This window comes from Cibotium barometz, chromosome 32 (assembly GCF_041138505.1).
Source record: "Cibotium barometz isolate CiBa-2024 chromosome 32, ASM4113850v1, whole genome shotgun sequence".
Lineage (NCBI taxonomy): Eukaryota > Viridiplantae > Streptophyta > Polypodiopsida > Cyatheales > Cibotiaceae > Cibotium > Cibotium barometz.
The window spans coordinates 38,958,063-39,030,151 of NC_141077.1; the positions used below are offsets into that span (position 1 = coordinate 38,958,063).

General features: G+C 42.5%; 1 protein-coding gene across 2 annotated transcripts; it reads right to left on the minus strand.

The window, feature by feature from the left end:
- Positions 1 to 9,177: 9,177 nt before the first annotated feature.
- LOC147620180 (uncharacterized) lies at positions 9,178 to 50,942 on the minus strand. Of its 2 annotated transcripts, XM_086772376.1 has the most exons (7): positions 50,603 to 50,619; positions 35,090 to 35,209; positions 32,510 to 32,591; positions 11,136 to 11,270; positions 10,843 to 11,030; positions 10,545 to 10,696; positions 9,178 to 10,360 (listed from the first exon to the last, which is right to left on the minus strand). In XM_086772376.1, exons 4-7 carry the CDS (start codon positions 11,250 to 11,252, stop codon positions 9,408 to 9,410), a joined length of 1,410 nt encoding a protein of 469 aa, XP_086628502.1. In that variant the 5' UTR covers positions 11,253 to 11,270; positions 32,510 to 32,591; positions 35,090 to 35,209; positions 50,603 to 50,619; the 3' UTR covers positions 9,178 to 9,407. The 2 variants fall into 2 exon arrangements, with proteins under 2 accessions (XP_086628502.1, XP_086628501.1); XM_086772375.1 differs by lacking the exon at positions 35,090 to 35,209 and having other exon boundaries at positions 50,603 to 50,942.
- Positions 50,943 to 72,089: the final 21,147 nt, after the last annotated feature.

Below are 72,089 nucleotides of genomic sequence, written 5' to 3' on the forward strand. Positions count from 1 at the left end.
TGTGGCATTTACAATGTGTGCACCCTAAATCAAGTAAAACCATTATATTTGAAGATAGAATGCTGTTATCGGGGTAGCCGCCAAGCCGCCGCATCACCACACCGTTATTCCATTGTGGGCGCCGCAATCTTCTTGGACAAGCTTCCACCTTATTACCATTGAGAAACCATCAAAATATGCACAAAATTGACAATGAAAGATATTAATTTTTCACGTCACACTACCTCTGTAAAGGCCGAGTCCCATCATGTGATCTAATCACCTCTTTACCCATGAAGCATCGTAGCTCACCTAAATCCTTCGTTTCAAACTTCCTCTTAAGGAGCATCTTCCCTAAATGTCACCACACACTGTCTCTATCACAATCAAGTCATCAACATAGATGACAACTAGATGATTCTTATCCACATAAAGTGAAAAGTTTATTATAGATATATGAAATCATATAGTGATAAGATACTCTTCTATCTTGTCTAACCATGCTCTAGGTGCCTATTTCAAGCTATACAAGGCTTTACACAACAAGAAAAAAACTCTGGGTGTGCATGGTTCTCATATCCTGGTGGCTACTAGGCAACCTTATGCACATGCCTTTCTCTTTCTCAACCATTGTCTTGAAGTGGGGAAAGTACGCAAACACTTCACTTTTATCTTCATGAAGTTAAACCCACACCTTCCTAGTGTGGTCATCAATAAACGATACATAATAGTGCCATTTTTGTTGATCCTAAATGTTAAAATGCACCACATCCAAAGGTCTTTGACTCCTCACATTCCTATTGTATGGAAATGCATGCTTATAACATTGTTTTCCCAATTGATATGCTTCACATACCAGCACATACCTTGTGCATTCCATTCAATTTGAACTTCAATAAACATGTAATAATGCTTTGAGCCTATATATTTTTAGCCATGCTGAATATTGACATGACCCCGATAATATGCTTATGCCAAATGTCAATATCTTCAATCACACCTATACCATGTGCAAACATTGCATCTTTCACTTTGAGCATGTTTTACATCCAATATAAATATCCTTCTTGTAGACCTGACTTAGCCATTTCTCCTAGGTTCTTTGTAAACATCCTTCTTGCCTACTCAATAGACACCATGTTCTTTGTAATGTTTGAAATATGAAGTATATCAGACCACCCTACTCAACCATATGCCCAATGGACACCAGGTTCTTTGTAATGTTTGAAACATGAAGTACATTAGGCAAGTGCTTCATTTAGCCACCAATAGACACTAGGTTCTTTGTAATGTTTGAAACATGAAGTATATCATTTAGCCATCCTGCATAGACAATGTCACCTTACCAGCATGCACTAGGATGTGCTATCACATTTCATATACCCTAGTTTTCTCATTTTTTGTATTTCTTTAAACCACTCTCCATGACTAGTCATGTGGTTAGAAGCACCTGAATGAACATGTGGTTAGAAGCACCTGAATGAACCACTCTCCATGACTAGTCATGTGGTTAGAAGCACCTGAATGAACATGCAATATATCTTCAGGATTCCTTTGCTTGCAACAATCATAGAACTAAGCATATGTTGCATTACAAAAAGCTTCTCACTTTTCTTGCTTGAAGATGCAGAGTTTTCTTGCTATAGTTTCCCACTTTTAATGTCATTCCTTTGCTATATGACCTAGTTTGTGACAATAATAGCACTTCATGCTATTTTCACTTTGATTTCTTTGCCATCCATCTCAACCTCTCTGGCTCCCTCTACCTCTAGAGTGGCATGCTCTTCTTGTTTGTACATTAGATTGTTGTTATTGCTACCCATGATTTTTATTTCCAAAATGAAGTACACTTTAGCCTCTAGATGATGATCTTCCTTGACCTCTACATGTGTCTGTGTAGAAGGATTTCTCTTACACTTTCATATTTCTAAAAGATGATTTACTTTTTTGACTTTCATCTCCTTAGTGATAAGACGGGCTATACGATCCTCGAAGTTTGAGAAGTTTTCTCGAGTTCAATTAGATGTCCAAAATTGGTCATACTCTTTGCCAAGCCCATTCAATGTGGCCAACAGCAAGTCCTTGTCATCAAGCCAACAACATGTGCAAGCCCTTTAACTTTCAATGAGTAATCACTAATACTCATCTTATTCCTCTAAACATTATGCAGACATTTCATTAACTACATCTTCCTTGCCTTGGTACTTAAACTATATAGCTTAACCTATACATCCTTAGGTGTTGTTGCATCTTGTATATAACAAATCATAGCACCTGACACTTTTATAGACAACAAATACATCACTTTGTTGTCTCTCCCATGCCATGACTTAAAGGACTACACTTGTTGAGGAGTGAAATTTTCTTTCGAAAGCTCTGGCTCCTTCTTGTCACTTGAAATATACTCCCAATATTCTTTTCCCAATGAGGAAGTTTCTCATCCTAAACTTCCATGCTTGGAAGTTGTTCTTGTCTAGCTTCTCACTCACAATCTAGGATAGACTATCAGCCATTATTACCTATAGCAACTTACCAAATAATGCTTACACAAACTTCATCATTGATAACAAACCTACAATCTCTAACATAGTGATATTATAAACCTATTATACCACTGTATTACATACTACAACAGTACAGTAATATGGGAAATATTACCCTCTTAGCACACAACGTTAATAATAAAGATGAATTATAATGCTAAATGAATACAGAAACGAGTGTACACAGTGCGACATGATTAATGTTTCATAGACTACAGAATTATCACACGAAACACAGATTGATTGATTGTGAATACATAGGCATATAGCCTTTTAAAGAGATACATAGTCGCGGGGTTCAAACAGGTGCGACCTCCTGTTTACACCTCTTGAGATCCAATAAAGACTATTCACATAAGGTACACATTGCGGCTTTACACTTGCGGTCTTGCAGTGTGCGGCCCACATAACACTTGGCACGCATGGTGGACTGCACAAACCCACAAAAGAACTGTGTGGGTTTGAATCCCATCGTGGTCGCCAAGTGTATTATGTACTACAGCAGTACAGTAATACGGGAATGATTACCCTCGTGGCTTTACACTTGCGGTCCTGACTCCAGACTTGCGGTCTTGGAGTGTGCGGCCCACATAACCCACATAACAACCACAACAGTTATTTGTGAACTAGTCACATGAATATACATCCACAAACAATATGCAAATCTTAGATTGTCTACATATACTTTCCTAACAAAAAAAATAGGAAATATATAGTTAAAATTGACACTATCACATAGAACATGTTAAAAAACTTGTAGAGCCAAAAAATGGGACCTAAAATGGCCTTGAATCCAAAATAAGAAATTATCCCTCTACTTCACTATATGAAGGGCAGCTCAAGATGTGATAATGCACCTTACTATTAATATGCCTTTGCATGTTGCTCTTGCTAGCATATACTTATAGAGATTTGCTTCCAAATCAAAATGAAAGGGATGGAGTTACCCTTTCTTGTGTACCATTTCCTTTCCTTGCCTCTTACTTACCTCTTAAGCTCTTCACACACAAACTGACACTCTGATACCATTAGAAGAATAATGCAAGGGAGAAGGTGAGCTTGAGCTCCTTGAAAGCAAACACACACATATCACAAAAAGAGTAGAGAGCTACACAAGAGAGATGGATGGCTGAATTTTCTTCTATTCTCACCCTTCTCTACAACCATAACATAAAGATAAGAGCACATACTATAGGGTAAAGTACTCTCCTACTATAACATACAAAGGTCGGTCCATAGTGTGAACTTGACTATAGGAGGTGGCTCTATAACTATGCCATAACTCTAATGACCCAAAGTGTCACACAACTTGTAAACTCACACATAAGCTGACCAACCATGCCAGTGGCATAAGTGTGGAACTCTCATCCTATCGTGTCACCCCCCATATCCACACTAGTTGAGCTTGATACCTCAGTAGCACAACAAGCAGAAGAAAAGCCAAGAAAATTAGGCACAAGAATAAGGTTGGGCACTAGAAAAAGTAAAAGGGCCGAGAAAAAAGAGGAAGTAACCCACAAGCCATTGCAATTAGCCACCGTGCAAGCAAGTGGTAGGGAGCCACTTGTAACTTGGAAGGTAGAAGACTGGGGAGAAGAATCAACAAAGTAAACGAAGCTGAAAAAGAGGAGGTAACCCACAACAAGCCATTGCAACAATCAGCCCATGACAAGCCACCACGCAAGTAAGTAGTAGGGAATGGGAAGGTAGAAGACTGGGGAGAAGAATCGGCAATTTTTAATCTTCTCTTTTCTATTCAAAGCCAAACATAATCAACTTCTTAAAAAGTCACTACCTTACAATGCTTATTGGCTTGGGTCGCATATTGTGTTTGGGATTTAGTGATAATTTCATGTACCTGTTCAAGAATATGGGTATGGTCTCTAATAAAATCATCTCCTCTATGTGAGTACAGAACATGAAAGTCGAGAAGCAGGGATCGGTAATTTCTTACTATACACAACTTCAAAAGGAGCTTTGCTAGTTAGCAGAGTGTGGTGTATTATTGTAAGAAAAATGTAACAAAGTTGGCCTCAAGTGTCTACTGTAGAAATAGTGTAGCACTTTAACAAGTCTAGAATGGTGCTACTAGTAGCTTCAGTCTGGCCTTTACTCTCAGGATGAAAAGCATATGAGAAATCGATTTTAGATCCAAGATTAGAAAATAAAGTAATCTAAAAATGATTACAAATTTTGGAATCTCGATTGAATACAATAACTTTAGGCAAACCATGATGTGTAAAAACATGCTTAATAAAAAGATATCAATTTTAACAGTTATCTTATTCAATGCTCTATAGTCGATGCACATGCAATATGTTTTGTTCTTTTTTTGGGCTAGAAGTACTAGGGTTCCAAAAGGTGAACTACTAGGTCATATAAGGCCACGGTCTAAGAGTTCTTCAATTTATCATTGAGTTTATTTTTGTTAGATTTGATTTTATCTATAAGGGGCTCTATGAGAGGTGGTTGACTACTAAGGATAATCTCGATGGTATGATCTTCTGGGCAAGATGTAGGTAGTCCTAAAGGGTAGGTCATCTGCAAAAGAATATTTGAATTGATCTAGAAAAGTTTGCTGACTTTGAGATAATTTATGCTCAGTTGCTTCAATTTCGTTTGTAAGCTTTCTCATATCTCCTTAGTACACGTTTTGCTTGATTGTGTGATAACAATGGATAGAGTTCATGCATAACGTCACTGTGAAGAGTTAAAGTTGCATTATGTTATGTGATCCACGTTGTGTGTGATTATAGTCAATTTGAGGATTAAATTGGTGACAAAAAGACATGCCTAATATGATATCACTGGTGTGCAGAGGTGTGATTAACAAATTTCTTTTCTCTTTATAAGGCCAATGGAATTTTTTAATTGTCTAATTTCCTTAGTGCCATTATAATGTGTACCTTGAAATACAGATTAACCTTATAAAGTGATGGGTATGTCGCTCAAAAATAAAATCATGTGTACTACCATCATCGTGCAACATGACCCTTAATTTTACCCTTCATTTTAAGCATTGAATAAGCTGAAATAGGGTTACATGGCACATTGCTTTGTTCGAGATTACCATCATCGCGTAGCATATCTTCGGACCCATCTGGAGCATAGTTACCATCTTCATTTGTAGACACCTTCTTGATGTTATGAAGTTGAGCAACTAGTTATTTAGAGGTCTTCCAACATCGAGCAACAAAGTGACATGGTTGATTGCACTTGTAGCACACAGGGCAAGGATTTTTGGTAGTATTAGTGTTTTGATTAAAAGGCTTGGGTTGAATTACATTGCTTTGACCATTAATAAGCTTTACATTGACTATTAGTGTTGTAACTAATAGGCTTGGGTTGAATTATATTGCTTTTGAGAAGTATTGCATGCATTACTAGATGCTACCCAAAGCTTCCTATTTACATTTAAATGATTAAAAGAACATGATCCAATAAGAGCACCATAATGACAAGAAAAAGGTTTACCGGTTGTTATTGAAGCCCAAGGTTTGTCGATTATTTGAAAGAGAAGCATTGAATTGACTAGGAGACTTGTGCAAACCTCTTTTGCGTTCTACATCATGAGCTAAAGCAATAGCATCATGAACATATTTACCTCCATTTGAATAATTTCTTCAAGACCAGGTTCGTAATGATGCTAAATAGTATCTTTAAGTACTTCTTTGAGCATGCAGAGTGGAATTAGAGTTTGCCCAAAACTTCTCGGTGTATTGCGAAATTGTCTCATGGTCACAGAGACAGAGACAGAGACAAAGTATCTCATGCACGATGAACTATGAGGAAAAACTGTGGTGGTAGAAAGCTAGCCTTCACTTTACGTTGAAATTCCTCCTGGGTAGTAGGCTTGTCACACAACTATTAATGAAGTACATTACACTGTAATGATGCACGATCAACCATATGGTTAGTAGCATATTTAAGCTTTTTTCGTTTTGAAAAAGGCTCTTTAGAAAAGCAATCATCCAGTTGACTAATGATGCACGATCAACCATATGGTTAGTAGCATATTTAAGCCTTTTTCATTATACTGTACGTCCATGGTTAGGACGCTTGAGGCATGAGAGTGTGAGCACTGGGAGTAGTGCTGTTGATAAAAGAAAGAAGAAGGTTGAAGGAATTGGAATTACAGGTTATGAGTTATCAAGTTCAAAGAGTTTGGATGAGGAACTTGGTATACCCGTTTTACGCACACCTGGTGCAAGGCAGGATAGATATGTGCCACCACATGCTAGAGTGACAAGTGTTCAGAGTGATCCGCATGCATTGCGGAGATCCCAAAGAGTCAGATATCCAGTTGACTGGTTGACATACCGTGATTTTGCTATGCATTATGCATATATGACGTCTTTGGTGAAGCATGTGGAACCTACATGCTATACAGAAGCTATTGGAAAGCATGTATGGGAGAAAGCAATGAATGTTGAGATGGACGCATTGGTTCATAATGACACATGGGATTTGGTTGCATTACCACAGGACAAAAATGTCATTCGTTGTAAATGGGTTTACAAAGTGAAGTGCAAGTCAAATGGTTCCATTGAGCGACATAAAGCAAGATTGGTAGCTAAGGGTTATGCACAAACCCAAGGTTTGCTAAGGTTGAGAGACTACATGCTTTGATGGCGTCCTACATGTTGCATGTGTAAAAAAGGAGTGTGAGATAGCATGGAATCCCATCAATTGGAAAGAATGTTTTTACTTATGGAAAGAAAAAGAGCTAACATTAGTCTTGTACTTCTCTCCATCACAAGTACCACTAAAGATGCTACATTTTCTACAATGGGGGACCACCACAAAAGTGGCTAATGTATGAATTTTAAAGAAATGAAGAGACAAATCAACTCACTTTCATGAAACTACTTGTCCTTCATTCACACACACGCATGTGGTAAGAGTTTCAAAAACATCTACTAAATTTATGATTTTTTAATCACTAATAATAGCACATAAATTTTTAATTGACAAGAAGTACATGCCATTGGTCTACATACATATAGAAGGATTTTGGTAGTACACTTGTAGGGTATTTTTATAATTATTTAAGGCATTTTCAATTTGAATTTTATAAAAATAAACCTTTCTAACAAAAGTGCCTGAAGACTGTTTTTGAAACTTTTTCATCCCATAATGATTTATTTCGACTGATATCTTGCGTTGTTAGCATTTCCCTAGTAGGAATTCCTTTGAGAATAATCATTGAGTAACTTTGGAGATCCAATCAATGAGCATCATCAATTTCAATGGCAAACATCCTAGTAAAACTCAAGGTCCTAGTGGGGCTGAGAGAATCCACAAGGTATCCTAAATACCATGGTTATTCAAAATCCCAAACTATGTAAAAGAATAGGAATGTTCGTTAGCAACTCGGCTAACAGTGTTCATGATATGCATGCCTAGTTGAACAAGTCTAGCTCAATCCATCCACAGAAGCAAACATTTGATGAGAGCAATGCTACACAAGGAAACATGGTTACACATCAATGGTAGCTTTAACATTTTGGTTGCATACTTCTGCACTGACTTGATGCAAGGACAGGATCCTACAAACTGTTAGACTCCAGTGTGTTGCACCAGTTAACTTAGATCCCTCATCAAAACTTTTGATTTCAATGGGCCTGGCACTGGCACTGGCACTTTTTTCAACTGCATCTCCTAGACCATGAGTACCACACCATCACTTCTTAAAGCTTTGCTTATTCCCATGAAGTTGAGGCGACCAACAGGTTATCTTTGGCCAAGCTCTACAAGTCTCGTCTTCTTCTATGCACAGATACTCCAGTTCTTCCTATAAACTGAGCACCTGTATGAACACGTTGACGACTTTAGAGCTTTTCTCGACATTTCATCATTCTTTAAGCTGTAAGTTACGTTCACCAACACAACCAACATGTAGGATAAGACAAGTACATGCTCATTTGCCAAAATTCAAGTCAATCATCAAAAATTTAGTGTGTCCAACCATGGAGCATACAGTGAAAATTATTCCAAGCCCAGTATGGCGTGACTGTCTTTCCTGGCAGAAGCAACCACAGGATCACACATGAATATTACTTTGAAATAATATACTTGAAGTGATCTCTGGTGCTAATTTTTAAAGGGGCATCTGCACTCACATGAAATATGGCTTTAATACTCAACAAAATTATGGTCTCAAGTTTTCAAAAACATCCATTGTTGACTAGAAGGCCAAACCACACACCCCTCTTCTGATTTAAAGGCTGTCGACCCCCAAAACACAACCATGGAGCATACAGTGAATATTATTCCAAGCCCAGTATAGTGTGACAAAATTCTGTTGCCTTTCCTGCTAGAAGCAACCACAGGATCACACATGATGAATATTATTCCAAGCCCAGAGAAGTGAAATGATATGCTGTTGCCTCTCCTGTTCATAGATTTTAACAGTTCTGGAAATCAATCCTACAACTCTTGGACACTAAAACACTCAAGACATCTCATACACCACATCTCGAAATGTGAAAAAAGTTGTACAAGCACTGAACATAACTGGTATCATAAGTAGGGCAAGTATAATGATGTTTTATTTAGCAGCACATCGTCATGTCATAATTCCCATTGATTTACCAGGGGCACACATTACAAACAATGCACATTCGTGAGGATCTTGTTTTGCTACGTGACAAAGGGGAAGAAGTCAGTTTCAGCGTGCATAAATAATTGATAGACTGCATAACTGTAGCCTCCAATGTATAATTTTACAAGAGAGTATCTTCAAAAGTAAGCCTTTATAAAGATCCTTTAATCGCACCCCCAACCCTCCCTTTTTTTCCTACCTTAGCTCTTTACAATCTATCGTTCTACAGATGGCAAAACAAAATACTACAGCAATAACTGGAGAAACATTATGCCAATGCTTTAGCTTGCATACTCGTAACGTGGCCTTTTATTGCTTCTTTCTTTCCAGTCCCTGGATGTGCAACCATGATGATGATGACCCAACTCAGCTTTCCAACGTGGTTGATAACGAGAAAACTTATCCCTGATCTGCACACACCCCTTCTTAACTAAAGAAGACCTGATGATGCCTTTTCTTGCATCCCTTTCCCTGCCACTAAGCCACACCAAAGAATCGTGCCTGCTGACACCTTTTCTCATAACCCTTTCTCTGCCACTAGGCCCCACCAAAGAACTGCACCTGCTGACACCTGTTCTCATGTCTTTTTCCCTGTCACTAAGCCCCACCAAAGAACCGCGCCTGCTGACACCTGTTCTCATGTCCTTTTCCCTGTCACCTAGCCAAGCCAGAGGATCATGCCTGTTAACACCTTTTCTCATGTCACTTTCCCAGCCATTAGGCCCCACTGGAGAATCATGTCTGCTGGAACCTTCTCTCGTGTCCCCTTCCCAGCCACCAAGCCATGGCTTAGCTACAAATCTGGTGTCAGTATCTTCAGTGGAAGAAGAGAGATAATATCGACTCCTTTTAAGTCCACGCTGATTATCATTTTTGTATTGATACCTGGCCTTTTCTAGTTCTTCTTTCTCATCAGTTAGATCTGATTGAGCGGTGCGAGACCTTGTGTCGTCCATCTCCGCTCCAGAATTCTGCATTTTCTTCACCGAGTCTGCTTTCCACTCACCAAGACTTTCTTCCAAGTGTTTGTCTTGCTGTTGAGGCCATTGATTCTGTTCCTCATCTTTCACTGATAGTGTCTTTGCATCTGCAACCTGGGGTGTGGCAGGGAAAGCCTCATTTGCTGCTCCCTTGTTATGATTCACAGCCACACAACTCACCTTGTTGAGCCCTAAACTGTCAGTAGAACGTTTTACAAGGTGTCCATACGACTCAAGAATTTGATTACTTATGTCTGCAAAACATCTTTAATTTGTAAGTAAAACATTTGAAGAACTGAGAATACTTTAGACCTTTATGTCCACTACATGTCTACCAAAATCACAGAATCAATCATTCAAAACTTTTGCATGGCAATTGAATAGATCTTTAATGTGAACAAAACCATTCCAATAAGCAGAATCATCAATTACTGTCACCTTCCAACTGTTGAGAACTGATCTCAAACTCCTGCCACAACATCTTTTCCCAGTCAGAAGAAAGCTTGACCTTGAGGAACTTTGCAGCAAGGTGTATAGCCCCCGCAGCAACATGACAAGGCTTAAACTGCAAGCATACTGTAGTTTGCAGCCTGCACAGTCACCGTGTCCAATGCTCATCTTAAACCAGTTTTAACATATTGTTTTCTGAACTTGAGCCAAAGGGTTTAAAAGGCGCACACTGTTTGATTAGAAAAATTGACTTCAAGAAAAGCAGAGGGATTTTCAAACTTCATACCCATCATTTACAAAATTCCAGGCAACTTGAGCCAGTTGAGGAAGAGCATTTTTTTGTGGAAGCTTGAGCCTCTTGATGGCAGCAATTAGTGGCTTGTAAGGGTGGAGAACATTGAGATCAAAGCCTAGAGTTGCAAGAACTAGGCGCTCCCCAAGCAATAACAGCTCTTTTTGCTCATCATATACTTCCTGTATCATGAATGTGGATGCAGAGGGGCACTTAGCAGCACAAAAAAAATAGCTATACAATCGCTTATCCATCGTAGAACCTTTTGTATCTGGACACTTGCTCACCTTCTGCTTTAACTTTTGAGCAGCACCTGGGTCTTCAGCATTCCTCATCTCATATGAAAGAAAGATGACATTGTGGAGCTTTTCAGGAGTTTCCTCAACTTTTCCAGCAAGGAACATGCAGACAGTTGCAATGGTCTGCCACAAAAAAAAAACATTTGAGCTGACACTCGACTGTACTCAGCACACACTGCCTCTTGACTACTTCCAACTAGTGAAAAAACTTATATTGGAAGGCTGTTATGAAGTGTCAAAAGTAAGGCCGGCCACACACTTGAGAATTAGATGCCTGAACACAACACTTAAGATCCTTTACCTTGTATACTCAAGCAACACAGGACTTTAAAATGAGGCACTTTAATTTGAGTTGTATAGATTCACTCCATCCAAATTCACAAGAAGCAAACCCCAACTACAAGAGACTTCTGGCCTAGAGTACGACGCATAATATACTTAACATATCTTCAAGGACTTCAGAGTATGACACATATCATAATTAGCATATCTTCAAGGGCTTCAGAGTGTGTGTTCAGAAAATTAGCATAGGCTGCAATATAGGCTTACTAAGCAGCCCAAACAAGATGCCTGGTTGCTTGGAAGCTGGAAGACAGGTCACAAAGGTGCCGGCAGCCTGGCTAGCTAACTGATGGGCGACCCGCTTGCTATGCACGCCTCCTGTGTGCCTCACACCCACCACCCTGGACTTGCTCTGTTATTCCCAAAGAAAATGTGAGAAATTTAGAAAAACCGGGATTCCAAACCTTGAAGCTTGGAGAGAGGTAATGGAATTGATGACAAGGCAATAAACAGTCTTCAATGAATAGCAAAGTCTCAAAAAAAGAGGATCCTCTACTTCCTTAAATTCTTCTTTCTCGAAGCCAACCACCTTCTTGTATTTATGAACCAATAAAATTACTTCAAATTATATGATTAAGAAAATTAAAACAGCAGTGAGGATTTCCTCTCTCGGAATGACCTTATATGATTTGGCACAATAGCCCTTACAAACACTTGAATCTGGTCACGTACTCGACCTCTGAGGTGGCCAATGGTTAGAAGCATGTCCACATCACACTCGGGAGACCATGCACATGACATCCCCTCCTGCTTAACTTGGAGCACGGGTGCAAATGATGCTCCACCGCTGCAACCTGGTCCGGATCTTTTGGCGAACTTGCTTACTGTTCAACACACCGGTCCAAACTTCAATAGCATGGCTACTCGACCTACTGTCTCCAATGATGTCTCCGCGAGTGCCTCCTCGGGAACTGTGGGCACTAAAACTAACCCCTCTCCCTCTGGATGGTATGCTAGCATGGTAGACACCACTACCGAATTGCTCATCTCATCCTCCTCCTTGAGAGAAAAGTCTAAATCTCACTTGATGACTCCTCTTTGTCCTCAAAAACTGGAATGGCCTCTGGGATTGCCCTCCATCTCTCAAGATCAATTCCAAACCTAGTAGTGTTTGCTCCTTGGGCTCATCCTCCAAAATCTGCTCTTTACTTGGGGACTCTGTCACTGATACCACTTCCTCTCTTGAAGCTTTCCGGCATCCTCCGGCACTCCCAATTGTTGAGCTTCATCTATGGATGGACTTAGCACTGTATGTGCTGCCTTTCTTGCTTGGATCTCTTGTCGGCAAGTTGCCAACTTGTCCTCCAACTACTGGAAAATCTCCTCACTCCTCAATGTTCTTTGCTCCTCCAGAGGAAATAAGAAAAGCTTGGTAATGAATGAATTGGTTAGTTGTGTATTGGGAATTCCTAACGGGATGGAGGGTTTTTGCGAATGATTGCATTTTTATATTTGTGTGAGTCCTTTTTTTTCTTTTTTCTTTTTTTTGGGCTCAATTTGTTTTTGGCAATCATCGTCAAGGTTACATGTGATTTTTGTTAGTGGAGACACTAAGAAATGTTAATAATGGGAGAGAAGAGAGAGAAGGATCCGGAAGAACGTAGACTTAATCATCAGAACGAGATGGTGATTCTCAGTTCCTCATTTGATTCATTGAAGCGACATTCATCATTTGAAGTAATTGGCTTGTGATAATATCCCTTTGTGTGGCAGGATTCTTGTCAAATTTTGTTGAGTAGGACCTGATCCTGTCTTCTTCTGCCCATGTGCTTTTTATATTTTTATGCATATTTAAGTGCTCTTAATAACAGATTTTCATGAAGTACAAGAATTGAGTCATATAGACTCTTATTGAACTGCTCTGTGTTGAAGTAGCCACTTGTTGGTGAGGATTGAAAGAATTTACGTCGACTTGCGAGGCTAATATAGATATCTTCACTAAGGACTGAAGATCATTGATTTGTGAAGATGATGACATCATTTGGAGAGAGTTATAATTTGAAGGAAAATTCCAGGCGATGGGTTGTACCATTGACCAGGCTTCCGCCCACCATGGCCCCCCCATCCAGAGATGTACCTGGAAGAAGTTGATGGTGAGACTTTGGTGCAAATGTTCTCCAGTGCATGAGTATGGATATGTACTCTAAAGCAGCTGCTACATTAATTTAGCCAAAATAATAGTAAGCAATAAGCTTAACAAATATATAGTGGCTATTGTGTGATATGGCTTAATCCGTGGTGATGAGGCTTAAATCGTGGAAGTGCAAGTTCTTAAGCTGTGAGATGGAACTCCTTGAATTGTAATTACGTGAGATGGAATTCCGTGAATTTGTAGATTTTGACTCTCTAGGTCATGGTTTGCAAGCAACAGCTTCTTGTGCGCTCATTTCTCACTACCAAAGGGGTGACAAGAGCATTGTTATTTTGTTCTTGATGTGCTCCTATGTCTCCGTATTTGATCTTAAATTTGTTGTGAAAATGATGTCGAGGCAGCAAGAAAAACTGCTGATTGTTTGCTTGAACAGACGAGATGCTGAAAACACGAGAGTGGTTGAGTGATTTGCTTGCTGTAAGCTCTTGTGTTGGTGCTGAATGCACGAGAGTAGTTGAGTGATTTGCTTGCTGTTGCTTGGGCCTCCATTTTTATCGGACTTTAGGTAAAGTTGTTGGTGTTAAAGTCGGTGGTGAGGTTTTCTTCACATTGTTCGATTTTGGCAACCATGTGATGGAATTACCATCATAATATTTTTATTGTTGAAGCACATGCACAGGCACCCATCTTTGATGAACACTGTAATTTGGTGGCCGATGTGCTTGGTATTGAGGCTTCCTTCTTTGTGCAAGCTTAGGGGACTTTGTGATGCGCTTGGGGACCCAAGCTTTGATATTTCTTTGGTAGTATCCTTGTGCTTGCAGTAGTGTTTTTGGTACCCACACTTGTTGCATTGGTGGAGTTCTTTGAGTAACTCGCATAGGCTTTTGTGGACAATGTTGTGGAGTACTCTTCTTCTTCCTTGGCTTACGAGTGCTTCGTTGAGGAAGAATTTCTGACTGTCGAGACACCTAAATTTGATTGGCACCTTCATAGTAGCCTTGAGCTACAAGTAGCTGCTTCTCCATCCACATTTTGATACTATTAAGATACCTTGATTGTGGTTGTCGTGGTGGAGTATTCTTTTGGGGTGATGTGGAAGGTTTGGGACCCTCCTTGACTTTGGTTGGCGCTGAGGCTGCAGGTTTGAGACTCATGAGCATTGTTGATGATGATGAGGTTAGAGTCTCTTGTTGAGTGACTGTCGATGACGAGGCCTTTGAGCATGTGGTTGTCTCCTTTGGTGAGGTTTGTTAATGAAGATGCATAGGAGCCGGGGCCTTTCCTTTGAGTTCCCTGTTAGAGTTAGATGGTTGGGCTCTGGGAACTTCGTCAAGAATAGCTGCTGATTACGAGGTTTTGGCATCGAACTTCGTAGATGAGGATGGGGTCGAAGGAGTAGAGGCTTTATCGAAGTTGGTTGTTGACGCAGATGGTAGGTCATTGTGTAGAGGGACTTTTGTGAAAGAGGCTTGTATCCTTTTGCGTTTAGCATCATAGATATCCATTAAAGTTGGATCCTCTTCCTGGCAGTATGGTATTGTCAACTTTTTATCGTTGACCATCATGATGACTCTATCGCTAGCAAAGCACAGTGGTGCTTGGGCAACAACAGTCCATTTATGCCCCAAGATCAAATCTGCTTCCAATACATACTCAACCACAAAAAACTTGCAAGTGAGGGGTTAGTTTCAGTATACATTGTATATTCAAAATACCCCAAACATGACATGTTCAAGTCTTGTGTAAAGGTAATCCTTTCACGATGTGCCGTGAGTGTTGGTTGACCTAATAAACCCCATAGCTCGAGAGTCATGAGATAGTGTTCTGTGTTGGATAAAGTTGTGCTTGAGCTGTGGTGATTTTATTTGAAACTTCCAATCCAACCAAAATCCTAGGGATTTTTTCAGTAAGATATGTTGGAAGTTCCAGCTCCTGCAAGGTTTCTTCCTTCCATAATAGCAATTGTACATTGCATGCAGGAGTGTTTAAGGTGACTATTTGCATGGATTCATCTAGTGAATACAATGATTCACTTATCCAAGATCCGCCAATGATAACATCATACTCAAGGGAATCTAGGGTGACATGAAATGTAAATTCCATATCGCCATCGATTGTTCAAGTAGTGTATCTAAAGTAACCTGGAGCTTCAATGTTTTATTCATTGGTTCCTTTTGCAAGACTATTGCTTGTCGAGGTGAGTTTAGGTTATCCCAATGACACTTAAGTGTATATTGTCATGATGTTATGACTTGCTCGAGGACTAATCAATGCGCGTTTGCGTTGAACATCATTGCCTATAGGAAAATCCAATCATACCATGATAGAAGGGTACCGTGGACAATTGCCCGTTTTGTACACTTAAGATGTTAAGAGTCGTATTTTGTGAGACAAGTTGCATTGAAGCAACTCGTCTTAGGCAATCTTAGAACATGTGATCAATGCCACGTCATTCACACATTGATCGCAAGGTGTCAGTGACTATGGACATGAAAGTATTCCAAACTCTGCAGTCTGCCACCTTGTGAGGTCATGACAATAGAAACACTGAAGTGTCCGATTAACTGCTTCCTGCGCAGTTTCTATCCTTTGGAGTGTTTCTGTTTGGTGCACGGAAGATGAAGGTTTTGAGTCCATTGTGGATGAAGCGGAACACTTTTTAGTATCATGGTCAAAGGTTTTACAATAAATGCAATATAGAAGAACAGATACCTTGTATGCACAATGAGGATTGGGATGGTCGTATTGATTGCATTCAACACAAGGCATTTCGCTCCTCACTATTAGAGGCATTAAGGATGTCTGGTTTTGAAGGTTTTCATCCTGTCTTATAGATGTCTGCTGTAATGTTTGAAGCAAGGCTATATAAAATTCAAGAAATGTCAATTCCGAGATCGATCTTTCTTTTGCCATTGCTTCACTTGGTTTAGATGAGGACCTCGTAGCATGATCATCTTCTAGCATGTTGTCATCTAAACGTATTGCTTCTTTACAACATTGATCGAATGTTTCCGGATTGGATACAATGATCAAGTTGTGTAAGTTGTTATTATTCTGTAAGCCCATCATGAAACATCTCCTCAATTAAACATCGTTTAATTTTTCCTATGACTCACAACGTGAGTACAAGAGTTTTATCCGAAGGATAAAATCTCTAATGGATTCATTTGGTTGACGCTCGATTGAATAGAGTTCTGTTACTGCACTCCATCGATCACCTTGTCTAGAAAAGCCATGTATAAAGACTGATTTCAAGGTTTTGAAGTTGGTCTTGATCACCGACATCAATGCGATGAACCATCGACTAGCTTTTCCCTCTAAGCATAAGTTCAACGCACGTACCTTAGTGGGGCAGTTAGAATTTCCAAAGGCTTCACATCTCTGTTCAAACATTTGAATGAATTGAACACGGTCTGTTGTTCTATCATATTTGTCCATAATTTTGAAATTTTGAATGGTCGTATTTCTGTATGAGTCATTGAGGCCGTATGTAAGTGCTCTTGTTGGAAGAGACTCAGTGAGTCCTTGGGCCACCCCCTTCCTAGACTAGTCAATATGTCCAAGGTGTGGACATCTAGGAAAGGGTTGGTACTTATAGGATTTGCGAGAATGTTAGTAGGCAACGAGCCAAAGCCCGGTGGGATCGAAGTCACAAGGGATATAAAACCCGATGATACGCTTGTTATAGACATGGCCAATGACATTGGGAGGTGAATTTGTGACATAGATCTCAATGGCTCGAAGATGTCAGCCATTGGATTCAATCCTTGAGTAATCCCTGGCAATCCCTCTATTGTGACCATGTCAGAGTGCCTCAATGCTCCTTAATGAGCAATCACAATTTTTTTTTTTAACTTTCCCACAGCCCGTTTACAGCCTCAAGAGGCTTGGCGTACTCTTCGTTGGATCAAACGGGTGTCCATTTGCCTTAATTAGCTTAGGCGCTATACGCACGTGAACGACCTCTTTTCCGAAAAAAGCATATGCTAGGAACTTTCCAGATGGAATAGGACATCCTAAAACCTATTTTCCATCACTGTCTCGAGATGAAAAAAATTTCCGAGAATTTTTTACATGTTTCGCAGCACGTTTTTTAGGATGTTCCAAAAGAAATTTTGAAAAACTTTGTATGAGAGAGTTGTAGTATTTTTTGAGTACTACAATTTTGTTTCCCTGAGTTGTCCGTGATTTTGTCATTTAGACCCTCAAAAAGTAGCCCGAATTTGGCTCGTCACTGTTTTCGCGCTGTTTTTTGTGATTTTTTTGTGTTTTTGGGACTGTTTTTGCCTCGATTTCTAAATCGAATTTTGAGGTTGTTGATCGGAGGCTGAAATGATCGATTTTGACTCCGGACGACCATGTCTAAAGTCGAAGAGCTCGATGTCAGCTTTCTGATGAGCCCTAGAGCACTTTCATCGGATATACGGTTTAGAAGATACAGACCTCCAAACAAGGGTGTTTTCAGATTTTTATTATTATTATCTTTTTGAACGAAATATTAAATTCGTTTGTTTTTCGGACCTTTTCACGTTCCAAGCCGTTCACGTCCCCGCCGTTCACGTCCCAACCGTTCACGTCCTGCACTTTCACGTGCCAGCTGTTCACGTCTCAAGCTTTTCACGTCCCAAGCCGTTCACGTTTTTCACAGCCTGATCTTCATGTCCTTTTTTTTAGTCTAGTGAGAAATAAGAATTTTCCTTTTTGGGAGAAAATATTTTTAATTTAAAATAGAAAGAGTATGAGATTTTTCGAAAAAGGTAAGTAGGAATCAAAAAAGTCAACCTTTTAATAACACACCTTACACCCTTCATAAATGACTCTCAAAATAGACAAATTAACAACTCATGAGCATCTTCTCATTGAATACTCATTAACCTTAATGAGTTATGTAAAAAAGTAATTAAGAATTAATCCTTTCACTAATCTTTCTCTCTTTTATACTAATCAAAAACTCTAATTAACCACTAATTCTTAATTAATTCACACAATTAAGTACACCATTGGATAGAGCAAAGAAAAACTAATCTTTGTGCATCAACCATTGTGTAAATTAATCTAAATTAAGAGATTAATTAGACTCTTAATTATAGTCTCCTCTTTAAGACAAAATTAAGCAAAGAGAGTCAAATTTCTCCAATTGATCAAAAAATTGATGTGATTAGGTATTTTGATGCATCTAGATGCTCTCAAAATACTCAAAAATCTCAATTTTGACTACTCATATGATCAATTTAGACCCCAATTAACACTTTTTTTATTTTTTAGCCTCTTGAACAAGATTAATCACCCTTAATGACAAAAATCAGTCCATTAAGAGAAATTAATCAAATTCAAGGATTTTTTGATGATTTTAAGAAATTTTTTGAAAGATTAAGCTACTCCTAATACTTGCTAACACTCTAATCCAAACAATTTCAACAAAAAACACACAATTAAACTAGAATTAATGATCTTAGATCTATGTTTAAACTAAAGAGAGCTAACATTCACTAAAAATTGAATTTACAGCTTATATTTTATTATACTAAGGTTTGTGAGTGCAGGTGTTTATATACACTTAAATTTGGGCGGACAAATTATAAAGTGTTCACATACACTTAAGTTTGGGTGGACAATTTTTAAAGTGTTCACATCAAAAGGACCAGTTTTTAATAAAACTTGGTCATTACACAAAGTGGACAGCCCATCTAGCCAAAAAAGCTCCACAAGTTGCTATTCTAGGGGGAAGGGCCAAAATCAGCTAGGCGCCCCCCTTTTGAGCTATTTTTGGAGGTGGAGCACCCTCGGTTTGAGAGAGGTGTCAGTTTGGCATGCAAAAACAGCTCTTGAGGGCAGGTCGACTCCTAGCAAGGCTGCTATATAGCTGACTGCTTGCCTCCATATTTGCTCCAAACAAAAGCGATTCTTCTCTCTCACCCTGGAAGTAGGCGACCACTTCTGGCCTCTCTACAGGGCTGGTCGACTGCTGTACGTACAGCAGGTTCCTGGGCTGAGTTTTCATGCTCTGAAGGCTCTGGATTCAAGGCAAACAACAGGGCATCCATCTCATCTTTTGGGGTGACTTGTACAACATGTTTGTGGGCTGAAAACAGTGCTGTTCAATCCGATTCAGCAAGGTTCTTCGCGACATATTTGAAGGCAAACAGTCTCTAAACCTACGTGAAGCCTGTGGCTCTAAGGGTGGAACCTTCGGGTGGCCAGAGTCAAGGTTTTCATTGCTGGTTATTCAGGACAGCACCCTTGCTAGAGGGTGTGATCATGTACTAGAGTGTGGCTGTGCCGGAGGAACTCTTGGAAGCTTGAGTTTGAGGACTCGGGCAATTGTTTGATTTGTTTTCATCTTATTCTGGATGTATCTGGTGCCAGTTTGAAGAGTATTTACTCTCTGGCACCCGTTCTCTTGTACTGGAACACTCTGTTGGTAATAAAGATACCTCGGGGGGGCTGGCCCAACTTCAGCCCCAAGTGCTGTGTTTTTGTGCAAGTTTTCATATTGCTGTTTTCAGTGGTATCAAAGTATGATGATGATGTTGTCAAATGCTATGTATGATGCCATGATGTTATGTATGGGATAAGGTTTTTTGTGCACACGCTTCCGTATTTGTGACAGATTTACAGTGGTATCAAAGTATGATGATGATGTTGTCAGATGCTATGTATGATGCCATGATGTTATGTATGGGATAAGGTTTTCTGTGCACACGCTTCCATATTTGTGAAAGATTTACACGCTAGTAATGATGGGGAGAAACCTAAATTAGGGTTAGAGTTCATTCATGGGAGACATACACAGAGAAGCACGGGAGAGAGAGAGAGTGAGAGTTGTGGGGATAAGTCAACTCATGAAAAGCATGAGTGTGTGACTCCCCTATCACACATGTATATTGCACTAGTACACATAGTGCACTTAGTACATTAAAAGTACTAAGTGTACTATGTACTATAACTTATGGGCTTGTACACACTATAAGGGTGGGCATAACGCCTTTACCCCAACAACCTCCCACTTAAAGGCAAAGTGCCCTTAAGTAAAGGAAAAGAAAAAATCAGCATGTACATGATAATATACAAGGCCATATCAAGGCTGAAAATGGCCTCATCCAATGCCCATCAAGTGTCTGCAATGAGCAAACCGCTCCGAAGGCAAACTCTTCGTCAACAGATCAGCCGGGTTGTCATCCGTGTGAATCTTAACAAGCTGAATTTGCTTGTTCTCTATCACCTCTCTGATGAAGTGATACTTCACATCCACATGCTTCGTCTTTGCATGAAAGACAGGGTTCTTTGCCAACTGAATGGCACTCTGACTGTCACAATGCAACAATGGAATATCCCCTGTATAGCCCAAATCAACCACTAACCGAGATAGCCATAATGCCTCCTTGCAAGCCTCTGTGGCTGCAATATACTCGGCCTCTGTAGTAGATAAGGCAGTGCACTTCTGCATCCTGGATATCCATGACACAGCACCTCCTGTGAATGTAAATACATAACCGGTAGTAGACTTCCGGTTATCTGGATGACCGGCATAATCCGAATCCGTGTAACCATGCACTAATGCATCCTGTTTGCCAAAGCAAATGCACATATCCTGTGTGCCCTTCAGGTATCTCATGACACCTTTCACTGCTTCCCAATGCTTCTTGCCAGGGTTGGCCATGTATCTAGAAACCACTCCCACTGCAAATGCAATGTCCGGCCTAGTAGCAACCATGGCATACATGAGACTGCCACAAGCTGAAGCATACGGAATCTTGGCCATATCAGCCCTGTCTCTATCTGACTGTGGGCTGTCCATAGCACTGAGTTTCACATATGGAGGCAAAGGAGTACTAGCTTTCTTCCCCCCGTCCATATTGAACCTCTGCAAGACTTTGCCAATGTATTCCTTCTGAGACAAATACAACACATGCTGATTTCTGTCCCGAAGTATCCGCATACCCCAATGTGATTAGCATCACCCAAATCCTTCATATCAAAGGTTTGATGCAGCCTCTGCTTCAAAGCATCCATCTCTTTACGAGATTTCCCAGCAATCAACATATCATCAACATACAAAATGAGAATCAATAGACTGCCATCCAAAGCTTTCTTGGTGTACAAGCAGTGATCTATGTCACTTCTCCTGAATTTCTGTGATTTCATGAATGTATCAAATTTATGATACCATTCTCTTGGTGCCTGTTTGAGCCCATAAAGACTCTTTTTCAGCTTGCATACAAGCTTCTCCTTTCCACTTACTGCATAACCCTCTGGCTGCTGCATATATATCTCCTCATGGAGATCACCGTGAAGAAAAGCAGTCTTCACATCCATCTGAATCAAGTCCAGATCATCATGCGCAACCAAAGCCAACACAGCTCTAAGTGTGGTCATTTTGACCACTGGAGAGAAGATCTCATCAAAGTCCACACCATATTCCTGCTTAAAGCCCTTAGCCACTAACCTGGCTTTGTATCTTGGCTTTGCATCTGGTGCAACTTTGAGCCTGTAAACCCACTTGCATGGCAAAACCTTCTTGCCTGCAGGCAAAGGCACCAACTTCCAAGTTCCATTTTTGTGCAGAGAATCCATCTCTGACTTCATGGCACGCTCCCAAAGAGCCTTGTCTGCCCTCTGTAAAGCCTCTTTATAACATGAGGGCTCCCCACAGTCAGTAAGCATCAAGTAGTCAACCCCTGGAACAAACCTGTCAGGGGCTCTGGAGGGTCTAGTGGACCTCCGTACCCAATGACCATCATTTTCAGGTTGCTGTCCAGCCTGCATATCACCCATTGGTGGCTCCTGTTCCATGCCATAAGGCTGAAAAATCATGCCCGGTATCTCCTCTAACTGTGGTATATCCATAGGGATATCTTCTGCCATATCTGGCTGTCCATTTGGACCATTTTCAGCACCATTTAAGGGCTGGTTTTCCTGCTGTAATGGCTGATTTACAGCCCTTTGTTGTTGTCCATGATGTCCATCATCATCAAAGATGACTCTGCCAGGCTCCTGTTGCCTTGCAGGCTCCTTATACATGCATGTTTCATCAAAAATGACATCATTGCTGCGTATGATCTTTCTATTTGTGGGATCCCAAAATCTATACCCCATTTCACCTCTGTCACCATATCCTAGGAATATGCATTTATGAGACTTAGGATCAAGTTTGGTGCGCATTTCCCTGCGTATGTGCACGTACGCAACGCAACCAAACACTCTCAAGTGCTTGTATGACGGAGGCTTCCCTGTCCATACTTCTTCTGGCACTTTCCCACCAAGCCTCGTGTTAGGTGACCTGTTTATAAGGTGAACGGCTGTCATAACAGCTTCAGCCCAAAAACCATGAGGTAATGCAGCATGTGACAACATAGAACGGACCTTCTCCTGTATGGTCCTGTTCATCCTCTCTGCTGTCCCGTTTTGTGGAGGATCATAAGGAGTAGAGAGCTCCCTCTTGATGCCTTTAGCATCACAAAAGTCCTGAAACTGTTTGGACGTATACTCTCCACCATTGTCGGAACGCAAAGCTTTCAGTGTTTTGCCAGTTTGATTCTCAACAAGAGCAACAAACTTCTCAAACACTGAGAATGTATCACTCTTCAAACGAAGAGGATAAACCCACACCTTGCGTGTGGCATCATCAATAAAAGACACAAAATATTTTGCCCCTCCCAAAGAAAGCTGAGGCATCTCACATACATCTGTATGCACAAGCTCTAACTGAGCATCTTTCTGTCCAAGAGCTTTCTTGTGGGGGCACTGTAGTTGCCTACCATATATACAATGCTCACAAAATTGAAAACTTGAAAACTTTAGAAAAGGCAAGTAACCCAAACGAGACAATTGCTCTATTCCCTTGACACTCATGTGTCCCAACCGGCTATGCCACATAGAAATTTCCGGCAGATCGGTTGCATTTACATTAGCATGGTGACAAACACCTGCATGCATGAAATAAAGAGTGTCCACCTTAGAGCCTCTGGCAACAACCAGTGAGCCCTTACTAATCTTCCACTTTCCACTACCAAATGTGGTAACATAATCAGCATCATCAAGCTGTCCAGTAGAAAGCAGATTCTTCTTGATCTCAGGCACATGCCTGACATCATGGAGCATAAGCTGTGAGCCATCTGAAAATACAAGCCTCACATCACCTCTGCCAAGAATCTTGCATGCATGGTTATCACCCAAATAAACCACTCCTTCATTGCCAGCAGTATACCTGACAAACAAGTCTCTGCAACCTGTGACATGAAAGGAGGCACCTGAATCAATGATCCATGAGTGCATACCATGACCACCTGTAAGAAGTGAATGGGCATCAAGTGAAGAAGTAAATAGGACCTCATCCTCACTGCCACCTGCATGTGACACATTGATTTCTTCAATCTTGACTCCACTTTTGTCCTTTGGCTTTACATCTTTGGCTTCATCTTTCTCTTTGTCTTTGCCTTTTCCCTTTTCCTTTTGATCATTTTTCCATTTGTAGCATTGCTTTTTAATGTGTCCCTTCTTGCCACAATAATGGCATTCCAAATCCTTTTTGGAGCGAGACTTGCTCCTTCCCCTTTCTTGGCTTTTTCCCCTTTGCTGGGATCTCCCACGTGCATTCATTGCATTGGACTTTCCAACAGAGTTGTTTTTCCTGTTCATCTCTTCTTGAAGAAGAGCACCCTCAACATCTGCATATGACAGCATAGCATGCGAATTGCTAGTGGCTGTCCTGAATGTGTCCCAACTCTCTGGCAAAGTGCATAACAAAAAAGTGGCTTTGAACTCATCGTCCATTGCCAATTTTTGATTAATGACCTGGCTGACAATGCCATTAAACTCATTTAAATGGGCTGTCATAGACGCCCCTTCCTTCATCTGAAGACCTATGAGTTTCTTCAACCAATACACTTTGCTTGAGGCACTTTGTTGGGCATACAAGTCCTGCAATCTCTGCCACATTCCCCAAGCTGTCTTCTCTTCACGAATGCTGAAAAGTAATGAGTCTGACACAGACAACATGATAGTAGATCTTGCCAGCTCATCCATATCTTCCCACTCTTCAGCTGTAAGAGAAGCGGGCATCACACCCCTTTCTTTGATAGGCTTGTGCTGCTTTTTCTGAAGCAACACATTGTAGCACTGGGTTTGCCAAATATCATAATTATGTGAGCCTTCCAGCTTCTTGATGTGAAGCAATGAAGAGCTCTCACCTGTGGTTGCCATAGCAAAATGCAACCTGTCAATGCCTGACTCCCTGCAAATGTGCAAACACTGCACCCAAAGCACACAAAGTGCTCACAAATGTTCTCCCAAGCTTTATCTCCCACTGCGGAAGCAAGAATGCAACTTTTCTCCCACTTTTTGTGATGAAAAACACCAAAATCTGGTTGCTGCAGATTTTGGACAGCACCTTAAATGTGCTCTTTTGCCCTTCCAAAGTACTGTACAGCAGTACCAAGTGCTCACCAATGATGTACCAAACCTGTACCGGCAATTTCAGCAGCTGAATTTGAACCTTTTGATCACTCAAAACAGTGTACAGCCATGCCAAAACATGTACAAATCTGTACCAAATCTGTACCAGCAGGTACAGTAGCAATAAATGCTCTCCTGGCTGTCCAAATGAGTGAAAATCAGACTTTTACAGTCCTGTATACTGCATACAACAGTTCCGAACAGAAATTGGGCAAAAGCCCCTTGACTGCAAGCTGATTTCTGAGGATTCAAGGCATAAATGTCTTGCCTGCTGCTTTGCCAAGCTCAACAAGCATACAAACTTGAAAAGCCCCTTGATTTGAGATCAATTTCTGATCATGCATGGTACATTGACGCACATGAAGGCATCCAGAGTGTTCACGATGCTTCCCCCTGGCCACATATACATCAAATACATGAAAGCCCCTTGATTTACAGGCACATTGAGTGCTTGTAAGGCATCAACACATTATCCACAGCATCAAATGCGATTGCCTGCATGCAAATCAACCAAATCGGCACAAAAGCCCCTTGATTTGCACTGCAATTTGCTGCAATTTTGCCCAAATGTGCGATTTTTCACATCATACAGCATGTATGAGTGCTTAATTGCACAATTACATCAAAAGCCCCAAATTTCGACATCCAATTTCCTGCAAATTGATCCTGATTTGACCAATTTCCTGCAAATTGATCCTGATTGTGACCAATGTCACCCAATTTTGCCAATTTTGCTCAAAAATTGAGCAATTCGGCGCCTGTATTCGCTCAATTAATGATTGCACCTGCTCAATTGCAAATCCCCAAAAAAAAATTGAGGCAAATACCTTGATTTCTGAATTTTGTTGCAGGAAACTGATGCAGAAAGGGGGAGGCAAAACTGATTCTGCTTGTGTTGATGGAGTTGGCTGCGCTGCAGATTTAGATCACCAGCTGAATGCACGGCGTTCTTCTATGCTCGCCTGCCTACCAGCTGCCACGCTCAGATGCAGAAGTGGCTGCCCCAGCCACGCTACAGCCAGGCCTGAGTATGGTCGTGTGCTGCCTCAGCCAGGCCTTGCTGCGAATGTTGATGCCACAACACATCTCACGCTTCGCCTCTTACGCTGAAGGGCCAGCAATCCTATGTGCCTTCTACGCCCAGCGCCAACACCTTCGCCAAGCGCTGGTGCCTTCGCTCGCTATTGGACCAGCCGACGCTACACGCCTTGTGTCAAGTCGTCCGACTACGCTCACGTATTGCTGCCTTCGCCGCTTGCGCTACACGCGTTGTGTGTTCGCCCGACTACGCTCCGCCTGGCTGCTGTTCGCTTCACTCGCCTAGCGCCTATACGCCCAGCGCTTATGCGCTTTGCCTTGCGACCAGTTGATGTAGGCGCCTGACATCTCCAGTTACCTTGCGACCAGTTGATGTAGGCGCTTTGCCTTGCGACCAGTTGAGAAACGAGCACCTGGCAGAAGCGTTTGCTTTGCTGCTGCCTTCGTTCACGCCCAGCACTCAGCTAACAGAGGTTTCTTTGCTCGATCAAACAGAGAGGACGGGTCTGCTCCAGCTCCAGCTCTGATACCAGTTGATGGGGAGAAACCTGAATTAGGGTTAGAGTTCATTCATGGGAGACATACACAGAGAAGCAAGGGAGAGAGAGAGAGTGAGAGTTGTGGGGATAAGTCAACTCATGAAAAGCATGAGTGTGTGACTCCCCTATCACACATGTATATTGCACTAGTACACATAGTGCACTTAGTACATTAAAAGTACTAAGTGTACTATGTACTATAACTTATGGGCTTGTACACACTATAAGGGTGGGCATAACGCCTTTACCCCAACAAGTAATGTGTGGGACATACAAGCATTGCGTGGGAAAACCAATGGCGGCATACTATTACACATCACCGCTTATATTAATAAGTCTGAGCGGGTAACCTTCGTAGGTGACGGTTGTAGGCCAAAGACCCAGCGATGTGTAGCATGGGAGTACCAGCCGGGGGGGACAGGGGGCACGTGAGTATGGTGTGTGACCGGTAAGGTACACACTGGACACCTAGGGTCACTGGTTGTCATGTGCACACACATGTACATGCTAATCTTAGGGCTAAACCTGGAGGCAACATGATAAAGACTCACTAGAGACATAGAATTGGAGCATTGGTTGCTATTTTGGCAAGGAGAGTGGACAAATAGAGGACATGGGTGCTGTCGGCCAGTACACAGAAGTGGAGGATCCAATCAGCTGCAGCATATATTTATGTCCAGGAGCTGGCCGATCAGCAGTTGGCCAGTTCACATGGTCACTTTCAGGCCTATAAATAGGCATAATTGCTCATCGTTTTGATCATTCAGCCCCTTGTTGGCTGGGTCATAGAGCTAGGAGTTTGTTTAGGTATTTTACTACCTTTTCAAGGCAGCCCATGGCTGCAAGGAATTATGTACCTTTTTGTACCATATGAAATATTGAATTTCCAGCTCTCTCTCTCTCTCTCTACTCTCCCTTATATATGCATTTTGCATCAGCATGTTCTAGATGGAGTTTAGGGCTGAAAGAAGACTCTCACAGCTTCCGCATGTAACATTGGTATCAGAGCATCAGGCTCAGCAAGGCTAAACACTGATTCAGTCCTATATGAAGGTGTACGGATCCAAGGTATAGGAAAGTGCACAAGTACGAGACCCAAGGCAAGGAACACAAGACCGGGAAGAACTCCCAGGAGGGTGGGTGGTGGTGGTCCACAAAGCCCAAAGGGGATGGCAGTCCTGTAAGCCAGGAAAGGCTTTCGGGCAACGGTTCCAAGGGAGGATGATCCTCCAAGGAGTGGAGTGAGAGTGCCAGATTCATTTCTCATGAATGAAGACCAAGACTGTGTTCAGAGACAGGGCAGGAACGGAATGGGGACTGGATGGAACAGAGGCATAGATCTTATTCAGAGTTAGAGTGGATTTGGGACCGGATTGGGCATTCAATGAAAAGGTTGCCAGAGCTGGAAGGATGACAGAAGGACTTCGGAAATGGAATGAAATGATGACAGTCATCCAAGAAGCAGATTGGAATCCCGTCATCAAGTTTAGCAGAGGGGGATGTCATGTACACACAAATGTACATGCAAATCTCAGGGCTAATGGAGGCAATGTGATAAAGACTCACTAGAGACACAGAATTGGAGCATTGGTTGGCTGTTTTGGCAAGGAGAGTGGACAAATAGAGGACATGGGTGCTATCGGCCAGTACACAGAAGTGGAGGATCCAGTTGGCTGGAGCATATGATTATTTACGTCCAGCAGCTAGCCGACCAGCAATCAGCCAGTTCACATGGTCACTTTCAGGCCTATAAATAGGCATAATTGCTCATCGTTTTGATCATTCAGCCCCTTGTTGGCTGGGTCATAGAGCTAGGAGTTTGTTTAGGTATTTTACTACCTTTTCAAGGCAGCCCATGGCTGCAAGGAATTATGTACCTTTTTTTACCATATGAAATATTGAATTTCCAGCTCTCTCTCTCTCTCTCTACTCTCCCTTATATATGCATTTTGCATCAGCATGTTCTAGATGGAGTTTAGGGCTGAAAGAAGACTCTCACAGCTTCCGCATGTAACATTGGTATCAGAGCATCAAGCTCAGCAAGGCTAAACACTGATTCAGTCCTATATGAAGCTGTACGGATCCAAGGTATAGGAAAGTGCACAAGTACGAGACCCAAGGCAAGGAACACAAGACCGGGAAGAACTCCCAGGAGGGTGGGTGGTGGTGGTCCACAAAGCCCAAAGGGGATGGCAGTCCTGTAAGCCAGGAAAGGCTTTCGGGCAACGGTTCCAAGGGAGGATGATCCTCCAAGGAGTGGAGTGAGAGTGCCAGATTCATTTCTCATGAATGAAGACCAAGACAGTGTTCAGAGACAGGGCAGGAACGGAATGGGGACTGGATGGAACAGAGGCATAGATCTTATTCAGAGTTAGAGTGGATTTGGGACCGGATTGGGCATTCAATGAAAAGGTTGCCAGAGCTGGAAGGATGACAGAAGGACTTCGGAAATGGAATGGAATGATGACAGTCATCCAAGAAGCAGATTGGAATCCCGTCATCAAGTTTAGCAGAGGGGGATGTCATGTACACACAAATGTACATGCAAATCTCAGGGCTAATGGAGGCAATGTGATAAAGACTCACTAGAGACACAGAATTGGAGCATTGGTTGCTGTTTTGGCAAGGAGAGTGGACAAATAGAGGACATGGGTGCTGTCGGCCAGTACACAGAAGTGGAGGATCCAATTGGCTGGAGCATATGATTATTTATGTCCAGGAGCTAGCCGACCAGCAATCAGCCAGTTCACATGGTCACTTTCAGGCCTATAAATAGGCATAATTGCTCATCGTTTTGATCATTCAGCCCCTTGTTGGCTGGGTCATAGAGCTAGGAGTTTGTTTAGGTATTTTACTACCTTTTCAAGGTAACCCATGGCTGCAACGAATTATGTACCTTTTTGTACCATATGAAATACTGAATTTCCAGCTCTCTCTCTCTCTCTCTCTACTCTCCCTTATGTATGCGTTTTGCATCAGCATGTTCTAGACAGTGTTTAGGGCTGAAAGTAGACTCTCAGAGCTTCCGCATGTAACATTGGTATCAAAGCATCTGGCTCAGCAAGGCTAAACACTGATTCAGTCCTATATGAAGGTGTACGGATCCAAGGTACAAGAAAGTGCACAAGTACGAGACCCAAGGCAAGGAACACAAGACCGGGAAGAACTCCCAGGAGGGTGGGTGGTGGTGGTCCACAAAGCCCAAAGGGGATGGCAGTCCTGTAATCCAGGAAAGGCTTTCGGGCAACGGTTCCAAGGGAGGATGATCCTCCAAGGAGTGGAGTGAGAGTGCCAGATTCATTTCTCATGAATGAAGACCAAGACAGTGTTCAGAGACAGGGCAGGAACGGAATGGGGACTGGATGGAACAGAGGCATAGATCTTATTCAGAGTTAGAGTGGATTTGGGACCGGATTGGGCATTCAATGAAAAGGTTGCCAGAGCTGGAAGGATGACAGAAGGACTTCGGAAATGGAATGGAATGATGACAGTCATCCAAGAAGCAGATTGGAATCCCGTCATCAAGTTTAGCAGAGGGGGATGTCATGTACACACAAATGTACATGCAAATCTCAGGGCTAATGGAGGCAATGTGATAAAGACTCACTAGAGACACAGAATTGGAGCATTGGTTGCTGTTTTGGCAAGGAGAGTGGACAAATAGAGGACATGGGTGCTGTCGGCCAGTACACAGAAGTGGAGGATCCAATTGGCTGGAGCATATGATTATTTATGTCCAGGAGCTAGCCGACCAGCAATCAGCCAGTTCACATGGTCACTTTCAGGCCTATAAATAGGCATAATTGCTCATCGTTTTGATCATTCAGCCCCTTGTTGGCTGGGTCATAGAGCTAGGAGTTTGTTTAGGTATTTTACTACCTTTTCAAGGTAACCCATGGCTGCAACGAATTATGTACCTTTTTGTACCATATGAAATACTGAATTTCCAGCTCTCTCTCTCTCTCTCTCTACTCTCCCTTATGTATGCGTTTTGCATCAGCATGTTCTAGACAGTGTTTAGGGCTGAAAGTAGACTCTCAAAGCTTCCGCATGTAACACTGGTATATATAATGGTTGGGTGGTTAAACATGGTATGCCAAGCTAGGTTTATTTTAGCTTCATCTTCTCTCACACATTTTTTGCATGCGGCTAGATTCAGAGTGCTAGAGGTCCTTGCATGAAGGCTTGACATTGTACACCTGACCTTGGACGCTTAGAGTGGAACCCTGGCTGACTCATCCCAGACTAGGGCTCCAATTTCCACTCCAGGTCTTACACCTGTTGTACAAATATGTCCACGTCGCATCCAAGTGTGGGATGCATGTGACATTGAGGTTCGTTTTCACTTTGTTTGTGAGCTCGTCGCTAATAGCATCATTTCTCTGGAGTATTGTCCTTCTTAGAACAACCTAGCTGATCTCTTCAACAAACCTCTTCCTCAAGATACTATTGATCAGCTCCTTACCGTATGGGAGTCGAACCACCGTGCTGGAGCTGAGAGGAGGTGTTGAAACAATCATCTCCGACCCCGTTTGATCCCTTTTATGCCCCCTTTTATTCAGCATATTTATCAAATATTTTTGGGTATTTTTCCCACTTTTCATCAGGCATTTTTCCTAGTCGTGGACTTTGTCCTCAGTCACGGGTTTTTATGCTAGCCGACCAACCCCTTCATGATGTATATAAGAGGCATATTTGGCTCAACCCTCCTTTACCCCACATTTGAATCTTTTTCCAATGGAGTTATCCCTAGATTTACCTGCTCGATGACCAACGAATCGTCCAATTGATCTACTTTCTAGCAATTTGCCACCGGCTCGTGCTCCATATCGACTATCTTTTACTTAACCACAAGAAATTCAACATCAATTAACGAAGCTCTTGAACAAAGGTCATATTCGTCCCAGTAAGAGTCCCTTCGGTGCACCAATTCTACTCATGAAAAAGAAGGATAAGTCAATACCATTTTGCCACCAGCCTCGACATTTCCACATATGAGAGGGGTCTGGTGGACTCCATGACCTCTAAATATTTGGAAAGTACAAGCTTTGGGAATGGGAGATAATCCCGGAATACAAAGGATCACACTCCTCAAATTTAGGAGAGTTGCAATTTTTGACCTGACCCCCGATGGAAATTCTGTTCGCATCATTACGTCTAGGATTGAGCAAATACCAAGAGTTTCCAAAGTACCTATGACAAATGGACCGACTGAATGGAGGGTTATACCAGCTGATCGGAGGGCTGTACCAGCTGATTTGAGGGTTGTACCTGCTGTACCAACCCATGTACTTGCTGAACCGGTTGAATGGAGGGCTATACCGGCTGAATGGAGAGCTGTATCTGCTCTTCCAGGGTTTTTTTTTTTTTCCCTTTATTTTGGGGCGGAGGAGGGGAAGGTGGAGCCCAGCCAACCTCAATCACCTACAAATCGCGCACACACCAGCTACAGCCACAGTGTTGACAAGGCAACAAAACTAATTAAATGAACTTCTATTCTTATTTTGTATGCCATTTTGACCTATTGTACATGTGAATTTATCTCCAACTCAACAACACACTCGATATTTTACACCTAGACATTAATCTATTTCCTCCTCTAAGAGGAAAATACAGTAAATCACATAGAGCACATCAGCAACAGCTATTGGGCTGACAGCCAAAACACACCCGGATTCTACATAGAACTGAAAGCACATGTATGGATTACATCTCCCACGTGTGGACAGGGCCCAAAAACAAAAAAAGAGAGGAAGGCTCAATAATGAGCAAGGACGTCATTTGGTCAAAAAAACAAAAACCAACACCAAAAGCATGCACGATAGCTTGACACAAAATTGGAGTGGTAAAGCATATGAGCAAGAGCATTAATGATTAGTGTTAAAAGTACTCACATATCTATCGCTTTTTGCGTGAGATTGTCGTAGAAAGAAGCGGTGGCAAAACAATATCGCTGTAGCTATTGTGACTTGTGGCCTGAAAAAAAAAAACAATTGAATGTTACGAGCCAAAACGTCTCTCTCTCTCTCTCTCCCTCTCCCTCTCCCTCTCCCTCTCTCTCTCTCTCCCTTATATTGTTTGTATATGGGCTCCACTGATGCATGATGATTCACAGTTGTATCCAAACACATGCACACTTTTTCTTTTCTTTCTTTTCTTCCGATGACCGGAAGAACACAGTTGTATTATTTTTTGTCTCATAGGCCGACTTTGGCCTCTCGTAGACGTTTATATATCTTTCTTTCTTTCTCTCTCTCACGCAGAACATTACAGTTTGCCATTTTGTTCATTATAATGAAGATTCTGCTTTGCTTATCCTTTAATAAGGCTCAACCTTGAATCCCCATCAACTCTAAAGCTCGAGCCCTAGGAGTATGGCGGCACGTTGGAGTTAGAGAGCCAATTGGGAAAAGGAAGCCATGCACATGGTCAATAGCTTACAACTCCTGAATGCTTTCTCACAAATTACAAATGTTTCTCTTAAAGCTTTGGAAGGAGGAAGCACCTTAAGGAATAAGACCTTGGAAATCAACTTCTTCAACAAACGGTTTAAAGATCATTCTTGGAGTCACTATCTTCCCACACGAAGGCCAAGGAGTTCATTGCTCATCTCACCATATATGTGTTCGTGTTGGGATTGCGGAATGAGCACTTCATTGTTCCGACACCAAGCTCCTTCATCAGAGTTGGGATTATAGGGGCCATTGGAATTGGAAGAAGGGTTGCCACACTTAGGGATCCTTGAAGAGTCTTAGAAGAATCCGGAATGTCCTAGTTGAGGGTTGCCATACCCTTATAGAGGAACTCTTTGACATCTACACTGATAAACTCTTGGTGACGCCTACACTGACAATAAGTTTTTGTTCAAGATGTTTTCATACCTCATGTGTACTTGGAAATTTGGCTTCTAACGTCTAAGCTTAGAGCTTCTATTTGCAAGAACTCCTTATTAATACAATATTATCTAGGAAGGAAGAGAAGGAAGGGGGAGGGGCGGAGGGGTCCATTCCATCCCTAGAGTGGTGTATTTCATTTTCCGGATTTCATGTTATTGTGAATGGTGGTATGCTTAATCAGATTTTCTTAATCACCTTAATGGTAAATTGGTTCCAAGATTCCCACTGCGGGTTTCATTGGTATCAAAGTTGAGGCTTCCTTCCTACTATGTTGGAAGAATCATTACTATTAGTGCCGTTAACAACAATGGCCAGGCTGCCCTTCTACCCATAGAGACCAAGCTCTTCATCTACTCAAAGGCAAGGAGATTGCTCAAGATCAACACCCTGCTGCTGAAAACAAGGGGTTATGGCAAAGAGGAAAACAACTTGCCGCTCTTGAAGAGGAAAACAAGCAATTGAAGATCGACCAAGAAGATCTTGATGTGCTACAAGTGATGAAAGCTGAGTCCATGGGGCTGCTCTCCCCCCGGAGAAAGTTTGCATTTGAAGGACATGGGGAAGAGCTAGCAACAAAGCCAAAGGAATTGGCTCTTTCTTACTTGATTGCTAATGATGTAATGATCTTCGATGGAGATGGAAACCTCAAGTAAAAGAATCCCCAATGTCTTGCTCCTAAACCAAGAGAGGAAGGAAGACCCCTAGGTCTCATATGCGCCATGAAATAAGCCAACTTTGCTCACCCCAACCACATAGGAGAAAACGTGCCATCACACCATGGAGCCTCAAGTAGATTGGGAATCATTTGTTGTGATACCACCAAGCATGAGCGGCCCTTCTCTCGTTTTAAGAAGTAGAAGCTGAAGCATGCACCCTCTACCTTCAAGTTGCCCTCTTCTATTGTACAACCATCTAAAGAGAAGATGTCCCGTTACATTCCCCCTCTTATCATGAAGATACTCATGAAAGCCATGCTGAAATTCTTCATGTGAAGAGCAGAAAGATAGTACTCATACCTCGGACATTGATGGTTCGGAGGAGGGAGAGTCCAGAGAGGACTAGCTTCTAGGCTCCTAGAGGCTAGCATGTTGACTTTCATGTGACATTGCGTAAAGTGTCTCATGTGGCATTGCCACATGAGACACTTTACATTTACTTTTTTGATCTTTTTTTTAACATGGATTCATGTCATGTATCTAGATTTTACTATCTATTCACTACTTTGATCGACCATGTATGATGTATGGTGTATCATGTCGACAGAGTTGACATGGCTATTGAGTCTTGACATGGATTTATGTGACAGTTTTGAGTTGGTTTGAATGATGACTCATGTCTTTATGAATGATGAAATGTAATATGTATCTTATGTTTTGAAGTGTAATATGTATCTTATGTTTTGAAGTTTATGTTTTACTTGTTTTTTTATCATTACACTATGCTTTTAGGTAGCTTTTATAAGTTTTTTTAATATTTAAGAATTAATAAAAATATTGATTTTTCGAAACCTCGTGAATTCTTAGCCGAGGGACAAAACCTTTCAAAACAAAACCCCAAAAACCTCGAAACGAAAAGAACCTCGAAACATTTCTTGTGACTATGGTTCCTGTTGATCCACCGCTGTGTCCTTGTTGCCTTGCAGACTGTCACATGCACGGCCGTGCCATGACTAATCCTCTGCATGAACAACCTTAATCCCTGATCTAAGTCAACATTTAGAGTATCATTAGCAACATCACAAAATTAACATCACTAGCATCAGTATCAGATCATTAGCATCATCATCCACAACACATCATCATCATTATTGGCATCAACATCATCATCTTCAGTAACATAACCAACATGGGACCCTATTGGCAATAGTAGTAGCCAGTATGGGAACCTATGAAGCCTGTCGACAACAGCCAAGTGAAGGCCAACAAAAAAGGAGACAAAAGTGCAATATTGAAGTCAGGAAAACATCATTATTATTTGTCCAGTAGAGCTGGCCGACTAGCTTCCTTGCGTGCGCGCGCGCGCACACACACACACATTCATTCATTCATTCATTCAATTTATCATAGAAGTCATTCAGTGTTCATAATCAAGCTTAGGGCTATGGATATGTACAACAAGGCTTCCCCGCATGCAACATTAGTATCACAGCATTCAGGCTCTGTCACATGCACGCTCGTGCCATGGCCATAAGTCATAGGAAACGTCGTTTCAGTCCCTAGAAACGCGTTTCTCTGTTTCAGGACCCCATCCGTTTCCATGGCCGTTTATCATTTCCCAAGTGATATTGTCACAGGAAATAGCTGTTTCTGAAACTCGCGGCGGGTGCTCGGGGGACTAGGGCCTTTGACACACTTGTTGATACCATCAATGCATATTAAAACATTTAAACATGGCCACAGCCTTAACACATATCCATCATCACTTTGCATAAAACATAAAGCTGGACAAAACATCCACAAATGCTGAAAATGGAGCTTGCACGTGTGACACCGCATAGAGGCCGGAATGGGCCGACCCCCCCCCTTGGAGTATTTTATTACCCAAGGAGAATAATATCATGTACAAGCTTTGAGGGCCTTACTCTCCCCACAGGAGATGCCGGATTATCCCTATACAAATGCCATAACACAGCCCAACACGAGGCAACCAAGCCGGAACATAGGCTGTAGAAATGCTGAGCCAACAATATAATCCATATACCTCCATGTGGGTACTGATTCTTCCCCAAAAACCACGGGTCTTCATGCAATAAAGAGGGTACAGCAAGTACAACTCTCCATTCAGCCGGTACAGCAGGTACAATGGTTGGTACAATCGGTGCGGTGGCTGGTCCAGTAGGTACAGCAAGTACAACAAGTACAAAAGCTGGTACAGCCGATACAATGGGTGGTACAGCAAGTACAAGCCAGTACAAGGACTGGTATAGCAAGTACAGTGGCTGGTACAGCTGGTACGGTGGCAGGTACAGCAAGTACAGAAGCTGGTACAGCCGGTACAATGGGTGGTATAGCAAGTACAGAAGCTGGTACAGCCAGTACAAGGGCTGGTACAGCTTGTACAACAAGTACAAATGCTGGTACAACAAGTACAATGGCTAGAAATCATAATAAATGATTAAATACCCTTGCCTTCAGTATTTCTTCGCGATGGAAGCCTCCAAAACAGTCCCCAACAGCCGGTATTCTTCATGGGCAACCTTCAAGTGAGAGAGAAAGAGAGTAGCCATCATTAGGGCAACCTGTAACGGTGGTAGAGGCTAGTGTGGAGCAAGAGAGCCTCCATTAATGAAGAGAGAGGGCTCCAATTTATAGATTTGGGCCTCCCATGAGCTAAAATGGCAAGAGAAGGTTACGATGACAAGTGGAGGCCACACAATAGCTGAAATGACAAGTGTGAGGCCACTTGTCTCACTTTGATCCTTTTTCTAACAAGTGTCAGGCCACTTGTCTCACTTTGGTCCACTTTCTTGCCACATGTCCCAATCTAAGAGATGGGTCCTTCCATAATCTTTACCTCTAAAAATATCCCAACTGGTAGACATTCTGTCATAGGCACTTTGCCAACTCTTAGTATCTGCTCAATTCCAGATGTAATGACGCGAACAGAATTTCCATCGGAGTCGGGCCAAAAATAGCAACTCTCCTAAATTTTAGGAGTGTGGTCCTTTGTATTCTAGGATAATCCCCCATTCCCAAAGCTTGTACTTTCCAAATATTTAAACATCCTTGAGTCCACCAGATCCCTTTCAGACTGGGAAATGTCCAAGCTGGTGACATCCTCCCCAACTTCTTAAAAGTTGTCCGCAACTTTAAGCTTCAAGCCATATATTCAAGATATAATCATGTCCCATCGATTGGGCGAGACGAGACAGTCTCAAAAATCCAATATAACTGAAGAATCCATGTCCCAAAGAAATGGGCGAGACTAAATAAGTCTCCATAATACCAATATCAAAATCACGTCCCAAAATAAATGGGCGAGACTAAAACAGTCCCATAAGTCCAGATATCATAATCATGTCCCAAGTAAATGGGCGAGACAAAATAAGTCTCCTGCCAATAAGGCATCGGTCCACATGACCCTTGGCATAGACATAAGTCCCATGCCAACCAAGTATCATGTCCACTTTACCACTTGCACTCCATGTTGGTACTCTAACCACAGACCTTGGATGAGAGGTGGGCTTACAAGAGACACACAATGAGCCGGAACGGCCGACCCCTCCCTTGAGTAAATTGTATTACTATTAGAGAAATTCAAGCATCCATTGCCAAATCCTTCATGCCAATGCATATGAAATTCAGCATTTAGAAAACAATGGTATGACGATGTAGATCACCAAGGAGCTGCCTTGATGCCCGGCCCGACTTCAGTGCCCATATTCTCTACCATTGGCTCTGTTCTACCAAGCAAGGTAGCAACATCTTGAAGAGCACTTAGGACAAGAGAAATACTACACAGGGCGGCTAAACAAGGAGTCCTGAAAACAATCACTCGCAGGCATAGATAACCTGGTGTTCCATACGCATTTCTGCTACACATAGTTTATAGGCATTTCGGCCACCAACTCACACTACCCTCTCAAGTGCCGATGTTCCCTTCCATCTGCTCTCTATTGTTCCACCCACACATGGTAGAAACAATCTTCAAGAGAGCACGTAGGACAAGAGAACACTACACAAGGTATGTGAACCATGAGTTTCATAAGTCCAATGCATCCCAAATAAAGGGAGCCAAAAAGAATAATCCATCCCAATAAAAGGGAGCCATAAACATAATCCATAAACCTGATGATGGATCCAAATCCCTAGAAAAGAAGTCCAGGAATCCATAGACCTGTATACCATAACTCTTACCACATACTCCGTGCTATCCACACACCTTGGAGTAGAGGTGGACTTTATCCATAAAAGCATCATATCCATGAGATATCCAAAGATTTCTTCTCTATAAACTTGGACAGATTCGTCGATAGAAATTGCTTGTGAAGCCCAATATCTATATAAATCTCGTCCAAGAAAGAAATCTCCATGGATATAATCCATCCCAATAAAGGGAGCCATGAAAAGAATTCATCCCATTAAAGGGAGCCATAAACAATGTTTCCCTGAAACCATCTCAAGGCAAACAATAACACCTTTCTCCTTGCATAGCTATACAAGGGTTAGTGAACATCAAAAACACTTCATAGCAAAAGCACTAACTTTGCAAACTCAAAGTATACTTAGGTTTTCTTTGCCAGGTTGGTCATGAAGCCAAAAGAATTATCTCATCACCATATCCTTAAGATATCCTGAGATATATCTCCATATAGCTTGCCTGTAAGCTTGATAATATAATCCACAATATCCATATGGAAAGAGTGCTAAATGTGTGCACATAAAGCCAACTTCACACTTCCACGATAAAATTCTGTGAATTCATAAATCCTTAGATCAACAAGCTGTCTACTGCTCATGCTCTTGCTTCATAAGCTATGAAGCGACTGGCCATGCTTAACAGCAATGATGTTAAGTGTGGTCCCCACTTGAGATCTTTTCTCTTCCTTATTGATAGAAGGAAGCCTCCGCTTCCAAGAAAGCCTATGCTCTGATACCAATGTAACTCATCGGGCGGGTGCCCGGGGGACTAGGGCCTTTGACACACTTGTTGATACCATCAATGCATATTAAAACATTTAAACATGGCCACAGCCTTAACACATATCCATCATCACTTTGCATAAAACATAAAGCTGGACAAAACATCCACAAATGCTGAAAATGGAGCTTGCACGTGTGACACCGCATAGAGGCCGGAATGGGCCGACCCCCACCCCCCCCCCCTTGGAGTATTTTATTACCCAAGGAGAATAATATCATGTACAAGCTTTGAGGGCCTTACTCTCCCCACGGGAGATGCCGGATTATCCCTATACAAATGCCATAACACAGCCCAACACGAGGCAACCAAGCCGGAACATAGGCTGTAGAAATGTTGAGCCAACAATATAATCCATATACCTCCGTGTGGGTACTGATTCTTCCCCAAAAACCACAGGTCTTCATGCAATAAAGAGGGTACAGTAAGTACAACTCTCCATTCAGCCGGTACAGCAGGTACAATGGTTGGTACAGTCGGTACGGTGGCTGGTCCAGTAGGTACAACAAGTACAAAAGCTGGTACAGCCGATACAATGGGTGGTACAATAAGTACAAGCCAGTACAAGGGCTGGTACAACAAGTACAGTGGCTGGTACAACTGGTACGGTGGTTGGTACAGCAGGTACAGCAAGTACAAAAGCTGGTACAGCCGGTACAATGGGTGGTATAACAAGCACAGAAGCTGGTACAGCCAGTACAAGGGCTGGTACAGCTTGTACAACAAGTACAAATGCTGGTATAACAAGTACAATGGCTAGAAATCATAATAAATGATTAAATACCCTTGCCTTCAGTATTTCTTCGCGATGGAAGCCTCCAAAACAGTCCCCAACAGCCAGTATTCTTCATGGGCAGCCTTCAAGTGAGAGAGAAAGAGAGTAGCCATCATTAGGGCAACCTGTAACGGTGGTAGAGGCTAGTGTGGAGCAAGAGAGCCTCCATTAATGAAGAGAGAGGGCTCCAATTTATAGATTTGGGCCTCCCATGAGCTAAAATGGCAAGAGAAGGTTACGATGACAAGTGGAGGCCACACAATAGCTGCAATGACAAGTGTGAGGCCACTTGTCTCACTTTGATCCTTTTTCTAACAAGTGTCAGGCCACTTGTCTCACTTTGGTCCACTTTCTTGCCACATGTCCCAATCTAAGAGATGGGTCCTTCCATAATCTTTACCTCTAAAAATATCCCAACTGGTAGACATTCTGTCATAGGCACTTTGCCAACTCTTAGTATCTGCTCAATTCCAGATGTAATGACGCGAACAGAATTTCCATCGGAGTTGGGCCAAAAATAGCAACTCTCCTAAATTTTAGGAGTGTGGTCCTTTGTATTCTAGGATAATCCCCCATTCCCAAAGCTTGTACTTTCCAAATATTTAAACATCCTTGAGTCCACCAGATCCCTTTCAGACTGGGAAATGTCCAGGCTGGTGACAGTTTCCACCCCTAAAAACTCGTTTTCCCATTTCCATTCCTCAAGCGTTTCCGTTCCCGTTTTTGGTGACTATGGCCATGGCTAATCTTCAACATGAACTGGCTTAATCCCTGAAGTGCAGCAATTAAGATAAGCATTTAGGTCACCATCAGTAGCAGAAGCATTAACATCAATATCAAATCAGCATCATCATCGGATCATCATCAGCTCAACATCATCATCGAATCAGCATCATTATCAGATTCAGCATCATCACCATCCACATGAAAATGCATAAAGAGCCTATCAGCTGACGGCCTGTCGTGCATGCAGGCGGCCAAGGTCACAGTAGGTGTGGGCAACATAGTCAACAAGCACAACAAACAGTATATTATTTCAAACATTTTTGTCCACACATGCTAGCCAGCATCAGCTAGAAAGATGGTCCACTGCTGTCTTACACACATATATAAACATAATTCATAAATCAACATTAAGCAAGTCATTTAGTTCATCATTATTTCATTCATCTCAAGTAGAAGCATGTAGAAGGGACCTAGGTCACCCCTATGGGGCTGACCATAGCCCTACAACATGTACAAGCATCAAGTTAACTTTTTGTACCATAGTAATACAAGAAAACCCTGACACTAAATACTCTCTCTTCTTCTCTCTCCTCTGTCTTAACCATGTTAATTAGCATCAATGTTCTTAATCAAGCTTAGGACTATGGATCAGTACAGCAAGGTTTCCGTGCATGCAACATCAGTATCAAAGCATTCAAGCTGTGAACCGGCCTTGGTCTTCGGACGAAACCAAAGGGCGATGCAAAAACAAACTTGCACACAAAACACTTCAACACCTTTGAGAACCAAGAAAAGGAAAAGTGCTCCTGCAAACAGTATACGGACACCGATTGGCCCCAAAACGCAGTGGCGCCCCTTGCGGTATTTCTTTAATTGATTATAAGAGAGCTTTGATTACAATAAGGTTGGAAATTCAGCATCACAGTAGAACTCCTGAAGCCTGCAAAGACCCTGCATCATGGCTTCTTGTCCACTCGGCATCCACAAACAAATCCAACCATTGTTCACATCAAAAGACTCTTTCACATGAGTCTTGTATACAGAAGCTTTCTCCCATGATCAGGGCTGCCACAACCATCCATAGCCTCTCACCCTATGAACAGCATCACACCCTCACACATCCAGTGCTTCTGTATCACAAAAAAGACTCCCAAACTGTCTCCCAAAAGAGAACTCGCATCACAGCACAACATACCATATAGTAGACACACCTGTACACTCCCTTCTCTACCTTCCAAGGGTACTAACCATCTCTGTCATGAATTCCTGAAACCCTGTCCAATCAATGGCAAGGCTAGACCAAACATGTGTCCACTCTTGTGACCGCTGCCTGCATGTGACCTATCTCCTAGAGAAACCCAAATACATGTTTCCACATGAAACAAAGACCTGTTTCAGCATCGGGTGACCTGTTTTCCCACGAAACATCTGGTCTGGCCCAGCATAAAACCCATGTCCTATTTCCAATTGAAAACATTCTCAGCACATACTCAAATGTCGTGCCAACACAAAACACAAACAAAAGAGAGAGCTCTTACTAAATATGTCTGGCTGTATTTCTGCCCCACAACTACGTTACAAAGGTTTGCCCAAAACTGCAGGTCCCTCTGTCCCTTCCAAGCAGGAAGAAAGCAATCTGCTCCATGGGTATGCACCCATGAAAGTTTGCGTCGCTCCCATGCCAAGAAACATAACCAAGTGACCTTGTACTTGCAACCAATAACCCATGTACACAGTGTACTTGCAGCCAGGCAAAACAGCCCATAAACAGTCTTGCCCTCTTGTTTTGCAGCCAAGAGAGAGAGAACACCTGTGGTGGGTGAACCTGATGTCCAGCCCTACACTCTCTTTCAGTCCACACTTCTGTGTCCCGCACTGTATGTATAAACAACAGTTCAGCCCGACAGACAACCTCTTGCCAAAAGCCAAGAAGAGAGGGAAATTCACTAGGCACCTGTATACACTGCAGCACAGCAACCAGCCAGCCCTCCAAAAGCCAAAGGGAGAAAGAAAGGTTCAGCACCTGTGTCTCAATTCTGTAGTACAGCAGCCAACTAGCCTTTTTTCCCCAAAAAGCAAGCGTAAGAAGATATTCAGCTACACCTGTATTCTCTGTAGCGCAGCCCGCCAGCAGTACCTTCCAAAAAGCATGACAGAAAGAGAGAAAAAACCAAGGCTCATGTGCAGTCCCACTGTTTTTCCACCAGTAGAGAGGCGCATCCAGCCATCGGCTTTCTGCTGTTCAGTCCCTATGCGCCCCTGCAAAACTGCCCGCCAGTCTTCCAAAAACCTGTATCAGCCCTCAGCATGCAGCCGACAGTCACTAGAGAGAGAGAGAGAGAGAGAGAGAGAGAGAGAGCATACGCCGCAGCTCCAGCCCGCCTCCTCCTGCTCTTCAACCCTCCGCATTTTCCTCAAAAGAGAGGCACCTAGCTGCAACCCGCCAGTCCCTTCTTAGAAAAAGCACACGTGGCCCCAATAATAGCATATGGGCCACGTTTACTTTCATAAAGGGTATTATCAAGTTTTTAAAGGCTTTTAAAATATTTTGTCCCCTCCCCCCACATGGGGTTGTGAAAAAGGGAACTTTATAAATCCTTGAGTCCTTTTTGACTTCCAAACCGATGCCATTCACACTGTCCACCATGTCCCCGTGCACACCTGCATACTGTCCAGAGAAAAACACAAGGTCATGACATACCCCCCTCTTGAAAAATAGCAAGCGTCCTCGATTGCACTCAATGGGTGGCATAGTAAGGCATCTTATGAGCAAAGATGCCCCATATGACAAAAGCAATGGCCCTCAAGTGCATCTGGGTGATGCACAATATGGCCACGCCATCACATCAAAGTGACAAACAACTCTTGCTTGTTCCTTCAGAACCTGCAGCAAAAGTCTAAAACCAAGTGAAAACACGTAACCTGTGTTAGCCAAAAACAAAACCATGCATCATTCTACATATGACACACATATGCATTCGCAAACAATATGCTCCTCAAGATGCTCTACCTACTCTAAAGTAACAATCTAAGGGCAGCTCACAAGCCTTACGCCCATGGGCATCCCGTAGGACCCACGACTAGTGGTACAACATGAGCATATGAAAGCACTCAATGCATCCAAACAATACATCTACTAAGTACTTTCCACATATGTCCCTCTTGATGCTTTACCCACTCTGCTTATGGCCATCCCACAAGAGCCACAACTAGTGGTACACCATGAACATAGTAAAGTGCCTGATGTATCATACCAACATATGTGACGTGAGGGATTGATCGTAGTAATCTCAACCTTAGGCTAACTAAACTTCACTTAATGATGCTTAAGAGATAGACAAATAGTGTCAATGCAATGCAATGTAGCTATATTAGATAAATGGGTTTACAATGAGATCTAAATAGATCTATGATGCTGTCCTAGATGAAGATCCTTCTCGGGATGAGAGGGATGGGCTGAATGCTGATGATGACTGTTCCTTGCTCCAATGCTGAGGTCCACCCTTCGATGCCGGCTTCCCTCTATGTAGGAGGTAGGAATGATGAACTATATGCTGAATATGCTGATTTGATGACTATTTGCTGGATGAACTGTTGTCTCACTGACTTCCCTTGTCTCTTGGGAAGGAAACGCTGAAGAGAAGCTTGGAACTGATGCGGTCTGAGGCGGTCTGCATGCTGAAACGCTGATGGACTGATGCGATGCTGTCTGTATGCTGAAACGCTGATGAACTGATGATGAACTGATGCTCTCCTTGTTGCCTAAGAAGGAAACGCTGAGGAGAGGATGATCAATGCGATGCTGATCTCAGATAATGGACTGAATGGATGCGCTTCTTATATATGTGTGAATAATGCTGGTCGGCCAACCTTGCTGCTATCGGCCAGCTCCCAGATGCCCACGACCTGCCATAAATGGCTGTCGGCTGGTCCTAACATGCTGTCGGCTGGTGCTAACAGCCCCGACCTTATGCAACTAAATGCCTTACATGCTCAATGCTCATGAAGACTAAGGTACTGATGTTGGTGCTGAAACAGCCCCATATACATGTTCATGCTGATATATGCCTAAATAATACTTAAATGTCCTAATTAATGCTTGATGATGCCATGCCACTTGTACACCTGATGGGTGTCACGTGACAACATACATGCCTCACACGACACAATCCGGAGTATTCCCAATGTATTCTCAAGGGTACCAGGATCCAATGGCACCAGAATACAATAATACCTCAAAAAGTGTATGCATACATGCACAAATAGAGTTCGATCCATATATCCATGAACCAAACCAACTCTAGGACTGCTCGCAAGACTTATGCCCTTCATAGAGTCTCGAAGTGTTAGCTCAGGTTACCGCAGACTTTGAGTTCAACCAAACCATGCCATTCCAAAGGAGACCAACTCCACAAATAGCATCATCTCAATATCCAATTGACCGATTCTGTGTTCAAGAACAGCCAGAACCATATGACAAAGATCAATGTCCCAATCTTCCTCAGTCATACCTTAGTTCCAAAGGCAAAAAAAAAAAACCATCCATAGTTGCAGTTATAGTTCATGGTGCGGCCGACTGTGAACCATACCCAACTGTACCATCTCATGTGACTAGTACACAATATCATAGAAGTCCCATAAGCAGATGTACTGTTAGCCTCCAGTACCTTCGGGTGAATACAAAGATGTCACCAAGCGACTCCTAGATAACAACTGAGCCTGTCTGTAACGAGAGCGGAGGTGCTACCCCCCTCTTGAGCATCAAGCAATGCTCCAGACCCCGACTCTGCTGAACCTGAATGAGCCGTAGCAAGAGTCGGCTCCAACTCAAAGGCATCAAGATAAAGCTGCAATACCTTAGGTGAATCTGCTAAGTCACCCTCCTCCATCCACTTCGCATCCATCGGTGAACAATTCTTGAACTTCACAAGATAGCGACGAGAAACTTTACCTTGTACCTTTCTTTCCTTATGTGCCAATATGTGCTCGGGAATAAGAACCTCATCAAGTTCCTCCACTTTCGTCTGAGCCTCATCTGATACATCCTTAGGCACCCAAAGCATGCTTGCACTCCACCCAAGTGGTAAGCACAAGTCCCTAATGAAGCATAGTAGACCACCACTGCTAAAGATAGAAAGAAGCTGCCTTCCGGAATCCGAACCCATGAAGCCTCCGTGAAGATACCACCGGTGACAAAGTGTCAAAAGCCATAGCCTTCAACCCATCTTTTGCACCATAACACTTCAACTGCTTCTTGTTCCTGGCTAACTACTTCTTGTCCTTGGTGTCTTTTCTCCTGAGCTTCATCTTCAACCTTTGCTCTTCACCTCATATAGGCAAAGACACAATCCTACACTGCCTCCTACACTTCCTTTTCACTTTCCACATGTTGAAGCTTTTAATGTGACTCTCATGAGACAACCACAAGCTCGCCCCCCTTAGGAAAGTTGGCCATTGTCCCAACCAGAGCAACCACGGACTGGCCTACTTGAGAAAGTCGACGATGTCCCAGTAACGGAACCTTGTGAACCGGCCTTGGTCTTCAAACGAAACCAAAGGGTGGTGCAAAAACAAACTTGTACACAAAACACTTCAACACCTTTGAGAACCAAGAAAAGGAAAAGTGCTCCTGTAAACAGTATACGGACACCAATTGGCCCCAAAACGCAGTGGCGCCCCTTGCGGTATTTCTTTGATTACAATAAGGCTGGAAACTCAACCGTCACAATAGAACTCCTGAAGCCTGCAAAGACCCTGCATCATGGCTTCTTGTCCACTCGGCATCCACAAACAAATCCAACCATTGTTCACATCAAAAGACTCTTTCACATGAGTCTTGTATACAGAAGCTTTCTCCCATGATCAGGGCTGCCACAACCATCCATAGCCTCTCACCCTATGAACAACATCACACCCGCACACATCCAGTGCTTCTGTATCACAAAAAAGACTCCCAAACTGTCTCCCAAAAGAGAACTCGCATCACAGCACAACATACCATATAGTAGACACACCTGTACACTCCCTCTCTACCTTCCAACGGTACTAACCATCTCTGTCATGGATTCCCGAACCCCTGTCCAATCAGTAGCAAGGCTATACCAAACATGTGTCCACTCCTGTGACCGCTGCCTGCATGTGACCTATCTCCTAGAGAAACCCAAATACATGTTTCCATATGAAACAAAGACCTGTTTCAGCAAGCATCGGGTGACCTATTTTCCCATGAAACATCTGGTTTGGCCCGGCATGAAACCCATGTCCTATTTCCAATCGAAAACATTCTCGGCACATACTCAAATGTCGTGCCAACACAACACACAAACAAAAGGGAGAGCTCTTACTAAATATGTCTGGCTGTATTTCTGCCCCACAACTATGTTACATAGGTTTGCCCAAAACTGCAGGTCCCTCTATCCCTTCCAAGCAGGAAGAAAGCAATCTGCTCCATGGGTATGCACCCATGAAAGCTTGCATCGCTCCCATGCCAAGAAACATAACCAAGTGACCTTGTACTTGCAGCCAATAACCCATGTACACAGTGTACTTGCAGCCAAGCAAAACAGCCCATAAACAATCCTGCCTCTTGTTTTGCAGCCAAGAGAGAGAGAACACCTGTGGGTAAACCTGATGTCCAGCCCTACGCTCTCTTTCAGTCCACGCTTTTGTGTTCAGCACTGTATGTATAAACAACAATTCAGCCCGACAGACAACCTCTTGCCAAAAGCCAAGGAGAAAGGGAAATTCAGTAGGCGCCTATATACACTGCAGCACAGCAACCAGCCAGCCCTCCAAAAGCCAAAGGGAGAGAGAGAGAGGTTCAGCGCATGTGTCTCAGTTCTGTAGTACAGCAACCAACTAGCCTTTTTTCCCCAAAAAGCAGGCGTAAGAAGATATTCAGCTGTGCTTGTATTCTCTGTAGCACAGCCCGCCAACAGTACCTTCCAAAAAGCATGAGAGAGAGAGAGAGAGAGAGCCTAGGCGCATGTGCAGTCCCACTGTTTTTCCACGAAAAGAGAGGCGCATCCAGCCATCTGCTTTTTGCTGTTCAGCCCCTATGCGCCCCTGCAAAACTGCCCGCTAGTCTTCCAAAAACCTGTATCAGCCCTCAGCATGCAGCCAACACACTGGAGAGAGAGAGAGAGAGAGAGCATACGCCGCAGCTCCAGCCCGCCGCCTCCTGCTCTTCAACCCTCCACATTTTCCTCAATAGAGAGGCACCTAGCTGCAGCCCGCCAGTCCCTTCTTAGAAAAAGCACACACGTGGCCCCAATAATAGGATATGGGCCACGTTTACTTTCATAAAGGGTATTATCAAGTTTTTAAAGGCTTTTAAAATCTTTTGTGCCCTCCCCCCACATGGGGTTGTGAAAAAGGGACCTTTATAAAACCTTGAGTCCTTTTTGACTTCCAAACCGATGCCATTCACACTGTCCACCATGTCCCCGTGCACACCTGCATACTGTCCATAGAAAAACACAAGGTCGTGACACAAGCTCAGCCCACTAAGCTATGTCCCAAGGAAGGTGCACAGTTCTAGCAGAAAGGCTGCAGTAGGGTAGCAGATGGAGTGGTCTCACCACCTGAGGGTAGGTGTGCATACCTAGTACCTCATTAAGCTCTCACATCATTTCCAAAGGCCTAGCAACAGGTATGATCAGTTGCAGTAGGCGACCCGACGCTATGTCAAGGTTAAGGGACAGCAGTGAACAGATACTCAGTTCTTCATAAACACATGGAAGTGGAGATCAAGAGTACAGGTGTTTAGACAAAAATATCAACCAATAAAGTCAACGTCAGTAGAAAGTGAGTAGTAATTCAAGGTCAATAGAAGTCCAAGGAGGAAGGATGACAGAGTGTCCACCCCGTCATCAAGTTTAGCAAAAGGGAATGTCACGTGCACGCCCGTGCCACGTCTAATCTTTAGCATGAATTGGCTTAATCCCTGATTAGTACTGCAATTAAGATAAGCATTTAGGTCACCATCAATAGCAGAAGCATTAACATCAATATCAGATCAGCATCATCATCAGATCAGCATCATTATCAGATTCAACATCATCACCATCCACATGGGAATGCATGAAGGGGCCGTCGGTTGATAGCAGCATTGTGTCAGATGGCAACAGCCTTGTGCATGCAGGCGGCCAAGGTCACAGCAGGTGTGGGCGCAGCAAACAGTATATTATTTCAAGCATTTTTTGTCCACACATGCTGGCCAACACCTGGAAAGATGGTCAACTGCTGTCTAACACACATATATAAGCATAATTCATAAATCAGCATTAAGCAAGTCATTTAGTTCATCATTCTTTCATTCATCTCAAGTAGAAGCATGTAGAAGCGGCCTAAGTCACCCCTATGGGGCTGGCCATTAGCCCTACATTATGTACAAGCATCAAGTTACCTTTTTGTAACTCAGTAATAAAAGAAAACCCTGACATTAAATACTCTCTCCTTTGTCTTAACCATGCTAATTAGCATCAATGTTCTTAAGCAGGCTTAGGACTGTGGATCAATACAACAAGGCTTCTGCGCATGCAACATTGGTATCAGAGCATTCAGACTCAGCCCACTAAGCTATGTCCCAAGGAAGGTACACAGTTCCAGCATAAAGGATGCAGCAAGGTAGCAAATGGAGTGGTCTGCAAACAGGCAAAGCTGAGGGTAGGTTCGCATACACAGTACCCCATTAAGCTCTCAGATCATTTCCAAAGGCCTAGCAACAGGCATGATCAGTTCCGGTAGGTGACCCAACGCTTTGTCAAGGTTACAGGAAAGGAGGCATGGGGACAACAGTGAATAGATGCTCAATTCTTCATAAAGACTTGGAAGTGGAGATTAGGAGTACAGGAGTACAGGAGTTCAGACAAAATTATGAGTCAGTAAATTCAAAGTCAGTAGCAATTCAAAGCCAGTAGAAGTCCAAGGAGGAACAATGACAGAGTGTCCACCCCGTCATCAAGTTTAGCAGAAGGGGATGTCACATGCACGCCCATGCCATGGCTGATCTTCAACATGAACTCGCGCAATCCCTGATTAGTGCAGTACTTGAGATCAGCATTTAGATCACCATCAGCCAATCTGTGTTACGCCTAGTGCCGAGCGACCAGTTTGCCTTGGGTTTGGGCAGCCAGCACACATGCAGCATTTTTTTTATTTTTATTTTTATTTTTGGGGGTTTTGTGGGGGTTTTTTTGGGGGGTGGGAGGGGGGGGGGGGGGGGCAGGGCAAGATGGCCGTGTACATATGCACATACATGAGCATAGAACAAAAGGAAAGCATGCATCCACAAGAACTCCCAAAACAGTTATATATGCACTATTCAAAAAGAAATGTACCCAATTACTAGAGAAAGTTCATTTGGTTACTTGATAATTAGTATAAATACACATGCATGCATCAATACACACATATATACATAGAATTACACATCCATGCATGCATAACAACTTTTTCAAAGGCAAGAATGCACCCAAAATATCTGCCAAAACAGCCAAACATGCAGAAAGGAGGTAGTGTTCTATAAGACGTAAGAACTAGCAGAACAGTGCATTAAAGATCAGAGTCTTGTGAAGGTAAATGAAAAAACTTCAAAACCCGGAAAAATAGCTCTTCCATGTCACTCAAAGTCCCTGAAAACAAGAGGGGGGAATTTAAAAACCAGGAAAAAGGAAAAGAAAAAAGCAAAAGGTGAATAAAAAGAACAGGGTCAAGAGTAAAAGGGCAAGCTCCAAACACGAAAATTTACGGTTAGAGCGGCAAGAATCTAATAGGTGAAAATCCCAAAAAATGGAAAAAAAAGGAATGAGTGTGAAATACCAAAGGGAAATTAAGGAAAACGAAGGAAAAAAAGGTACGTGATAGCAAAAATCCCTCTGATTTCTAAGCAATAAGGGCAGGCGTAGGGAGGGACGGAGGGCGATGAATATTAAAGGAAGGGCACTTACATTCTGAGCTGCCTGCCGAGCTTCTGCAGGAAGGTGCAGTAGGACTTCCGGAGGAAGACTTCGTGCGCGGCGTCGATGCCATCTTCTCTAGAAGGAGACGACTGTTCAATGTGCTCGCGAGAGAAATACCAGCAATTTGGGCTCATGCTCAGACGGTCGGCTTGGGCAGCAACAGCAGCATCCCCCTCCTCCTGCAGCCGCCCTATCATCATTATGTGTTGTGGGTGTGTGGCGCGTTCTCCCTCTACTGTCTTGATCTTCAATGGCTATGGAACCAGATAGCTACAGCTCATGGCTATGGCTGCCAAACAGCGTGCCAAACTACCACAAAAGTCCTTCCCTAACTTTATATAGTGGCATGCCTTGGGAAAAAATCATTGAATGCTGACGTGGGCATTCGGATGAAAAGCAGGATGGCACAAAGTACACGGGAGATTCAAACCCACAACTTGGGGACTCTCAAACTCCATTCTAACCATTGCACTAACGCGCGATCCGATCAGCACGATTTATTAAAAAAAGATCCTTGCCGCACCTATGCATCCCTTGTAAGAGAGACGATGCGCACCTTGGGACATAGCCAACCAGTAGAGAGAGTACAAATTTGGAGGTGATTGCAACCCACATGGATTCACGTTGCCACTTTGAGGGCCCTCAAAGTATGTTGGAGGTTGCACAACTCATCTTCTCACTGCACCTTGCTTGCATCACACGCATGAGCCCACTATAATAGGCCAGCTGGACCAAATGCTCTACCTCGTCTACAAGCTGGACATAGCTAATGGGCACCTAGACCATGGTTATGACCAAGAGATAATAGATGTTGTTTTTGGATTAAAAGTGGTAAGAAGGTGCAATGGAATTGTTTCTAAGTTGAGGATATTAGCTATGGGGAAACCTTGCTATGGGAGAGTCCAATGGTAACTATCCAGGGGGGTTTGTGATGACACTTGTGGCTCTAGAGGCGGCTCTGAATCAAGGCAAATCATGGGCAACATCAAACCCAATCTACTTTAGAGGGCAAATTATGGGCAACATCAAACCCAATCTACTTTAGAGGGCAAAGATTCTCCCTTGCCACTATCTCACCCAAGCAAGCAAATGGTAAACTTCAAACATCTACTTGATTTTCTTTTATCACTTGAAGTGGCTCTACTGGCTCTGAAAATTCATGGCTTCAAAATGATTTCAACACAATGAAGGATTTGCCTCCATTGATATTTTTTATTTTCAATAACAAAAAATTGTCTGAATTTAGATTCATAAATTTTCAAGTGGCAACAAGCCTATGCCTCCCCTTTGCTCCCCCTGAGTCCCCTCTCCACACGCTCTGAGGACTCGTGTGCAACCACCAAGTTCCCAGCCAAAACCTCCCCTATCCTTTTGATGATGTTGTCCTAAGAAGGAGAGATGCGAACAACAGAACGCCATTCCCCTCCCCACTCTTAATGACATAGTCCTACGGGCATGAGAGAGTGCTCTTCTCCATTCTTTAAAAGAACTATACAAACTCAGTCTCTTGCAAGCTACTCAATGTTACCAATCTGCTTTTATTTCCACATGTGAATATTGATAAATGCTAATCATTGACGCCAACAACCACATCCCTGCTCATTTAGGTTTGCTTTTATCTCGCATACAACACAAGAAGATGTTATCATCCATGGGAGTGCTACAAATGTAGCTGAAAATCGAGTTACATTAACAAGACCATGATTACCTCGATTCATCCACAACACCTAGAAAGAAACATAAGGTTTCTTGATTACAATAGCTCTTTACTTAGCTCTCTCTCTTTTCATAGTTAGTCGATTCTTAAACAGCGGTCTAAAACAAAGGATGCAGCATTCCAATCTCATGTTCAAATGTCATGAAACAACTAATGAGTTCTATAAGGGTAGTGGTCGTCATGTAACAACTAATGAGTTCTATGAGGTAGTGGTCGTCATGTAACAACTAATGAGTTCTATGAGGGTAGTGGTCGTCAATGATTAAAAAGATTTAAAACATTGTTGTGCAATAGAGTATGGATTACATAAATGTAGTATAAAAATGTTAGAATGACGTGAAACAACTAATGAATTCTATGAGGGTAGTGGTCATCATGATTGTGCAGTAGAGTATGGATTACATAAATGCAGTATATAAATGTTGGAATGTCATGAAACAACTAATGAATTCTATGAGGGTAGTGGACATTATGATTAAAAAGATTTAAAACATTGTTGTGTAGTAAAGTATGGATTACATAAATGTAGTGCATGTTACAATACTTAGTGCTAATTAAAAAGTTTGAGAATTTGCAATAAGCATTCTTACTAGGATGTTGTACCTTACAAAGGAAGAAATTGGTTGCTTGTAAAGCAAAATAAAGCTCATAAGCTCTGATTATATGTATAATCATGGAAATTTCTATCCAAAAATGCTTGCATGAAAAAAGAAGATGCATTGGAAAATTTGTCAATTCATATCAACTATGAGCAATACGAAAAAAGTATGTGCACTCTTTCTACTGTGTGTGGGGAAAACAAAGACAATGTCCCCTTCCCCTGTTTAGAAAATCACTTTAAGTGTAGAGAATGGATTATTTTTTTATAGTGTTGGGTAACATGAAACATTATACATACGTTGTTCTTGGTTGAACACTTTGTTTTTGTTGCCTTCCATTGAATTGCTTTTGTTCTTGGCTCAAACATTATAGTGTTGGGTAACATGAAACATTATACATACGTTGTTCTTGGTTGAACACTTTGTTTTTGTTGCCTTCCATTGAATTGCTTTTGTTCTTGGCTCAAACTCTTTGCTCTTGGCTTTTATTGCCTTTACTTGTTGCCACATAGAATTATTAGATAGATAAAAGTGTTAGAAAATTAAAATAATGATAAAAGAGAGATGAGAGAGAGGGAGAAAGAGATGAAAGCACTTATTATGATAAACGAGGTAAATGGCTAATCTTGCTAGTAATATACCAAAGACATGTTGATCTTCCTCATGACATTCAAGATTAGTGTTGATTTTGATGACGCTAACGAAATATTATTGTTGATCAAATTGAAGGCTTGTGCTGTAGTTTGTGAGTGAAGGCTCAATGGGAATGCGCGCTAGTCCCCGAGAGCACATCACGTAAAGGGGGGTTACTTGGGGAACCGGAGAGGGCCCTAAAGGTTCCTTTGCTCGCAAAGGTGACAAAGTGACTTCCAACAAAGAATACTTGACAACGGGGAGACTTGTAGGGCCGAAGCCCCCCCCCCCCCCCCCCCCCCCCCCCCCCCCGCGCAGGGGCTATGAAAGCTAGGAAAAGCTACACAACCCCTTCTTTCTTTTTCTAGTTGAAAAGGAATCTAATAGTTGAATGGCTAGCTAAGAGTACATAGAGGTGGGATAGAAGCCCAATAAAACGTAAAGAGTTTGTTTTCTTCTCCAAGATAAACTACAAACAACAAAGAAAAATCTTTATGAACAAAGGCCGGAGGCTAAAGTGGCCCCAGCCCAAATGAAAATTGTTTAGGTAATCTATATCTAGGTATACAAGCGCTGAAGATAATATACCTTGTCGTTGAGCCAGTTGAAGAAGGTGGTGATATCTTTGGCCATGATACCTGAGGTATACTGTCAAAGCCAATGGCCTTGGCAGTAGCCAACTATTTGAAGTTATTGCAAGTGTAAGTGCAATAACATCACTATTAGAATTTATTATTACCATGTACCAAAACAAAAGGAAAAATTAATGCAAAACTTGATACTAAGTTAAAGGGCCTTCCCCGTAGTATTGTTGACCCCGAAGCACATGAAGTAAAGGAAAAGTTAATGCAAAACTCGATACTAAGCTGAAGGGGTCCATGTTCGTAGTATTGTTGGCTCGAAGCACATGAAGTAGATGATGAGTCATAATTGTAACTTTGTAGAATTTACAATGCCACATTGAGAGAGGTGGTTGATATTCATTATATTTAAATTTGGATTTGTCTTCTTCTTCCTCCCCTTCGTTAATCTTTACATAATAGTATCCCATTTTGTTGCATGGTCTCTTCGACTAAAGTTACATGTGTGTTTATTAAAAGAGCTATTAATAGTTTTTCTAACAATGTGAGTTTATGCTACATGGGCTTGTGCATGTGAACATGGGTTTGTGCATGTTCATTTTCAATGGCTTCTTTTGAAACTTTAATAAAATTAAGTCTAAGGGAGAAAATGGAATAGAACAAATATATCTTTCTTTCTAATCCTCACGAGAATTATTATAGAGAGCTAAAAAGGTAGATTGAGCCTTCAATTGTGGTGGTACTTACTTTTAGATTATTGTGAGTCAAGACACCTCAAGGTGTGGATGTTGTGGAAGATTGACATGAACCCAAATTACTGATTGCAATAAATAAAATATTGAGAACAAATAGAGCAAAGAAATACTCAAGACACAATATTAGGTCCAATTTTTCCCCACACAAGAGTGAGCCCATGCTTCCTCTTGGTACAATACTTAAATATATTTCTTGGGATAACTTTTGGGACTCAAAATAGTGTGTTTTACAAATATGTCGACTTCTTCAAGAATAGCTTGCTTAAAAAGTATCTTACTTTAAAAATAGCTTTCTTGAGTGTGCAAGCTAAACTTCTTTAAAAATAGATATGAGCCTTGAACCTTATAAGAGTATACATATCTTGAAAAATCAAATATGTATAAGGGAGCTTTCACATGTCCCAAATAATATATTCACATTGCTAATAAATATGAATGGTACCCAGGATAAATCATGTTGTCACAAAATCGAATATTATTCATCGATATTCAAAATTGGTCATCTCAAGATATTCTTGACCAACACCAGCTTGCCTCCATTATCTGGTCCAATGGTATGCACTTGCATCAACTAAGCTAATCAATTAATAAATTAAATGACTAAAAATAAATAACCATATGAAAAATGCAACCAATACTCCCATGCATGTACAGATTCACCCGCGTCCGCTAAACTAAGCTACAATCAACCGGATTTAGAAAGGTGTCCCAATCTAAACCCATCTAGAATAATTCATAAAAGCGAAAAACGTGGGAATATATATTCCATGGATTAACTCCAATCCATAAATAATAGAAAACATGGGAATATATATTTCATAAATTTACTTCTCATAACATGCCCCGCGGGTGACAAGCAACTATCCTTAGTTGCCACAAAATCCTTTGTGGCAACTATCCTTAGTTGCCACAAAATCATAAATACTTATCATGGGCTAGTATCCCTATAAGATGCAATCAAGGATGGATAGGTGAGAAGGGCATAATCAAGTAACCATTAAGAATCTTCGATGGGGTATCCTTTGTACTTGGCTAAATATCCGTAAACATTACCTTTTCTTGTGGGTTGTTTTACTCATGGTCCAAAATAATTTCTGGTTCTATGATTTTAGAATCTTCATGTAATATTGGAAGGTCATCATATACTAGATAGGAAGGAAAAAGACCTCTAAATGGTTTTAGTAGACTAATGTGAAAAGAGTTATGAACATGTCAATGTGATGGAATATCAAGACAATGCATGTATGGATTTACCTGTGTATGAGTAAAGCAAGCTATGATCGTCCAGATTTAGAAAGGCGTCCTAATCTAAACCCGTCTAGGAGAATTCACAAAAGTGAGAAACGTGGGAATATATGTTCCATGGATTAATTCCAATAATAGAAAACATGAATATATATTCCATGGATTAACTCCAATCCATATGAATAATAGAAATCATATGAATATATTCCATAAATTTACTCCTTATAACAGTGGAGGGGACCAAAGGCCTTGATAGAGCTCAATTTATGTGCAGTGTGATTCTTTCTTGCTTTACGATTACACGCAATTAAGGTTAAGCAAAGTGGTTGGTGACATCATCTCCATAGATGATAGTTTGTGTGCAGCGTGAGTCTTTGCTTATTTTCTTGCCACACAATTACATGCACTTGAGGTCAGGGTGAGTGGCTAGTGGCATCATCTCCCTACATGATAGTGCATCAAATTACCAACATCCTCTATTTGTGTATATCCGAGCACTCGTTTGAGTGTGTACGGTCTAAGGAGACATGACTCAGTTGAGACATCAAGTAGCGAGGATTCCATGGAGGCTCACCCCCACGAGGAGGCATTTGGAGAAAGGGTAACCGCTTCTCTAACTAGACCTAGCAACTTTTTTGAAATAGTGAGAGATATACTTGGATTCCCAATAAAAGTACACATGGATGCTAGATGAAGTGATATAGGTCAAGCAATGGGCATCGACAAGAGAGAAACACATGCAGTAAGGGCTAGTATCCAACTAAAGCCTCCTACCACTATGACATTTCAAGAGGTTGGAGGCTTGACATCCCACCTCCTAGCTCAGACCTAGGATCTGGAGAGATGTTGCAAGTGCTCAGAGGGTAGGGAGGATGTTCTTCCCTACCATTGAAGAGGTGAACCTAGAGAATAGATTATAAGAGGCCCAATTTGTGGCTATAGACCCTTCAGCCAAGAGAGGCTACAATTGGATCTCAGGAGATAATTGGCCGAGAGACGAGATAGATTGACTCAGTGAGACAACACAAAAAGAGTGGGACCTATTTTTGAAAGGGATCAAACAACTCGATTCAATGCGCAAGCATTGTCCCATGCTAGGTAGGAAGGGATACCATATTTAGAGCCTATTCTTGAAGAGTCTTGAGAAGGTATACACATGGTCACCCATACAGTTATAGAAACCTTATTCTCGAAGAGTCTTAAGAGGGAGGAAGGGATACCATATTTGGAGCCTATTTCTTGAAGAGTCTTGAAAGGCAGGAAGGGATACCATATTTGGAGCCTATTTCTTGAAGAGTCTTGAAAGGGAGGAAGGGATACCATATTTGGAGCCTATGAAGAGTCTTGAGAGGGTATAGACATGGTCACCTATACATCTATAGAAACCCTATGGGGTGAAGCCTCACATAAACCATATGTGTTAACCCCATTTTGGGTTAACTAAATATCTCTTCTCTATACATGAAAGATGACTTGTAATAAGTGTCATGAACAGCACTATAAAATGTTATTTTATAAGAAAAGATGGCCAATGCTCACTATAAGTTTTTGGACGCCCAAGCGTGAAAAAGGGCAAGATGTATATAAGTAACTTTTTCTCATAATCAAGGGGAATCCCCCTTTGTACCAATTGAGCCTTGTTTGTCTACTTGATTTCTTGTGTTGTAGTCTTTTATGAGAGAGAGAGAGAGTTGAGATTAGTGTGCATGATTCTTGGTGCATGTGCCTATTTTTCGTTGTGTGAGAGTGAGCAAGAGTGAGAGGAGTGAGAGGTGTATGTAGAGCTCCTTTGGTGACAATGAGGACTGGGATTCGGAGGGGAAGAAGCTAGCACTAACTAGTGGAGCTTGGAGTCTTCAAGAGATATGAGCTCGGGAATTGGCAAGTTGCTAACATACGTTAAGGTATGCTTGACTTGATGTTTGTGCAATCTCACAAAGAGTGGTGCAAGACATTTTTGGAATTAGGGTGGATAGAGAGACACCATGATCATACTCACCATGATAATTGCATAAGACAAGCTAGATGAGATGGAGAGTCATGCTAATCACATCATTAACTAAATGGGCAACATAATGACACAAGAGATTGGATAATGGAGGTTGTGTACCCTTGCATTAGATGAGAGCCTCTTATATAGGCTGGAGTACAATGGATTAGGGTGTGATTAATTCCTAAGCAAAACCCTAATAATATCTTGAAGGGAGCACCCAAAATCGTATATTGGTGTGCAAGAGAGATCTCCTCCCACTTGCTCTAGGTGCCTAGCATATGCTCAAAAGATTCTACGAGATACTCTAAACCATAATCTACTAAGGTTAAGGTGACATTTGGACCATATGCCCTTATCCCCAATGTCACATGGATAATTTGGTGTATTGTTTTCAACACGCTCCCTTAACAAAATATCCATGGCTACTAAGATGGCAATGCTAGCTCTAGTTACTGTTTACAACTCTGGTTATGATGACCATCCAAGTGCCCGTAGGTCTTACTCATGGTGGTTTAAAATGCCAAAAGTTGATGTGATAGATGCTAGGATTCTACTTATGTTTACATTTCGCTTAGGATAGAGGGGTGACTACAGGTAGGCATGCCCTAGATGGTCTAAAAGACCCAATCATCCTCGATCTAGTTAGCCTCTACTGAAGTTCCTTCTTCATTACCATCCTTTTTGTCTTCCCTTGAGCTGTCAATTGTTCGTGCAAGTAGAGCTTGCAGGAACAATTGACATCCTTTTTGTCTTCCCTTGAGCTGTCAATTGTTCCTGCAAGTAGAGGATTTTGAGCCTTGTTTCTAAAGAAACGGTCTTTTTCCTCATGCCCTGGTTTTCCAAAAAAACTGCATGACTTCTTGTGGGGAAGTCTTTCTTTGGATTTGATCCTTTGGAGAACCCTTTGTTACTTCTTATAGCTGCCTTTGTTGAAAAAGGCACCATTTGCAATACCTTGCCTTTTCTTAACTTTTGTATCTTCTTCTAAGAGGAATGCTTCCACATCCATAAGCTTTGATGATGGCAAGTTAGTGAGAGTAGTGACTATGTTACCATACTCCTCTTGAGGTAAACTTTTTAAGAGGATAGCTATGATTACATCTTCTTTGATAGTCTTCTTGATCCCAGTGAAATATGTGAGAATACTTTTCATGTAGTTCATATGAGTCGAGAGTGACTTTCCTGAATTTAATTTTAGCTCAAAGAATTTAATAGGAGGCTTATTTTAGAGTTCTTTGCTTGAGCTCCAAAGAGAGTGTCTAAGGTGTTCCAAGCCTCATTGGATGAGTCCCTTCCAAATAGTGAGTCATGAAAAACAACGAGTCATGAGTTGTTGTTTGCAACAAGTTGTCTTGATTTTTCACTAGTCCTAAATATTTATTAATTTTACACTCTTTTAGAGACATTTAAGAGGATTGTTTTTAGAAATTTTACAAAATAAGCTTAGTTTTAAACTTCTTTTAAAAAATGTACATATTGATAATTTAAAGGTGAAAAAATTTCCACTTTTCATATCAAATAAAAAAATGAAAAAAAATAAGGTCAATACAAGATCTAATATTCTTTAAAACTACTAATAATTTACGCATGTCTATGTAATGTATAATACATTCTTTACTTAGAATTACAAAAATATACTTTTCTTTTCTTCAAAAATTTAACTAACTTCATCCTCATCGTTGCACCTCATCTAATCATTGAATTAGAGCATATATTTGATGTTAAGATAAGTAGGTATACGGAGTCCATGGCCATAGAAGAGGCTTATTGAAAGAAACGGAGTCCATGGCCATAGAAGAGGCTTATTGAAAGAAACGATTTCTCTAGATTCAGATAGAAAACTAACGATCCAAACGCTCAAATTTTAGATGGTAGTGAGTGCTACAATTTATTAGTTTACTTTATTTTGATCTAATAGTTCAATTTAGAGTTATCGTCTTTGCAAAAACACAATTTTTAGTTTATAACACTTAGATTTTAAGCCATGAAAATAACAAAAGCTAACTTTTTTAAAAATTGATGAAAATTTGGATTCCAGAATCCACTTTGTTGACAAAATGGATTCTAGAATCCAAAATTTCGAACACACTAACGTTTCTATCATGAGAGTGAATTTTTGTCCGAAAAAAGAGAAATTTTGGTCCATAATATGAACGAAAATTTCACTTTTATTAGACGAAAAAATTAGTTTGTTGTCCAAAAAAGTTACCTTCGACGAGAAAAAAATCCATCAATGAAAATTTGGATACTAGAATCCACTTGGATTCTGGAATCCAAATTTTCATATATGTATTGAAATTTCTGTTCGACAGACTGAAATTTTCGTTGATGGAAACGACAAAAATTTGGATTCCATCGACGGAATTTTTTGACGAAAATTTTTTGGCAAAATTTTTTTAACGGGAATTTTTTCCATCGATGGAAATTTTTTATGATTTTTTTTTCTGTCGACAAAATTTTTTGATGGACTAAATTTTTCACGTAATAAAACTGAAATTTTCGTTCATTATGTACTAAAATTTCTCTTTTTTGGATGAAAATCTCAATGTCACGATAAAAACGTCAGTCTCAATGGAATTTTGGATTCTAGAATCCACTTTATCAACAAAGTGGATTTTGGAATCCAAATTTCCATCAATTTTTCAAAACGACAACTAATGTCATTTTCATGGCTCAAAATCTAACTGTTATAAACTGAAAATTGTGTTTTTACAAAGACCATAACTCTAAATCGAACTATTAGATCAAAATAAAGTAAACTGATAAATTATAGTACTCACTACCATCTAAAATTTAATCGTTTGGATCGTTGGATTTCTATCTAAATCTAGAGACATCTTTGCTTTCAATAAAACTCTTCTATGGCCATGGACTCTATATACCTACTTTTGTTAATATCAAAATATGCTTAAATTCAACCATTTCTAGATCAACTTTGTATACAAACAAAATTTATTTTCTCAGACAATGTACTAACCCCATGTAAGAGTTTCATCAAATTATATTGGGTCTAAAAGTAACATCAATTTTATCACCTATCAGTTTGTTAATAACACGCTATGTACAACACGCAATGTAGAAATGTGTATTGGTACAAAACTTATCTGTGCTCAAGGAAAAGTATGATCTAGAGATGCTTAAATAAAGCAAAAAAGGAAAGAAAAGTGAAATTTGTCGACATGTGGATGTAAAAGGTTGACTGAAAATCTATTTTTAGAATATCTTGAATCAAGCCAAAACATTCTATATTTGATATACGGATGTTTGTGTCACTTGCACTTGTACGGGTTTGTTGCTCAAACTTTGCCATCACTCCATAGTCAAATGTTGTACGATTTTTGTCTATCAGCTCCACTCGGAAATGCCATCTGTATGACCATAATGCTCCAAATGATAAATACTACAAAGTAACACACACCAACGTGAGATAATAATCATCTTTATTTTTGCAAATAAAGAATGTAGTAATTATTTGCATGAAAGGGTCATACAATAAATACAAGTAATGTAGTAATGATCATTAATTATATACCTTTTCACTACAACCTCTAGAGAACTCCCATTCGATGCCAGTGCCTCTTTAACCCTCTTCTCAAGCCATTCTTAAAGCATTGTCTAGCCATCTTAGGCTCATGAAAGGAGGCAAATCCTCCAATTCCTCAGGATACCTGATGTTTTATTGTCTATTTTGTCTCCTAAAGGCTTGTCGTGCATTTCTTCGTTCAACCTTCGTATCTTCATACTTTTGAAGCCACTTTTCCATGGCAGGATGATTCAACATGAAAAACTTGTTGACCTTCTCTGCTAGTGTTGAATTCATTATTCAGTCCTTTCCTTTACCTTTAAAAACCTCACCAACGATCTTCTCCTTGTCCTTATTTGTCCACAACAGAGGCATATGCTCGTCCTTTTGACCGAGGAACTCAGAAACGTACATTAGTGACTCTTGTATTAGCCACCCCTCAGCCATGCTTCCCTCACTAAATTCACTAAAACATCTTAAAGAAAACAATAACTAAGACTTTGTTTTATGGATTTATAGGTGGTATGTGAAATCTAGTATCCCAGTGATTTGGCCATTCTTTGAGACTGGTCACGGGAAGGGAGAGCATGATGGTGCGGGCGCGTGTGTGAAACGTGCCCTGAGGCATCATTAGTATAGCTGGGTAGGATTCTGAGCGGTTTAGAGATGCGGGCCACGTAGTCGAGTGGTGCTCCTAACATTTGTGTGGGAGTGCAGCATCATCGTATCCCAAATGTGATGCTTGGATTGTCAGGAGATTTTTTTGGCATGTGGATGGTGGCATGATTGACTGTAGAGCTTCCCATGATTGTGACACAGTACCTGGCACCTTGGGCTTACATTCCATCAGGAGCACGTGCATGGCGGCCCCCACAATTTACACACACGATGGTTTGCATACTTCTGTGGAGCATGTATGGATGGCAATTGGTCACATTGTGCCTCGAGAGGATGGGCAGATGCATGGATACATACATTCCTCTCCCCCGAGCATCCTTCACATCCAGTGTTGTCCGATGAGCACACAGGTCCTGCGTTCATGGGGCCAGCTATGATGACCTGACAGATTTGCTACAGGAGGGTGATGTATTTGCTGTTATTATCGGTGAGGGAAATAGCGAGGGAGTGGACCACTATCTGATGAGTTGCACTAGGCCAAAGTGCATCCTTGACCAGGATACAATGGATGATGGGTTTTCTTTTGATGCCCATAGCATGACTGTGGACAGGCTGGTTCTACCAGCAGATTCGACTTCATCGGGGGAGTCTTGAGTTCCAGTATAGTGGAAGTTGGAGTTAGAGGCATTTTAGTTCTCTCATCTAGTGGTTGCTACTAGGCTCACTCTTGATCGAGTACAGAACCAAAAACACAGTTCTCGCCCTCATTTTCAGCTTCGAGTGGATGACCATGAGAGCATTCTAGAGTAGTTGAGAGCTAGAGAGGGTGCTGTTGACTAGATCTCTATCTTGATAGGTGACTAAACTCAGACTAGCCGGGTTAGCTCACTTACATTAGACTTAGATTTTTTGGGAGTGACTAACCTCAGAATAGCTTGGGTAGCTCATTTTCATTATACCTTGATCTCTTGAGTTAGTGGCTAAACCCAGAGTGGTTGTGTTAGCTCATATTCTGATGTACTTAGTTGATGTTTATATCATTATTATGAGTTTTCTCACTATTGAGGATCATTGAATTTTAGTTGATGTTCATGGTTTTTTGATTTTTTAACACTTTGGCTATCATATTGTTTGTTGAAAATCACCATCACCATATTGTTTGTTGAAAATCACCAAACTTTGCAAGCAGCACTGGGCATTAATTACTAACCCGAACATGATCTGATCATGACCAAACTTTGCAAGAATGTGGGGGTGGGTCCCCCCCACATGCTTGCAAAGTTTGGTCCCCATCGGCGGAGCATGTTTGGGTACGATGGTATGGGGAAGGCTCGGATTTTCCATGGCCTCTTAAGCACCAAGAAACTTGAAAAATCCGCATTGGGCGCTAATTACTAATCCAAACATGATCCGATTGTGACCAAACTTTGTAAGCACCCCCCACATGCTTACAAAGTTTGGTCCCCATCGAAGCATGTTTGGGTACGATGGTATGGGGAAGACCCGGATTTTCCATGGCCTCTTAAGCACCAAGAGACTTGAAAAATCTGCACTGGATGCTAATTACTAATCCAAACATGCTCCGATCATAACCAAACTTTTCAAGCATGTGTCCCCCCCACATGCTTGCAAAGTTTGGTCCCCATCGGAGCATGTTTGGATACGATGATATGGGGAAGGCCCAGATTTATTTTCCATGGCCTCTTAAGCACCAAGAGACTTGAAAAATCCGCACTGGGCGTTACTTACTAACTCGAACATGCTCTGATCATGACCAAACATTGCAAGCATGTGGGGGGTGGCCCCCCCACATGCTTGCAAAGTTTGGTCCCCACCATCGGAGCATTTTTGGGTACGATGGCATGGGGAAGGCCCAGATTTTCCATGGCCTCTTAAGCACCAAGAGACTTGAAAAATCCGCATTGGGCGCTAATTACTAACCTAAACATGCATTCATCCATGAGCATGTGGGGGTGGACCCCCCCACACGCTTGCAAAGTTTGGTCCCCATTGGAGCATGTTTGGATATGATGATATGGTGAAGGCTCGGATTTTCCATGGCCTCTTAAGCACCAAGAGACTTGAAAAATCCACACTGGGCGCTAATTACCAACCCAAACATGCTCTGATGGTGGGGGTGAAACTTTGCAAGCATGTGGGGGTGGGCCTCCCCCACATGCTTGCAAAGTTTCATCCCCATCGGAGCATGTTTGGGTATAATGGTATGGGGAAGTCCCGGATTTTCCATGGCCTCTAAAGCACCAAGAGACTTGAAAAATCCGCATTGGGCGCTAATTACCAACCCAAACATGCTCCAATCATGACCAAACTTTGCAAGCATGTGGGGGGGGACCCCCCCCCCACATGCTTGCAAAGTTTGGTCCCCACCATTGGAGCATGTTTGGGTACGATGGTATGGGGAAGACCCGGATTTTTTATGGCCTCTTAAGCACCAAGAGACTTGAAAAATCTGCACTGGGCGCTAATTACTAACCTAAACTTACTCCGATCATGACTAAACTTTGCAAGCAAGGCTTGGTGCTTAAGAGGCCATGGAATATCCGAGTCTTCCCCATACCATCGTACCCAAACATGCTCCGATGGGGACCAAACTTTGCAAGCATGTGGGGGGGGGCTATGTGATGCGGTTGGGATTTCTATCCGGAGGGACTTGGTGCCCGAGGGGTATGCTTGACCGCCCCGAATATATTGCATCTATATGGAGAGGAAGTGCTTGGAGAGGCAAGGCATGGACCCATGGTAGGCACCCTAGACGCACTCACGTACCGGGTAGGCACGTAGGCCTTTCCCGGGTGCGGGAGGTGTTCCATGGGTGCCGAGTGTCCCGGGGGGTGCCCTCCCCACCTTGACGGAGTCGGGACCGAAAACGCCAACGGGACCGAGAACAGTGGAAAAACGGCGGACCGGCGGACTGGCGAGCTGTGCCATGCCGACGGGCCGAGATGAGGCCGGGCCGACAGATCATGGATAGAAGGCAAGACCCGAGTCGAGGCCGATGGAGCCGAGCCGGGCATGAACGCAAGTGACCGGTGAGACCCGCAAGGAAAATGCGCGAGACGCGCTCGACGGGCCGATGGAGCCACGTCATGAAGCATGAACCGGGGAAAGCCGCATGCGACAAAGGCATGGTGGGCTCGTGTTCGCCCCCCCACATGCTTGCAAAGTTTGGTCCCCATCAGAGCATGTTTGGGTACGATGGTATAGGGAAGACCGGGATATTCCATAGCCTCTTAAGCACCAAGAGACTTGAAAAATCCGTACTGGGCACTAATTACCAATTCAAACATGCCCTGATTATGACCAAACTTTGCAATTATATGGGGGTGGGCCCCCCATATGATTGCAAAGTTTGGTCCCCATCGGAGCATGTTTGGGTACGATGATATAGGGAAGGCCCAGATTTTCCATGGCCTCTTATGCACCAAGTGATTTGAAAAATCCGCACTAGGCACTAATTACCAATCTAAACATGCTCCGATGGGGACCAAAATTTGCAAGAATGTGGGGGTGCTCCCCCCCCCCCCCACATGCTTGCAAAGTTTGGTCCCCATCAGAGCATTTTTGGGTACAATGGTATGGGGAAGGCTCGGATTTTCCATGGCCTCTTAAGCACCAAGAGACTTGAAAAATCCGCATTGGCGTTAATTACTAACCCAAACATGCTTTGATCATGACCAAACTTTGCAAGCATGTGGGGGTGGCCCCCCCCCACATGCTTGCAAAGTTTGGTCCCCATCGGAGTATGTTTGGGTACGATGGTATGGCGAAGGCCCGGATTTTCCATGGCCTCTTAAGCACCAAGAGACTTGAAAAATCTACACTGGGCGCTAATTACCGACCCAAACATGCTCCGATTAAGGACCAAACTTTGCAAGCATGTGGGGGTGGGTGTCCCCCACATGCTTGCAAAACATGCTTGCAAAGTTTGGTCCCCATCGGAGCATGTTTGGGTACGATGGTATGGGGAAGGCCCGGATTTTCCATGGCCTCTTAAGCACTAAGAGACTTGAAAAATCCCTACTAGGCGCTAATTACCAACCCAAACATGGTCCAATGATGACCAAACTTTGCAAGCATGTGGGGGTTGGTCCCCCCCCCCACATGCTTTCAAAGTTTGGTCCCCATTGGAGCATGTTTGGGTACGATGGTATGGGGAAGACCTGGATTTTTCATGGCCTCTTAATCACCAAGAGACTTGAAAAATCCGCACTGGGCGCTAACTACTAAACCAAACATGCTCTGATTATGACCAAACTTTGTAAGCATGTGGGGTGGGCCCCCCCACATGCTTGCAAAGTCTGGTCCCCGTCGAAGCATGTTTGGGTACGATGGTATGGGGAAGACCCGGATTTTCCATGGCCTCTTAAGTACCAGGAGACTTGAAAAATCCGCACTGGGCAGCACTAATTACCAATCCAAACATGCTCTGATTGTGACCAAACTTTGCAAGCATGTGGGGGTGGGTGCCTCCCCCCCACATGCTTGCAAGGTTTGGTCCCTATCGGAGCATGTTTGGGTACGATGATATGGGGAAGGCCCAGATTTTCCATGGCCTCTTAAGCACCAAGAGACTTAATCTGCACTGGGTGCTAATCACCAATCCAAACATGCTCCGATGGGGAATAAACTTTGCAAGCATGTGGGGGTGGACCCCCCCACATGCTTGCAAAGTTTGGTCCCCATCGGAGCATTTTTGGGTACGATGGTATGGGGAGGCCCAGATTTTCCATGGCCTCTTAAGCACCAATAGACTTGAAAAAGCAGCATTGGGCGCTAATTACTAACCCAAAAATGCTTTGATCATGACCAAACTTTGTAAGCATGTGGAGGTGGGTCCCCCCCACATGCTTGCAAAGTTTTGGGTACGATGGTATGGGGAAGGCCTGGATTTTCCATGGCCTCTTAAGCACCAATAGACTTGAAAAAGCCGCATTTGGCGCTAATTACTAACCCAAAAATGCTTTGATCATGACCAAACTTTGTAAGCATGTGGAGGTGGGTCCCCTTCACACATGCTTGCAAAGTTTGGTCCCCATCGGAGCATGTTTAGGTACGATCGTATGGGGAAGGCCCGGATTTTCCATGGCCTCTTAAGCACCAAGAGACTTGAAAAATCCACACTTGGCGCTAATTACCAACCCAAACATGCTCTGATGGGGACCAAACTTTGCAAGCATGTGGGGGTGGGCCACCCCCACATGCTTGCAAAGTTTGGTCCCCATTGGAGCATGTTTGGGTACGATGGTATGGGGAAGGCCTGGATTTTCCATGGCCTCTTAAGCACCAAGAGACTTGAAAAATCTGCACTGGGCGCTAATTACTAACCCAAACATGCTCCGATCATGACCAAACTTTGCAAGCATGTGGGGGTGGGTCCCCCCCACATGCTTGCAAGGTTTGGTCCCCATTGGAGCATGTTTGAGTACGATGGTATGGGGAAGACCTGGATTTTTCATGGCCTCTTAATCACCAAGAGACTTGAAAAATCCGCACTAGGCACTAATTACTAACCCAAACATGCTCCGATCATGACTAAACTTTGCAAGCATGTGACGGTGGGCCTCCCCCACATGCTTGCAAAGTTTGGTCCCCATCGAAGCATGTTTGGGTACGATGGTATGGGGAAGACCTGGATTTTCCATGGCCTCTTAAGCACCAAAAGTCTTGAAAAATCGACACTGGGTGCTAATTACTAACCCAAACATGCTCCGATGACCGGGACCAAACTTTGCAAGCATGTGGGGGTGCCCCCCCCACATGCTTGCAAAGTTTGGTCCCCCATCGGAGCATGTTTGGGTACGATGGTATAGGGAAGACCCAGATTTTCCATGGCCTCTTAAGCACCAAGAAACTTGAAAAATCCTCACCACCACTGGGCACGAATTACCAACCCAAACATGCTCCGATCATGACCAAACTTTGCAAGCATGTGGGGGTGGGTCCCCCCCACATTCTTGCAAAGTTTGGTCCCCATCGAAGCATGTTTGGGTACGATGGTATGGGGAAGACCCGGATTTCCATGGCCTCTTAAGCACTAAGAGACTTGAAAAATCCGCACTGGGTGCTAATTACTAACCCAAACATGCTCCGATCATGACTAAACTTTGCAAGCATGTGGGGGTGCCCCCCCCCACATGCTTGCAAAGTTTGGTCCCCATCGGAGCATGTTTGGGTACGATGGCATGGGGATTTTCAACAAACAATATGATAGCCAAAGTGTTAAAAAAATAAAAAAATTAAGAACATCAACTAAAATGTAATGATAATAATGAAAAAACTTATAATGATATAAACGTCAAATAAGTACATTAGAATGTGAGCTAACCCAGCTACTCTGGGTTTAGCCACTAACTCAAAAGATCAAGGCATAATGAAAATGAGCTACCCTAGCTAGTCTGAGGTTAGTCACTGCCCATAAATCTAAGTACAATGTAAGTGAGCTAACCTAGCTAGTCTGAGTTAAATGGCAACCCAATCAAAATCGTCATCTCTGACTGCTGGTCGACGTGTGCGTCGAGGCTGCTGTGCACGTCGAGGAGGCTGTCGACTGCGGGGGTCATCGAATATCTACAGGGAGGTCTGCCTCAAAGGTAGGATCATGAGATGGTGCTGGTGTACTCAGGAGCTCACGAGTCCCATAAGCTGCGATAGCCCTCTCCCTCTCTCTATGTCGTGCTACTGTAAGACGTCTCTGTCTGTAAACCCAAAATTTGTAATCAGTAATGGTATGTGTCTGCCACTCTGCGCGTGTAAGCTCCTCTGTTGTAAGGACACGCTACTCATTGAGAAGCAGCACTGCTGTTAACACCATCACCCGGTCAGCACCACCCACACGCTTGTATGCTGTGATTTGGCTCTCGTGAAGGACTCTCTGGTATGCATCAAACTCAATCTATGCCATTAGGACCGGTTAGCACCACCCACACGCTTGTATGCTGTGATTTGGCTCTTGTGAAGGCCTCTCTGCCATTAGGACCGGTCAGCACCACCCACACGCTTGTATGCTGTGATTTGGCTCTCGTGAAGGACTCTCTGGTATGCATCAAACTCATGTGCACTCCACTCAATCTCTGGAGGCACCTCAGGCTCCTGATCTCTGTCAACGGCGGCATCGAGCCCCCCACCAAGTCAGTAGAGCTGAGGTAAAATCAAGAGGCCTACCAGTCCTAGCATCTACTTAAGCGAAGCCAGGGTGAAGATCGTCAATGCCCAAAACTCTGTATGTCGCTAAGTCGACGCGTGAGTGGCAAGAGCGACATGCTGAGAAGCGTACTAGCTCCTAGGTGATGCAAGATAAATGGAAAAAATGTCCATATCCCAGAGCATATCCACCAGTACTGTCAATGTCCTCGATACAAAGAGCATAACAGGCATCATGAAGGAATGGTGGTGCATCCTGAGGGAGAGGTCGTCAAAAAGCCTCTGTAACATGCCGTGGATATAAAGGTAAGTAGGGCACTGTCACGTCTGAGGATCTGCGAAACTCTCGAACATGCAGCATCAACTGCTCTGCCCTATGCTGTGCAATCCGCTCCATAATCATGTGCTGCTGCACCTCAGCTCTAGAACTCTCTACCTCAGTCCGAGCCTACGCAAAAAGTAAAGTATCAAAATAATTGATTAGATTAGGTATTACTTAAAGAAATTTATAACTTAGGACCTTAATTATAACTCTTTTACGTACAAGAGAAACCTACCTCCTGGATGTCAGACTCTCTCGCATGCTGTGCCTCTCGCATGTGCTCTGCCTCTGTAGTAGCTGCCTCTGCCGTCTGCAATGCAACTCTAAGGTAGTCAATCTTTGCTCTCACCTCTACCAACTCCTGAGTGAGTCTCTCAGTGGTAGGTGTGGGACCCTACGTGACACAATCAACCATGTTGCTCATGTAAAAATATAGAAAAGTACATATAAACATGTAAATAAATGATTAAAAAAACTTAAGAAGTAATAAATGTGTAAATACCTTGACATATGTCGTCGGTATCGATCGTGAGAACAAGCGCACCATGTGCTGGATGCTCTCCGTGTGGTACTCCGTACGTCGATGCCAACCTGGGTGCCAAGAGCCTTGACTGTCAACATAGGCATAAACGTTGGACCTGTAGGAGCTACACGAAGGGCTGGTGGAGGCCGCCTACCCTGGTCCCAGACGGCCTCGGCCAGCACCACCACCAGGCCGATGGCTAGTGTAATCCACCTCCTCCCCTAAGACAAAGTCCGCATATAATTGCTTTGCGAAGTATATGGGAATGTGGCGGCTGTTCCGCATCCTCCCATATGCGGCAACATATCGACGATAGATATGTGCCGCCATACGAGGATGCAAACACTGCGAAATAGTAAGTGGCTTATCCGCCCTAGGCCTCATCCCACAGCTATCGAGGAAAAGATCTAAGTAGGCTCCATCCCTAATCGGACCAAGATCATAGAACCGACGATATGTCAGGCCATGTGACACAAGAGCAGTGCAATGGTGGGCTATCATAAACAATATTGTGAAGGCTACGAAGGGACGATAGCATCACCTCCAAGTCTGCCACGATATGTAATGTAGACGGCATGTCTCTAGCACTCCTACATGGATAGCCACTTACTCGCGGTCTATCTCTGCGCGATGAGATCCACAATAGACGAGCGGCCCTGCTCGTGGCTCTCCTCGCGTGACTCCATGCTAAACCTAAGCATAACACAAAGGTCCAATGCGAAAGGTCCAATGCTTAGTGCTAAGTAGCACTAATGAAGTTATAAAACAATGCTAATGGGCCCACTAATGCTAATCCAAATCAAGAGAGTAAGGAGAGTGAAAACGACTTCTGACAATGAGGCCAAAAAAAAACTTTTTCGGTTTTATAACCTCGAACAAGGTTCAGTGGTATCATGCACTTTAGGGTTGCAAGATGTACGCTCTGGATTTTAGGGTTAGTGAGACAAACGGCTAAGATACGCACTTAATTTTAGGGTTGGTGAAGGATCGACGGCTGAGATTTGAATTAAGTATCTCGTTCGAGGTACATGTACGGCTTAGATTTTAAGTCATTACCACGATCGAGGTATGTTTGATGGTGGAGATTCATTTAATACCTCGATCGAGATATTTAAACGGCTGGGATCGCATCTTCAAATGTGCGATCCTAGCCATTTAAATACCTCGATTGAGATATGTTTGATGGTCGAGATTCATTTAATACCTCGATCGAGATATTTAAATGGCTGGGATCGCATCTTCAAATGTGCATGAATGGACGGGTCAGATTTTCTAGATGAACCTCGTTCGAGGTTTTTAAACGGTCTTGATTTCATCTCTATACCTCGAACGAGATATGTGGACGGATGAGATTGCATCTCTATACCTCGAACGAGGTATTTCAATGGTCGAGATTTTATTTCAATATCTCGTTTGAGATATGTGGACGGTGGAGATGGGCTAGTCAAATATTTTGAATGTACATTTGAGTGGTGTGTCTAGGGGGATACACCATGGCATTGATGTGGATCCGAGTGGCATGAATATCTTGATCGAGATAGTGTGGTGGCGGTGACTTGTACTCATGACATGGATGATGATTGGAAACCCAAACCTACTAGCATGGCATTAGTTGGTATCTCTTTCGAGATATGTCGCTTTAGGCTTGGGAGGCACGTGTCGTGTTTTAATTGATGGCTATTGAAAAGATGCAGGGGGGGAGGAGAGCTTGAGCTCTTGCAAGCACACACACACACACTCACAAAACCCTAATAGAGAACACACAAGGTGAGAGGCTGAAAATCTTCTTCTTCTCTACTCAACAC

Bases quoted from the DNA above. Each gene is read 5' to 3' on its own strand.
- LOC147620180 (XM_086772375.1), bottom strand. From the start codon at position 50,814: ATGATGATAGGGCGGCTGCAGGAGGAGGGGGATGCTGCTGTTGCTGCC. The intron at 32,592-50,602 runs GTAAGTGCCCTT...TTTTTTTTTCAG, and splicing joins CTCGGCAGGCAGCTCAGAAT to GCCACAAGTCACAATAGCTA. The intron at 10,361-10,544 runs GTGACAGTAATT...GATGTTTTGCAG, and splicing joins CAGTTCTCAACAGTTGGAAG to ACATAAGTAATCAAATTCTT.